Source organism: Varroa destructor, unplaced genomic scaffold (genome assembly GCF_002443255.2).
Source record: "Varroa destructor unplaced genomic scaffold, Vdes_3.0 BEIS01000004.1, whole genome shotgun sequence".
Classification (NCBI taxonomy): domain Eukaryota; kingdom Metazoa; phylum Arthropoda; class Arachnida; order Mesostigmata; family Varroidae; genus Varroa; species Varroa destructor.
This window is the reverse complement of record NW_019211457.1, coordinates 49,699,153-49,771,241: the sequence shown is the minus strand read 5'-3', so window position 1 is coordinate 49,771,241 and position 72,089 is coordinate 49,699,153. Positions and strand designations below refer to the sequence as shown.

General features: G+C 41.2%; 1 long non-coding RNA gene across 2 annotated transcripts; it reads right to left on the bottom strand.

Moving 5' to 3' along the window:
* Positions 1 to 19,750: 19,750 nt before the first annotated feature.
* LOC147756318 (uncharacterized) lies at positions 19,751 to 45,309 on the bottom strand. 2 transcript variants are annotated; one of them, XR_015326859.1, is made up of 5 exons: positions 44,455 to 45,309; positions 37,072 to 37,357; positions 36,604 to 36,787; positions 21,069 to 21,751; positions 19,751 to 20,133 (listed from the first exon to the last, which is right to left on the bottom strand). It is a non-coding gene; the product is annotated as an uncharacterized LOC147756318 (long non-coding RNA). The 2 variants fall into 2 exon arrangements; XR_015326858.1 differs by having other exon boundaries at positions 21,692 to 21,751; positions 44,455 to 45,303.
* Between the last annotated feature and the right edge of the window lie 26,780 nt (positions 45,310 to 72,089).

The window sequence follows — 72,089 nt, the reverse complement described above, 5'->3', positions numbered from 1 at the left end:
GCTTTATGGCTAGCGAGGATTTTTTTTTGATGATGAAATAATTAGTGAATTTTGCGTTACGAGATCTTGGTTCTGGAGTACCGCTCGATGCCAGAACGGTTAGTGTCCTCAACAAGAAGATACAGCATGAGAAAATGGCCCGATATCAATGAAAGGTCACGAAAAAAGGACTTGTAGCTTCTTCAAGTCGATTAACAAAAATACATTTACTTTGTTCGTTAAAATGTGAAGGAATGTGTCAATAATTGCGGTTACTTATGTTTTTTTTTGTGCTTTTTGGTCCCGATTCAGAATTAGGTCATCGGTTTCGTGCTTTCCAATATTGATGTAGGGCAACCGAATTAACGGAAAAATTCTTGAGTTTTTACCTCTTGGTCTTGAATGTGAAAGCTTACAAATATAAAAATATTTATCTGAGACCATACTCATCTTACAGTAATACATATTCCCTTCTAGAGTACCTTAAAACTTGAAGACTTCAGCTTGCTTTGCTCTTCTACCTTCATTCTCACTTTCGTTCCACGGCTCGAGATAAGCAGTCGGTAATAATGGCTTAATATTAGCGACCTTGTCGCGCAATTAGCATTAGATGTTCATTAGAATATGGCTGGCACTTTTTGTAGTCCTAGGGAATCCTAACATCAAATAATAATCTAACAGCAAGTACAGAAAGGGGGAAAAGAGGTACATTACAAAGATGTATAGTTACTGAAGGTCTTATTCAGGTTATCGACAAGCATTAAAATTCCATTTACTGCGCGATTTTCATTGGGACTAACCTACACATGCTTAAGCCTTTTGACAAGACTAGCTTGCGACACTTGAGCCACAGAATCCAATGCGCAGCAAGTGCTTCGGGCATTTCCGGCCGTGCATCCCTGGTTGTAACCCCTTTTCTCACTCTCGTCATGGATGGCAATGAAAAAGAACAAGAAAGCACTAATACGCTAGTTTCCAGATATCGAACGCATGTTTGCCACACCCGACGCTATGGTGGGGTGGTACTGAAATTTAATTATATTTATTTATCCAACGTCTTATCATGATCTCACCCCTTTAGCCACATACTCTAGATTGTATTGCGGGTGCTTATAACGAACAAGTAAGCGGGCGTTATTGGGTGGCGTACGAGGCTTGATAGTGTTAGCTAATGGCGAGGATAAAAGGAAGAGGCAACGAATGAAGAAAGCTCCAGGCTTGTATACTGTTGCTATTACTGATGCTGCTGCTTGCATGGCCGTTGATGAATTCAGGCTAGGCAGAACCGGAGTGAGTACACGGTATGAGGGAATAAGTGGAGAAAGCAGAACATGGGGACGGGCGGGGGGTGCGTCGCTAACAACGGACTACGTGGTCAATAATGGAAGTAACCCGAGTACCAGCATCAGAGCAGAATAACGAAAAGAGTTGTCGTGCCAGATTGAGAGCCCCGGCGATCGGGGGGGTCGTGTCAAAAGTGCTTTTGATCTAGTCCCTCAATGGTCCCTTTTCCCTTTACTCGCAGCCTTCACTCCCATATTCTCTGCCCCTTTTCAGCGAAAGTGTCTCAAGTGTGGCTGTAACAGACACGGCGTTGACCCACGAGGCCGATTGATTGTTAGGTGATTGAAGCAACTGAGTGAATCGCTCCGTTGGAGACTGGAAATATATGTTTGCGTGAAAGTGCTCTTGCTTCATGTACAGGGATCTGGGTGCTTCTAGTCGGCATATGTCGGTGTATCGATGCGCGTGCATATAATCTGTGAAAAAGAAAAAAACCATGTAATATACGGGAGCAGAGATAGAATGGACGATGATGACGATGGTTCAACATCGTCATTCTGCCCACAGTCGTTCGTTCCGCACTCCGACAGACGAATGGATGGTAAGGGGAAGGGCATGGAGTGTATACTTGAATTTCATTGAAATACATGTCTTTAGTCAACGACGGTGTTCTGCTTCGTAGCTACGTTGCCATTTTTGTCATCGTTTTGTGGCCCTCCGACAGGCGTGCCAGGCACCGTAGTCCTACACACCACTTAAGAATTTGAATTTTAATACGGTTTTCGACGAAGGCTGTGTGACTGCTTGCTGCTGCTGCTGCTGCTGCTGGGGCAGCATCACTCGGTCTTTTCGTCGTATCAGGCCAAAGGTAGGGGTGAAGAATGTAGTGTATTTCAATAAGCCTTGAAGCATCCCTTGACGGAGGAAAAGATGAAGCGGACGCATTATAGTGATTCTGTGATCATCTCGGAAATTCGCAATCCAATATGGGGACCGTAATAACTTGAATTGGCTGGAAGAACAAGGGAAAGATCGAGAGAATTTAAGAGAGCCGATTGTTGGTACTAGTTTTTCTTCTCTGTTTTTACTATTTGTCATACTGCTGTTACCACCACTAGTGCTCCCATTACCACTGTTACCACCGAACATCTCTGTATATTCTACATTCTATGCATACACTGTTCGATTATGCAATTGCATAGTCTGGGTGTTGTACGTATTTTACGTGTAATATATACATATATGTACTTTAGTATGTTGCTATACCTATGAACATCACTTTCGGAATATAAATATAATTATCCAATAACAAAATGGCACCTTTGTTCGTGTATTCATTTGGTCTGTATTTAGCGCTAAAAATTTCACATCTTACCCAAAAACGGACATGTACGCTTAAAGTACTTTACCGGGTAATGGTTTTTTTAATTTATTCAACATTTTCAAATATCCGCGCATATACAAAAATTCAATCTTTTAAATATGTTATTATCCGGATCCCTTTTATAATAAAAGGTAGTTTCAATTGAATAGACAAACTGTTTGGACTTCTCTCGATTTCTGTATTATAGTAAAAACCTTATACAGAATATTGTTGTGAGACATTTCTCAGATCAAAAAATAAATAGAAAGAAAGAGAGCCGAAGTGGAAAAGCTTAGAAGAAGAAAAGAAAGCGAGCACTTGAAATTTATTCCATCTAGCTATCCATCGAAACAATCTCATTTGATGTCGCGCCATATTCATCGGCATCGAGGCAACAGTGAAGCTCAAACAGCAAAGCGGTGATATAAGGAAGTAAACGAAAGTGACCTAAGCACACGAAAAACAAATGCTAGTTCGCCTTATGCAGCGTAGAACAGAGTTGAGGAGGGTTGCCTTCTTACCCAGTCTTCACCTTTGTCAGGATCATTCATCTATCGGATAGGACATGTGAATGGCCTTCCACCTCTGCGCACAGCGCGTAAGCCTGTCCGGGTGGTTGTGTAAACCGCTGACGGAAGGTCTACTGATGTCTTTCTTGCCTCTCTATTGTTTCTACTAGCTCCTGTATGAGCTGGCATGTATGTATGTATGTATGTACTTCTGGTCGTATGATCAAACTATAGGACATGTCATGTTCCGAATGTACTGCGACTGCAAGTGTGAATAAACAAAGCTCCTATTCAAGTAGCAGGTTGGTATGCAAAATTCAAATTTTCTAAAAAACGTTGTGGCTACAGAGCGCGCCATAACATCCTTAGAAAAGTTCAATTGACTAAATTGGTCCCAAGGGCCAAGAACGCCGGCTCTTATTTTTGCTGCAAATATCCTTTTACTTTCCTTCTCTCTTCCTCTAAAAATATCTACACTTGCTCTGTCCTGCTTCTATATAACGGCTTTTCCGCTACAGGAGTGAACTTAAACCGCTAGTCTAACACCGGGCGGACGCGAGAACCTCTAAGCTTTCATAGGCTCTTTACACAAGTTGAGTAAACAAAACCGCATTGTCTGCTCCTTCCGTTTCCGGCGGCTCGCCACGCTTTCGCGTTTCCGGCAACCAGCCACTTGTGCCGAACACGGAAACGTTGGGAGAAAAGCAAACGGACGGCAAAGCGCACCACATGCATTGACGTGTAATACTTTTTGATTAAAAACCTTCTCCAAGATGTAACGTACAGTACCGATTATTTATTATTGAGTGACGTGATGGATGGTTAATGTTATGATATATTTGAGCTGACTTTTGATGTTACAATTTTTACTCTGTTATAGACAATCGCTCTTCCGTATAAGTAAATCACGGTAGAGAAAATTTAACAATAAGGTCGGAGCAACTCATCTGTATTATTATATGAGTAAAAAACTTTTTCGTATAGGGGTTAAGCAATTGAATTATATCAGCGTTTGTGTTCCAGTAGGTACAAACTTTAGACCTTTGTGTTTTACCTGCCTTCTTTTCATCGCAGTAATCCTTATCGAACGCAAAGACCTCCCAAATATGACTTCCTTAAAAAACATGTATTTCGAACTTTTTGGCACTGTAGCATTTCCGATCACTCTAACGGGATCGATAAAAAAATATTAGGGAAGGTCTTAGGACTAGATTTTTTTAGACCGAAAAGTTATTGAAGGAAACGCGGCTGCAAAGGAAGTTCACGAACTAATAGACAAGTTGTACGTCAAACCTTTAGTAGAAACCATTCGTAAAATTACTGCTCCCACTTCAGATGGAGATTATTTCTAAATAAATGATATTTACGCCGCAGCAAAAAGAGTACGAACTGATGGATTATCAATGCTTGTTCTACCGTTGTTGTCGTCCGTCGATGGCCCATTTTTTACACCCCTGTGACAAATGACCATTTTGTGCAAACAGCTTAGCAACTGTTCATGGCATTGATAAGCCGTAAAAGCAAATGATCTACAAACAATTTCTGTTTATACAGGCCAAATCACCAGATAAGTTCGATTGAACTGCCCTATTCGTAGCGACATTTTGTATTGCGTTAGCTGCTTTTGTACTATGAATAATGGGACAACTATTTAATCTATCGCACCGAGGCACCATTAGGCTGATCAGAGACATTTGACCGTTCTGAAGGTATTCTGAACTGCTACTAAGGAATACGGAAATTATAGTTGAGGTCGCTTTTGGCTTCAGCACTTTTAAATTATGAGCACCTTGACCATGTTCGAGCCTTCTACAGCAGAAGAAAGAACATGAAAACTAACTTAAAAGCCGTCCTAAAAGGTATTTACCCCTCGTGCTGTTCGTTCGACAAGCGATATTTATTTAGGATGAATTGGCCAAATCATATCAGCTACGTCTTAAAAATGTAGCATATTATAAATACATCCTGGAAAGTCCTATTTGGAATTGCTATCTTATTATCAGACATTTAGATATATTAGAGGATGTTCGTCCTGAACAGACGCACTCGAAATGGAAAACACCGGAAGATGGCTTCGTTGGGTCCAGAGACATTTCTGAGAATTTCTATTAAACTATTCGAATTTTCCTATCGATTTTTTCTAAATTTTATCTTTTCCCGTACGCAGAGTTATCTCAATATGTAAAGCGTTATTTTCGGTAGTTCGTATTCGAATACGCAGTGATGCTTTGAATAGAATGAACATTTTATTTAACTCCTGAAAATTCTCCCGCCGATGTTTAATTTAGTAGTGTCTTTTTTAAAAGTGATTAATTTTACTTGAAGAAGCCGTAAAACTGAGTCTACTGTCATTGTGCTGACCGTTGCCTGAGTGAAATATCACCTAGAAGACTAACCTAATATAGACACTTGGCTGTGTATATATATATATATATATATATATATATATATATATGCAATTTTGGCAAGTAAGATGACGTGTGGCCAGAGTATATCATTTATCTTTCACGGTCATCGAAGACTTTGCTTACACCACGATTGCATGACGTGCTGATGCCCTGTAGCGCTTGCTGACCATGACGAGACTCACTCAAGATAAGAGCTGCGATACATATATATATATATAAAAGGCATGCCCAGTGTTGCTGCTCAAGGTTCTGCAGGAACCTCAACTTGAAAGTGCTTATCTACCGCATCTTCCTAGCTTATGCATAATAGCAGCAGCAGCTACGTTGTTTATACGGGGCCTGCCAGCAGCTACACAATCATAATAAGAAAATCTATGCATGCATATAAGCGTGCAGTACGTGTCGTGATAGAATAGCAGCAGTAGCAAACTCCCGTATGCATGCCGTACCCACGAGGGCACCGGACGACCCACAACTGCTTTGTTTACCCGGAACAAACAAGCCACTTTTTTCAATCTATATATATATATATATATGCTGATTTGTCACATATATTGTCAACGATTTGTCACATACTACTTTATTGATTAGATTATTTAATTTTGCATAATTTTCTGCTTCAGACTCAGTGTAGAAAGCTTAAAGTTTGCTGAAGGTCCATCTGGATCGTAAACTAAAACCTTACGCCATACGCCTATACACAGTAGAATAAATATAAAAAAATATATAAAATTAAAAAAGGTCTTGTTGCGTACGCCAGCATCGTTGCTTTGATCGGCGATGTACTTGTACGTAGCATAAAGCATGCTGACATAGCAACACTTTTCGCTCGCATAAAATCTAACGTTTCTACGTTCCTCCCAAAGTACTTCGCAAATTAGAAAATTTCCATAGTATTTCAAGTAATAAAATTACTTAACGTGAATGTAAATTGAAAGGGCTGAATCAATTTCTGTTATGGTTTTGTTATGTTTCAACGTTGAACTTTTCAAAACGTATTTTTACCCCTGTAGGGACCTGCGACCTTACTGTTCCCTATTTCGATTTTCAGTTCATTCGAGTAATCGGACAGATCGTCGTAACGAATACTCGTACGCGGTAATGGTTATTACTTGCAAATTTCCGTAATAACATAAACAAAACTTCGTAAGACTGATTATTATTTCATCTGTTTCAATCGAAGACGGGACATACAATTGAAAAGCGAAGATATTATTGAAAATATCGTCGTTTTGTTAAGTAGATCAATCTTGCGTCATCAATCACATCACTTTTGCACGACAACATATATAACGCCTGCCAAAAAAACGTTACTGGACAATATTCCTGTAGTAATAAGTTTAACGTAAGTCGTTCCACGGAATACGATCGTTCTTATCACATCGCAAAGATAGGCCATTAGACGTCAAACCTCCAAATGTGAGTCGTTTCCTATTTCTAAATAAACTACCCTATCGAATAAGGGATCAGTTATTATTTGCTTCAAGCTCCGCTTCCAACGTTTGCAGCCTGAGCCTTTGCATCTTCATATATGCCAAAATTAAGCTCTTAACGTGTTCGGTGTTTTTATCTAGCTAGCCGTGCGCTGCAGGAGCGTGACCGCTTCGTACGTTTTGCCTGGGTCATTTTCATCGGAACAAGCTAACAAAGCTAGTTTACATTGTACGACACAACATAGTGCAATACTAACATAATGAATATCTAGTGCAGACTCAAGATAACGTCTGTCAGTAACGTTTAGAATGAATATGAGCTAGCTATCTTTCGGAGGGTCGATGACGCGGCAACGGTTAAATATTCGATCCGCTATTGAAAACCAGCGCTACGCAAACTATGCCTTATAAATCCAATAGGAGAGGATAACGTCTGTAACGTTGAGAATGACATCTGGCGCACTATAGCTCAGCGACTGGATATCCCATATTTCCTCATTCGACAGGCCACTTCCGAACAGCCTAACAAGAGTTCCCTCATAGTTTAGAGCGCACGAATCAACTAGATCCTTTTTCACACATATTAGTAGCGGTGTGCACGTGAAACGCCAGTAACACTGAAGGTTGGCTACATTAACCTTATTTACCTTACGCACCCGCCGTCTGCTGCGTGCATTTGGGAAGGGAACACAAAGCACTGCGTGATCTCGTGCCTTCCACGCGAATGTCACGGAATAGTCAGGCTACTAGCGGCAGCGTACAAACAGCTTGCTTGTCCTTTGGCTAAGACAACAACTGTAATACTTTTGACGCGCAAGCGCGAACAGCCACCAAGAAAGAGAGCGTAGCGTCAGGTTGGGGTGTGTGAGATATCGAGGCCAAAAGCGTCGTCCTCATGATTATTCTACTTAGCATTTAAAGCGTCACACATCTGGCAGAGGCAGAGACATTAAGGTAGGAGAGGCGGATTGCCGAGTTACAGATGTATGCAATCGTTGAAGGACGGTGGGGATGGTAGACGCCTCGTCGCTAGGCTCGACGGGCCTCAAATATTGGCCTAGTTTCGACGATCTTAGTAGAGATCTACGAAGCGATATTCCAGCATTAGCTCGCTATATGTTATTGGCACCTACATATTGGTCGTTTGTAGATTAAGAATGACGATGCGGTTGAATGGTCGAACACCGCTTTCGAACACGCAAGGGAATCTAGACATGTAATATGTGTCAGATGATCCATATGGCATATACATATCATACGATTGCACAGACAGCTTTGTTGTTATATCTAATCGTAGACGCATCAGCAACTAGCTAGAAAAAAGGAAACATTCACGGACCGCCAGCCGAACCTGCGACGTTCTTAGCTTTACATCAAGGTACCTCTCGTCAGCTAACTATGCCGTCACCGTACGATTGACGACCTGAATACGTCACGTTTATTTTGTTTTTGAGCGTCGTTAAAAATAGATGTTCATGTTTTCGATCTCTTTTACATACACTTTAGAATTTGCGAAATATCTTGGAAAGAACATGGCTGTGATAGGACCGATACGCTAATTGTGCCCGTAACGAGTGGCCGGTGTGCATCGGTTCGAGTGTGAATTACGAAGCACACACATCGAATGTGAAAAATTTTTTTCTATTTAGTAGATAATTCGCAGCTAAAAGAATAAGTTCGTTTCTTAAACCGATGGTAAAAACGAATATTTAACTTGCGGAGAATCTAAGGACGCTGAAATCCTTATCGATACATAAAAGCTTCGAGTGTTTTTTTTTGTTTTATCAACATTTACATTAGAACTGGGACGAGTAACTGATTTTCGGCACAAAACAACAACATCAGCTAAAGAACATCAACTTAATTTTAACAGCCAGACACAGCTATTGCAATTATGGATATGGGAAAATAGTTACACTGAGTTGGATACCGTCCAGTCGTTTTTAGGTTTTGTCATTAAGGATGAACGGTCTATTCGCTGCGGGTGCCAATTTTATTTTTTTTCCAGAGCTCTGATGCGGCGAGATAAGCAAGCTAAATGCTTAAATGATTTCTGCAAAAGATTTTGATTTTCTGTGAATGGAGTGCTTTTTCTTATAACGAGTTGATTTGATACAAAAAGCCATGGCAACTGAAGCGTGTCAACTTGTATCAAAGAGAAGCTATCTGTAATATCGATTTGAAGTCAGACCGAGGCAGCGTACGCTAATCTGGCGCAATTTCCTAAGCTCTTGTCTGCAACGAAAACAACTAGTTGAAATAGATTTGGCTTTAAATTCAACGACAATTCGGAGGTTAGCAAGGTATCAGCTCACCTCTTAAAAAAGGACGTTCGAATCATCGTGGTTTTAATGTGCGATCACCCGTCCTTGTAAAACAGTATGGCCCGGAAGGTTAAGGCTATCAACAAAAAAATGATATTTCGAAACATAGAATATGCCATAGAATATTTATGCCTGCTCAAAGGGTCCGCAGCTTGCTGCACCTATAATAAAAGTCTACAAAATAGGCCTTTTAGCGCCTTAGAAAGTGGCTTGCGAGCTCTATTTGACTTCGTACTAAAATAAACGTATTAACACAGGACAACGTAACCATAGTAAATGCACAAATAAAATCTCTTGTAAGGAGAAAACTTATACCGAAAATTTGCGTCGAGTTAAGTGATGTCTACGTAACATATTTCACTTAGACACTTAAATTTCATTTAAGTTATTACAGCTGTAAGGCTGTGTGCACGTACACATTGTTTTTTCGGACAGATTATAGTTTTTGGAAGCTCGTTGCTTTTTTCTGGACGGGTTTTCGTACGGGAGGGATTTTCTGTACCCCTCCGATCTCGTGGAGTCGTTGAAGCGTCTTTTTGTAAAACATTCAACGTCCTTTCTTTGAGCTCCTCTTTTTCGCCGCGCGGTGTTTTTCTGTGTTTGATCGCCAGCCTGCCGCCTCCCCAGCGGCTCGTCCGTCGGTTGTCGTAATCGAAGTCGTTTAAGCATAAGAAATAGGTTCAGCTACTGGCTTCGATCCTTGATCTCTCTCATTCTTTCTTTCTTATATCTACCTTTTCTTACTCGTTCGGTGCTTGGCTTGCTATCTTACTATTCGCGAGGTCCCCCACTCATGCTCACGGCCATCGAGGTACTTGAAGAGGGCGTGCGATGCATGCGGACGCCTCATTTAGGTGCACAGCGTAGAGCTAAGCAGAGAAGTAAGGCTTCAGTGGGTGTGAGGAGTTTGCTGGGATTACCGAGTACGGGAGGGGCACGACGGGGGGACAGACTGGGATAGGAAGCGTTCGGTTGTTGGCTCAGAGAGAGAAACTAACGGGTCAGGGAACTGGAGAAAGCAAGTAGTCGAAGGTGCAATTCACCTTCATATGCGATCTTGTTCTCTGCAAGATCTTACGAGAGAAGAAGTTTCGTAACTTACGCCAACTCAGTCCGCCTTCCTCGTTGCCGACGAGTAAACGGGATCGACTGATGTCCAAACGAAGTGCCTACATGGATGGCAATACACCACGACCGAAGTCGCGCAGTTCCTGGGTAAGCGAGTCGGGTCTTGATAGACTCTAGGTGTGTGTCTATCGGAGGAAGCACGGTTGCTAGTAGAAGTGCCAAACAGACATCCAATAACAGAATAACAACTAGACCCCTGATCGTATAAATATCACGAAGAGAAACACATGCCGACTCTAAGGGTGGCTGTGAACATTGCAAATGTTAGCGTGCGATAACTACTCCCGTTTGGGCCTTTCGATTGGTAATGTCAGGATGTACTTTTATTGTATAGCAAAGCCTGTTAATTCATGCGTTTATAACTGCCAGAGGAGACATGGGCTATGTAAAACTTAGCCAATGGATATCGGACTTAAGTCAACAGAAAATAATTGTTAACGATGTAACGCAAATAGGAAAAAGCTTTAAAATCTTGTTGTTTTTTTGTAATCTAGCATGACAAGTAGCATCGCGGAACTCAAATGCTAGTACATAGACCTATTGACGAGTCAAGTGCTGCGCATCGTATAACATATGAAGTTCAATCGTATTTCACGCTGTAAATTATGATACTAACACGATTTTCGTCTGCTCAGTATTACCGTTGGCGATGATCTTGTTTATCAATTCTTCGGATTTATGCAACATCTGGAATGAATTTGCTTTTCGTGCGCTGAACACATTCGTCCAGATCTTCTGTCACGTGTACCATTCTTCTCGGTGACGATCCTCGAGCGGCTAACTTTATCTGCTGCGTTCTCGCCAGCACGACAGTTCCCATTTCCCACCGGAACGCCCTCTGCGTTCATTGCTCGAACGCTGCTTCTGCTACTGCTGAAGATGCTCAAAGGTGATTGGTTTGTTTTATGCCGGAAACGTACTAATCTAACCGGAATTAGCCGATCTAGGGCTCTAAGAACCACCAGCAGCTGCCGCTATTGCCCCGATCTCGAGACGGGAGTAACAACAGCAGCGCTTACGCTAGCAGCCACCTGGACACACGTTGAAAAGTTAGACGCACACGCATAGGAAGAGCAGCAGTGGAGGGGAGAGCCGTACTATTAGGCTCCGGCCTTCTTTCTGGCATACACGAGCTCAGGGCGCCATTGGCTAGGTAGTGGGGTCTCCAGAATGGCACCCCCGGGTGGGTTTAAACTCATCTGCCTAAAAGCAACGAGGAAGCGCTACGGCCTCAAAGCCACCCACATGAACAGGCAAGCTAACCAGCTAGCTACTGAAAGCCCCCTGAACGAACAAACGGATAGACAAGTAAGCAACGAAATCGACCGATGACCTTACTCGCTCATTCGCTTGGTCGACACAGATGCTGCTGCTGCTGCCGCCGCTTTGTGTCTGTCTGCTACGGACCCACTGACAACGCCGCAATCGCCATCGCTTCTACAGCTTGCTGCTAAAGCTGCCGCTGCTGCCGTTCGTGCTGCAAGATAAATACGGTGTACGGTGTAACAGCGACGCAGCAGGTCAGGGAAAAAGAAAGATCTCCGGTTCAGACGGCCCCCGCCACTGCCTCCATTGCCCCCTCTCATTTCGTTTCGCACAGAGCGTCTCGGATCTGGGCCGAGGCCGCTTGCTGGTTTGGCTGGTCTTACCGTCGCCCTTTTTAGGCTTTCTCGTGCGACTTATATCCGGGTAGGCGGCGAGCAGCCAGGAAGAACAGAGCGGCGTCAGGACGTGTACAGAGGTTGCAGTGTAATGCAATTTAGGGATGTCTCTTGTAGCCACCGAGAGACAATAACAACAGTAACAACACATACATCGGGATCGACCAACAATGGCCATAGCAGCGGTGTCAGTAGCAGCTAGACGTTGGCAACACTAACAATTCGCTCACAAACGGACAAGCGAGCAAAGCGCAATGGTTCTCTACCCCTCCGCCTTCCCTACTCCCTTCGTCCACACCCCATCCGTAAACGACGACGCCACTACCGTCGCCGGCACAGCTCTGCAGAGAGTCGACAGCGGATAGAAAACCAGCGCTTGGCGGAAGATGAACGCCCTATAGTGCTATTTCGGACAGTTCCTTCACAAATGTTCACTGGGACCATACCAAGACGGACGCTGACGAGCTAACAGCAAATGTGTTTAGTTAGGACTTTTTTACCAGAATCTAGCTGGGTGGCATGTCGCGCGTTTCAGTTGTCGATCATTGATAACACGAAGCCGCAATGCCGCAGATTTTATTATATTATGCACATATAATTTTTCGAATCTTACTAAGCAGCACGACTCTTTGGTCTTTGTATTGGGCAACGTTGCGTAGTCTCTTTAATGGTGAAAGTAGTGGGAAAACATATTTCTTAATAATGGGCCTCTGGCACTTCGTAACGCTGACAATAAATTTTTTTGTGTAAATCAAATTACTTATATAATAGGAGGAAGAGAAATTATCCTGAAATACTGTTAAAAAGCTAAGCTGTGCATGCATTTGTATCGGCAGAAAAATTAAATTTCTCTAGGAGCCTTGCTTTCGTACATCACTTTCATACGACCTTTGCTTTTCTTTTCTTGCCAAACAACAGCTGCTGGAAATCTGGACTTTGTCTTTTCAATGCCCTTGAGAGCTTTTACCTCTCTATAATCTTAGTTAAGTTTTTCTAGGTTAGGAAAATTCGACTGCCAGCCAGGTTCACGTATTAGAATGGTTTGTGAAAGCCTGAATAGATATCTAGTAACTTTATTGATACATTTTCAAAGAACGAATACGAGTGCGAACGAAAATGAGTAGTCTTTAACAATTTACAAGAAAACAAGTGTGAATTCACAGTAGAATGAGCTTTATTTACTCCGCATTCTAGCCGGCACATTACCTTTCATTCAGCTTGTGTCGAAACAGTTAGTAGTCTATAGGGATACTAAATTATGGATAAGCACCAAAGGCTCGTTTGATGTTTCTTAATCCATTCAAAGCTGTTGTAAGTGAAATAGGCGGCAGCGTGATCTACGGACGCTATAGTCCGGCGAAAATGACGGTATTCAATGCTGATATAAAGCGAAAAGTAAACGAAAATAGGCCGACAGACAGCGAAAATAATTGCGAAACGATAAATAATTCTAAAAGATAAGTTATCTAGGTGGAGAAACATCTATGAATAGCTTAATTCGATTTCTAGGGCAACGTTGTGCTTCCTACCTATTTAACAATGTTTTTTTGCGCTATTCCAGGTAATTTTTGTCGCCAGTAAAACCAAACACCGGAATAACATGTTTCTCATAGTTTGCCGTGTTCGGAAGGACATTTGTTTCAGCGTAATTTTTAACATTTCGAAACTAAGCTGTATATCAAGCTTTTTGGAATTTATGCCATATAATAGTCATTATTTGTCGCAATAATAAATGTCATTATCAGTGGTAATTACAATAAATATGCAATTCTCTCCAAATTTAAGCGATTTAATTGTTTATTAAGATGAAATAAATGATGGAAAAAACTATATATCATGTGTGGGAGACGAAAAAAAATTGATTGACATTTATTTTTCTAGAAATAGATGTTTTTGATCTTTCTTTTCCATTTCTCCCTCATATTTTCTACCTATCATGTACTTCAGAAAAATCTATTGGCGTTCGAGAAAGAAGCTGCTGCATCATAAATACAAGCCGACCGGGTCTGCTCTACACTTCGCACGGGCAGTAGCAATGGAAACTCCTTCATCGTCGTTGGGTGGGGGCTTGGCTCTGAGTTTTGAGCGTTCAGCGCCTCGGGCAATGTTTCCGCAACTTCAAGACACGACGTTTCATCTCTTTCCCTCCTCACCTAACTGCGGCAGCTCTATTTTCCTGCTGCGAGCCTTAAACTAAAGACGACCCCCCAGCAAGTGAAACCCAGTCAGTCGGCCGCCCAGCCAGTCAGTTGAATGATAGAGTCAATGTCAGTGACACCGGCACCCGACATAAGGTTCCAGAGGCAACAGATCTCCTGAGTTGCCACATGAGATCTGCAGGGAAAGAGTCCTGCTCTCCTGCCATAAACCTAACAACTTCTTATACAGCGTCCACACTGTAACGGCGTGTAGCCTTTGGTCGTCGTTGCCTGGCTGAGAAGCCAGACGCAAGAGTGTTGTCGATTTCATTATGTAAGTGAAAGGCTTTTGCACCAGGGCCTGGGGTATCGGGGTGAAGCAAGGTCCTGGGTGATTGCCAGCCAGAGGTTCCGTCGCTTTTGCCGGCTGAGACGTTCGTCGCTTCGTTCGTTTGTTGCTCATCGTTCACTAGTCGGCTGCTGCGTTCAAATAGCAGAATGCAACGTTCGACATTGTCACTTGCACACAACGGCCGTTCTTCAGATAATTCCGCTCGGTCGCTCCGACCGAGCTGCTCGCGTTATCGATGTCTGTCTGTCTGTCTGTCTGCATGTATATCCTCATCACTCATGTTATTCCTTATGCTATTGTTGTTTCGTATGGAGATGTACTTATACAACTCCACGCAGCCGGTAACAACTGTTTAGTAAGGCCAACAAGAGTTGGTAGCTGCTAGGAAGTGGAAGGACGCGCTGAAGTAATTGCGCAGCCCTCATTTCAAGCATACGAAATTTTTTTCCCAATTTTTCATATATTCTTACACCTTGATGTTAAAACGATGAAATAAATTTCCTTAATATAGTTTGGAACGACTGATTCCGTATGTAATGTGGTGTTTTGCAATAGCGGTTGTGAAAGCAGTTTTATAATCTTGTATATGACATATTAGCTAACCTGCTGGATATTGATGGATGCATATGGGCCGAAATACATTTTGTTGTAGGCGTAACTTGTATAAAAGTTTCCATTGGCACTTTTTATTGTTTAGTTCGGGTGCGTCCGTGCCCCTTCGGTATGCTTCCGGCTGCACCTTAAACCCATAGCTTTACGCACAATCTGCGCTCCCATCTTGTATTCTCGACGCAACAATGATATATGCATGATCATCGTCTATCATTAGCCAGTGCTCAGCATAAATCACGAACTCGAACAAAACGAACCCGTTTGACGCTTAAGAGAAATCGCGATTTTGTAAAATCAAAATCACATCGAACTGGGTACCACAGTATGCCCCATACGACGCTAGACGGATGAGAAGTTCAACATTAATACCTACACGTTAGCAAACGGTTTTGTGCGCCTTCCCCGAGTGCTATTGTATTGACCTTAAACATTGTAGATGTCCAAACATATCGCGTTTGTATAATGCTATCAGGGCTTGAATCTTCAGCCATCAGCTTCACGCCACCATATGCAGCTGTCCTATTTGCCCATCTAGTTTATGTAAACTGCATGGGTGCGTTACCCGCAACACCGTCCACTTAGAACGGCCAAATGTAGCTTCTTCTCGAATCCTCCACTCATAGTTGTTTTCGCCCATTTCCGCAGAAATCGTTCTTTTTTACGGTGCAGATTTTGGATGGCACTCTAACACAATTGGGTAATGATCAAATTAGGCAAATAACGCTATGTCACGTCACAAAGCAAAAATGGGACAACATTTTTAAGACAAATTAGATTATTTGTGATGATATGGCAGTTGCACGTTCTCGACTAACCTTCTACAATGCATTGAAAAAATTACAAGCATTACTTGATGTAAATGGGTTCCATCTTGTTACGCCGAAGTTAGTACGCCCATGTAATTGTCAACGAAGATCAATTTCTCTTTTCGTTTCACTATAATTTTCACTCAGTCAATAAAATAAAACATTTGTAAATGAAAATAGGTACCTGGCATCGCTCCGGCATCCTTTATTTTCCATATTTTTGTGCAGCACCCGTCCTTGATAACCATTGAACTACCGAAGCACACTGTGCACTCAGATAGCTATTCAGAGTAATTAGCTTAGTTTAATTTACCCTTGATATATGTACATTGGGTGCCACGCAAATAGCGGCCTTTGAAAGATTTATTTGCTAGAAATTATACTTCTAAAAATAGCTAAAGTAGTTAGTTTCTATTTGCTCAAACGTTCGTTTGCGCCGAGCGTACATTTTCAATCGTCGTGTATTCCAGTAGAGTGCGGGGATATTAGATACAAAAGAGGCGAATTGACGCAGTACAACATGTGCACGGTGGTCACTAGGACATCGTTATTGTCCTAGATCTGTCAGCAAGTCATTATATAATCTTATTAGAATGTAAATGAATAAAAGAAGAACTCTGCACGATAGTTAGTTCACATGACAGGGTATTACATTAGCCGATACAGCGTTTAGGAACGATCCCTATACCTATGCCGTAAGGTGCTAGGGTTCCATTCGAATTTGAGACATTAGGCCTTGCCTGTCTAGCCTTTAGCATAGACTAAACAACGGCTGGCGAATTTACGTTAATAGAAGTCGCTTAACTTGTTTGTACAGCTGTAAATCTAGCTCATAATTTGGCAAAAGGTATACGTCGCATATTTTTAGGCTACTAATTCCGTTTCTGAACCGCTATTATTTCGACAAACGTAGACAACACTTAGTTATTGGGTTGAATATAACTCGCTTAGTGACTCATGAATGCTCCCAAAACAAGTAGAATTGGCCAACACAATCACCTAGGTGACCGCCTGTCCCGCGTCCTATAGAAAAGCCTCGGCGGAAGCTTCAGATTTACGTAGGAAGGTTTGCTGATCGGCGCGCAGGAACACCAGAGAAAAACCGTTTCGTTGCTGTGCTGTTTTTGGTCCTGCTCCACTCATCGGCGCCCTGGTGCCTATTCATTTGCTTTTTCACTGAAGTTGACTACATCTGTCTAATCGCATAAATGCTATGGGTAAGCCAGTATGAACGCATTGCATTGAAGCCGGAGTCGCTCGACATTCTTGCGCCTGTGTTAGCTTCTAACACCGATCGTACTCCTGAATTACTTGTGTATGTACATCTCGACCTTCGCCGCTTTCCGCTGCTCTGCTTGCTCGGCCTGAAGCTCACACGACTCCGGCAAAAAGAGGGGTATGGGATACACAGAATGAACAGAACATCAGGAGAGAGAAAGGTGGGAGCGAATACAACGAGAAAAAGAGATGTCTGTAAGAACCGGCGGTAAGGGTGACGAATGGGCCATGCTCTTGGTGCTGGCAGTGGTGCTGCTGCAGCTTCTGCCGGTGCCGCTTCTTCGAACAAGTGCCGGATAATGTGATTAGCGTTGGGATAACTGTGTCTTTCTACATAGGCAGCTGAAGAATCGGCGTGGGCAGCGGCCGGCAGCCGTCGCGCGCTGTTGCGTTACTGGCCAAGACGACGATGAATAGGAAATAGTGGAAGCGGGGGTGTAAAAAGTGCAGGACGGGAGTACGAACTCAGGCAAACTGGCCGATGCAACGAACAGTAATAGATAGCAGCGTACTTCACTTTGTCTCTCTCATTCCTCAATCCCTTTCGAGTCCCCCTGGTTGTCTCGCTAAAACACACCGTCACGGAGGCCGCTATCGACAATAATAGGCAGCATAGTAGCAATAGAAGCGGTGCGAGCGAGGCTGGCCATGGTTGTATGGTGCTGAAGATGGGCCTCTCTGATTCCAGACGTACGGTCGATGCAGACGACCTCTGGACTCGGAGGAGGGAAAAGGAAAGGGAAGAAGAAGAAACCCACACGTACGTCCGCTAACCCACATATAGTACACAACTTATACTTAGCTTTCTCTTCCAACATGTTGATCCAGCCTGGCAGTTGCCAGCTAGCTTACTGTAGCATGGCGGCAAATAAAAGTCCGTTAGTTAGCTTGCATTCGATGTTTTAAAAGCCCACGTATCTCGTTCACGTCACACAAGGATTGAACTACGGGCACCGCTACTTTGGTTGACTTAAATAAACGCAAAAGTAACCGTAACCACAAACGACCAATGTTACTTTCCCTACGTATATTCTCAAGATTCTCGTCTTGCGGACGAAGCTGTTTGTTATGATCCAAATAGGTAATTTTTACGTTAAAAGAAAAGCATATTTTAGCAAATCAGGATGAGTACCCGTGTGAAGGAACACTTTGTGCCACATCCTGGTCAAACGACTATGCATATCACATCGGAGAATTTGGGACAGCCCCGTTTGATGAATGTCATTGAATATTGTAGTTGGCCATAAATCCAAAACACATATTCTCTACACGCTCTATCCTGCTAAGCGATAAATTAATCTTGAGCACTTGAAAAGTCGCTCGTTAAGGCACAATTACCTTAGGATGACAGGGTCGTTAGCAATATTACTAATGTGTCGGTATAGTCTTCCCTTACTAGGGCCTAGACAAGGTTTCAACCAGTCGCACATACATTTCTCTAGCTGTAGATCATTAGTTCTTAGATAGTAGTTAGGCAGTTCAACAATGATACAGTTGCCTAGAAATCTGTAGGTCACACAAAAACCGCAACGATGTTCTCCGCTCTCTGTTGTATAATTCTATTTTTATAGTACGTTTCGGTTTAGGTATGCCTCGAAACACATCTGCTTATGGACTCAAAATGGCATTGAAGGCAGTATTTTAACTTGAAGGTCCATTCGTTTGGCTGAAAAATTCGATAGCAATATCTTTGTTGCCTAACTGTTCTTTACAGGTAGCTAATTTGTATCATAGCGCATTTTTGAAAGGTAGAACAAACCACTTAATACGCTTGTCTTTGGCCAACTGTTAAACCCTGCAACTCCCATATGGAAAGATAGCAAATTTTGTCTACATGATTGATGAACCGAAGCTTAGAAATATGATCGTTGATCGGAGTGAACTGGACGCTCCTTGTTAACTAATTCCGTCCCGTTATTCGGTTTGACCAGAGTCAAAAGGAGTGAACACCGCTGCAATTTTACATAGTTAGCACGCAATTCAAGTCGCTTTGCACCATGCCGCAAGCTAGAAGGGAATAATAAAGGAGGTGTTGGCAACAGAGACCGGTGTCTTCAATCAAAGATCCTTAAATAGTCATTAATTAATCACTCAGAGCGGAAGCTACGCGTAATTCATCAATAAAACCTCTTTGACTTCTATGTGAGCATCGTTGAGTCCAAATGAAAAATCGACCATTTCTGTTTATTCTGATTTCAGTCAATATAGACAGTAAAATATTACCAACTTATAAGTTGGTAATATTTTACTGTGTTACTATTATTAGTTGTTTATTTGATGATGATAATAATAATAATAATGCCGTTGCCTTTCAACCGTTATGGAGCTTTGAGGACCTCGTTCCTTAAACTTGCAGTCAGTGAGTAAAGGTATAATGTGTGTAATGTCAAGCATGTCTTTTGTTAGTTAATCCCTTATTGTTGTTCTCCCTCATTTTAGGAAGGAGTTTCTAATGAAGAAGGAAGAAGGAGCTAATACGCTGCGCAAAAACATTTATTGGGTAGGTTGTTTCGAGGCACCCGGGGCTAAGCCTTCCGAATCAATAACATCATCTATCGCGTAGGTACACGTAGTCGTTGAAAGCGGGCTACTGAAAAGTAGATAGGAAGTTATTTTGCTTTTACGTAAACTCTTCCCAACCATTTCAGTCGAAGTATACGTATGCGGCTATGTCTCGAGAGTGCAAATTTGGCTGTACTTGCTCAAGCACAGGACGAGATGGGTGCATTTGTTTGCGGAGGAATCTTATGCGATAAGATGACGGATCAACTTTTGTTTTTTTTTTGGCAGGTCGCTGCTCTTAAACACCGGCGTTCGCAAATCCAAAAAAGACGACCACTTTAAACGACCAAAGAGACCTGGAAGGATTAGAACGGCACTTAGCGAACTCCGTTGGTTAGATGATGCAGACGAAAAATGATATGTGGGAATAATTTTTCTTATTCCGCTCAAAAGCATTATCTTCCAGCTAGCATCTGTTTGTTTGATTGATCTACCGCATGAATTTGAGGCTAGGAATCGTAAATTGTTTCTCCTATGCAGGCTTACAGTTAGGTAATTCAAGGCTTATAACGTTATTGTTACTTTCAAATAAGGGCAATTTGTTTGGAATCAAATCTAAGTCAAAAAAGCCTACCACGTGTTGAATAGAAAACGGGAGAATGCTATGGAAATACAGTACATACGAATTCTTCTAAGAAATCTAACCTCTAGTAAACTAATCCAAGACTTACATCCCTTTACCAACCCAAAAACCCAAAAATAAAAATGATCACTACGCATTTAAGTCAGACGAGCTGCTTTCTTTTTGGAATTTGGAATTCAACGTTGACTAAAGGTCGGACTTTTGCATTCTCGTTCAAATAGTGTTCTCAAAGCTGGATCGCATGAACTAAATATTAATATCTATCCACCTACCTGAGTCTCTATTGGTTTGCCTAAAGTTAAAAAATCCTTTGATTATTTTGATTAGGGAAACTTGGAATAAAATATGGAGAATTCTTCTATTCTTACGTCGTTTTTTGATTTAGACGCAATTCTTTTTATACTTTTCAATAAAAATTAGAATTATTATATGTCATAATGCGTCATGATGCACGACTTACCCTCTAACACAAATATTCCTTCAACTTAGTATTCTTCTTGACGCCCTAGTGGTAATGCTAATGATTCTTAAACCAGTCACAGAAAACCAGGCAACGAGTTCAAATCAATAGTATCATGGTTATAGCTCAAGTGTGTTCTAGTCCCTTACTCGCCTACTCGGAATGTCGGATGCAAGACGAATGCTTACTTTGTCTGCTTGATACATATCTCCACAACCTTCGGTGCCTCGTAGGTTTGTTCCTAAGCATTGTTCATGCTGTTGAGTGCCCCTCGATCGCAGTACTCTAGCCCTGCACCACTACTCCCCAGTCAGCAATCCGCCTATTCCTCCCTCAAGTTGTCCGGATTGCCTTGTGCTTTCAAAACAGTCACGAAAGCACTCCTCGTAGGAGCCTTGCTACTTTAGCAACGAGTAGGCTAAAGCGCGTAAGCGCTAACTCAGTTCAATGTAGCTTGTCTTAGCCCGTGACTTACACGTGGTCCTTAACCCCTCCATTGAGCTAGAACGAAGAGACAAATTTGTGATCCGGAACTCGTTCCCCAACGCCCTTTACCCAATTGGTGAGAACAGAGTTGAGACATTTATCCCAATCACTGGTATTGGCGACGATCAATTTCGAATTGTAGCGAGAACGAGAAATTCACGGCCTGTGGGGCGCAGAAGGTGAGACGAGCCGAACATCTTACAGAACAGGCCACAGAACAGGGGGAAAAGGAGAAACATCTGTGTAATAGCAACGGCGTTGCGACTGCAAGGGTAAGCTCATGGATGAGGTAACAGTACCTTACATAGGCTTAGCAAGGACTTACCGACCTTATCCCTCTGTCGTCCCGCATAAGCAGTCGATCGTTTGCAGGGCGGGCGGCAAACTGAAACGTAAGTGGAAAACGAGATGAATAGCAAAAGGGGTCTTACAGCTAAATAGCAGGGTATCTTCAATAGAACTCGTGAGAACTGTGTAATTTAGTCTTGCAGTTGCATTTATCTATATGAGAGCTTAATAGATAGAGTGACACTGTGATTCAGATGACAGATCATGTTCTCTCAAGAATGATTCAAGCGGAAGTAAGACTGCATGAATGAGCGTTTTTGATGAAAGGGCACTGACGAAATATGTGGTAAACTCGTGATTCGCTGCGTTTAGGATTTGTCTCTAGGAAAAACGCGTCGATCGAATTACGTAGTGTGATGTTGAAATTGCTACTTTGGTATGTCTGATTAAATTACTTTGTGGATGATAAGGTAGGGCACATAGAAGCCTGGCGTGCGTCGAACCTCCTGCTGTTTATGATTGGCTTGCATTCATAAGACAATACAATCTAGTTGTTGCCTCTTAAAAAAGACTCGCATTGATGTCTACCTACTACTCATCATGGGGTTCGAGGAACTGTCCTTTCTTGACGTGTGAAAGAAGTTACAGAGGCTCACGTGAGTAAGCTAATTTTGCTTGCTTTTTTAATGTAATCATATACCTAGATACGTTATCCTCTACGCTCCTGTAGATGAAAGTAGGTGTTTACTGGTAGTGCGTCGTAAACCGTATACTAAAGCCACTCTCTTTACGGTTATCCCGGAACTGGAAGTTTCAATAGTAAGTAAAAGAGCCGACAAGGTACTGCCTTACAAGGCATGCGAACGACTTCTCATTTCAGCTTCAATAATTGTCGGCTGTTGTCAATTAAAGAGATTTTCTCATCATTTGAAGGACCTTAGACGGGTCTTTCGCGTGGAAATCTTTGATTCATTGACATAATATTATTTTGATGTTTTACTGTTTTGTTATTGTTTTCTGTTAATTAAAACGGTTTGGTTAGTCCTACAACGCTACTATATCTATAAACTTAGCATTTTGATAGTCAATTAGTGTGCTGCAAACCGCGATCGACGCATTTTACTATATTGCAGTATATATATATGTCACTGATAAAGAGTGTGATTTGTTGCGCCCGGCGTTCCGATAGTAGACCAAACCGTTGATGTTCTGAAGCCAACCTGCATACGGGTCGCCAGAAGGTCACTCAGGCTATTCACGTTCTGAAAAGCACCGTTAAACAGGAGAAACCCAGCCTAGAGCTCGGAGATGCTCCGACCCTTGCGGCATTTGTCGCAGCAACGAGGAGCATAGGCCGCTTGAAACGCTGGTGAAGCCAGTTAGCAACCATTAGCATAAGGTTAGGGCTGACTACGTAGGGTGCAAAGGTGCCTAACCGAGTTGCGTCAAAAGTGCAAGAGTTTCTCTAAGAAAGGCATCGCTGACAATTTAGGCCCTTCCAGGGAATCCAATTAAACAGTAACGCCCGCAACAACAGCTTGGACCTTTCATCAGATCTATGCCAAGGTCCTTGTCAGGATAAATGGTCAAACAAATTGCTCCCGAGTTGAAACAACGGTGTGAAACAGCGAAAGCGCGAAACGTACAAAGAGGTGGCCGAGTGGTAGTCGAGGCTCGGTAACTTTAATCGAGTAAAACAGACTGAAGTAAATACTTGATGTTATAATAAAGATCCTTGCGTAGTTAGGGCGTAGCGAAGAGCTTGACAGAACCAATCCTGCCAGACAAAGGACGAGGCTACAATCAACGCGGTTGCAGTATACACAGATTTTCGCGTATACTTTTTAATAATATATCACAAACAGTACTATGACACTTGAGGCTGGGTAACTTAGTGCAGAAAATTATTTTTATACCTATATGATTTTTTTTGTTTGTTGGAAGCTGGTATCATATAATTTGCATAACACCCGTTCTGGCAAGAAAGAAATTCAACAGACTACTCACTATATGCATATGTATTGAATACAAGCATAGATGTTATTTATTGTTTACGGCTACGGCATCTCCGAAAGAAAATATATTGCCATTCTACAATTAATTGCATTTTATTTCAGTACTAAAATACTGACTGAACCGTAGCAATATCGTTCACCAAATTTCTACCAAAGAAGTTCCATTGATCGTGACCAAAGCCGATTAATTTGCTACACTTATAAGCAATACGAGACAGCAAAGGGGTTCCAGGTTGGGCCTGGTCCATCTAGTGTCCCTTTTGCTAAATATTATTACCGCTAAAATCGCCGTTTCCTGCAGCTCGCACGAACCGCGCGTCATACTCATAGCAGTATTTTACCGCCGACTGTTCTTGCTGCATCGGTCATCGTAATGGGAAATTGGCTCTTATCATTATCTCTCGTTGGATGCACCACTAAGTTTGTCATTTGCATGACCTAATCTGCCTCCTGTCGTCTCAATTTTATCCATACCACACTTTTTGTGTCTCTGAAGGGGAATCTTTGGAGATGAAAAGCAGAAAAAGTGCATGCTTTTCATAGGTGTGGCCATGACAACTTATAAACTAAACGATTTCTGCTCATTTGCTATAACTGTGCTTTTTTTGAAATACGCTTTATTAAGTCCTATGAGCCATGTCACTTAGAGACTTCGAGGTTCTTTTCTGCGAATCCTACCCGGTGTTTGAAACGTTGTCACCGCTCGCACGGAGCCGTTTGTCGACGGGAGCCTGGCTGTACATAGACCAAGCCCAAATCCACCGGTTGGGTTTCAATGGACAAGAACAGCGCTGTCTATATTACTAAATTAATGATTTCGTAAAAGTAGTCTGTTGTACTTCTTAATTGTATGGCTGGTCCATTTCTTCGTGTAAGTTTGCTTCCCTTTAGAAGTACCGCATAAAGCATAGAAGCTAAGCTTTTTTCTTCCATTATGCCTGTGTAACGGGAGGATTTCAAAGCTAAAGACAAATTCTCATTATCAAACATTCGCTAATGCGGTCGGTTTTCTAAAACCAGGTTTCGGTCTATAACGGAAAGCGTCGAAAAATAAGGTTGGTGTTAAAATGGCCTTTGCCTCTGACTAACTAAATTTGCTGAAGATTTGGACAAAGGCGTATCGTGAGGTCGTGCGCCTCCAACCCAGAAACTACTCAGCGCTCTATAAGAAAGGAGTCAGGACGAAGAAGCCGGTCTTCTCAGTTCGGGATGAAGTTGGAAGGTATGTAAGTAAGGCCGGCAATAGAGAAGTGTATGCCGAGTAGACACAGCTTAGGGAACGTGACGGGTGATTGGCAGCGGCGAGCCGCAAAATAGCGGGGCATTGGAATGAAAAGAGGAAGAGATCGAGAGTAGAATACGAGCGCTGCCGTTTGGAGATCGTCGTCGCACAATTCGGTTTGGCAGTTTGAGTTTTGGCAGCACCTTCTTCATTTTATTGCACGACGACTACGATTTCTACCTACTTCAAATCCGTACCCCTCGCCCACCGCTGCCCTCTCGTCGTAGTAGCGGCAACTGAATAATGTCTCAAATTAGCCTGTAAGAGCCCCGAAGTGGGAATCGAAAAAACACCCATAGTGCTGGCCTGGATGTGTCCCGGCTAGTCTCCCGGTGCTCCTGGTTTTCGTCCTGCTCTCAGAACGCGCACTCGCGTTCTCTAGCATTGGCAGGTCGGTGATGGGCTGGTTCTGTCCGCTGAGCAGAAGGCCGTGGACCGTTCGGTCAAAGACGCGAACTTGTAGGGTAGCCTCAGGAGAAGCGAGTGCGATTTGCAGATAGCAATGCTAGATGTTAACGAGAAAATCAGTCAGGAAAACTTCGAAGAGCTCGAAAAGACGGAAAAGAAATTATTGCGTAAGCAGACGAATGGTTTGAAGGAAAAAAGAAAACGAGATCAAGCAATTTGCATTTATGATTGGCGTCTTGCTCGTCTCGTCTAACGTACGTCTCCGAAGGCAATTGATAGCGACTTCGTGGTCGCTAAAAAAGTTTTCACGCGAAGCTAGTAAACAGCTTAAAGAAAGAGACAAGAAAGAAGGAATGAAAGAAAAACTAGAGGAAAAAATAGAAAATACGAAGGACTAGGGAGCTCAGAGAAACGAGCCACCGGCTCTCAGCACTTTACCACCGCCAGGTCCACCAGCCGGCAAAGGAACTGGTAACAGGGAAAAGGCAAATATTTCTTTTTCCAGGCAAAGAGGACAATCGAACTGTTCGACAGTGGATTTTGGCGACACTCTAATAATCTACACTGCCGAGCTTGATTTTACCACGATTTAGTAAAATGCACACATCGCCGCTATTTCAGAACCCACCTAGCATTTATTTGGCTGAAATGGCATGCCAAACATGATAGAGCTAGGTAGTAATCGAGAAAATGAAATATATCTCCAGAATGAAACATTTATTATCGTATTATTTTCAACTAAAAAGAAAAACACTAATTTTGAAGACGCACATCATTACGTTAACGTCGTCCCTTAAATAAATAACTTGGCTCGCACGACAAAAAATTAGATCCTAGGGAGAGCAGGAAATTTAGTTATTTTACATGCTTTGTCAACATATATAAGCAAAAAAATAAATGCTAGTATAATAACTGCTATTGAACATCTCTCTATAATTAACTGAGATAATATCATCAATAGTAACGTTATTATTCAGTCAAAATATATCTATCGGTCAAGAAGGCATCTCATTATTCAGCGTAATATTTTCGATTGTTAATATTCGATATTGGGAGGTTCCGGATGACAATATTTAGCTCTGATATTAGAGTGACACAGTGGAACAAGTTGGACAAAGTAAGACAAGTCCTGGTTGCAGTTCGATTGGAACAGCGCGTTGAGATTGCGTTGACGTTGCGGATGAGTCGTAGGATCCAGTTAGATACTATTGACCTGAAAGTACTTCGACTGTGGCACACTCGGATGCAGTGGGCTATGGCACGTACTAGTAATAAATAAATTGGCCCTGTTCGCAGGCTCATTTTCCATTTGCATAAGCGATCATTAATGAATAGCCTACAGATACAGCAGCAATATCAGTATGTGCTGCAGAGCAGTTCCTTGACAAGGTTAAGGGGCGGTTGGGTTCACCACAACGTGCTGCCTTAGCAATAATGTTAATAATAATTAATCATTAAAGCCTGACTCTGCAGCCTACCAATTGCTTCGAATTCGCGCCGCTTAATGATGACTGTGGTTTGGCCAAGAGGTTAAACTTCCGCGCCAAACAGAATCCACCGGTCGAAGGAAGTAGGCCTCCAGGCAATAAGGCATATGCATCTATTGTAAACCTGCAACAACTCAATTGGTTTCTTAGAGTTGGCCCATAAATCTGTTCAGCTGGACCACATTTTCAAACCGTGGGCAATCTATGCAAATATTATACCAGCTTGCACGCGCCGTCCGTCCGTCACAGTGGTAGCAGTGTTGCAATAATCCCTCAGCAAACTGCTCCAGGCTGCATCGCGCTGATGTCCACCCCACCTTACCCCACCTCATCAAAAGTGGTCCTCTATTCTTGGTCGACTTTATTAAATAATTGAAAGTGCAATCCCTTTTCCGTGGTGCACCGATTATTCTAAATATGTTCACGCTAGTAATCCGTATTGAAGACAGGCGACGTTGGGTGCCTATCTGCTTAGAACCTTTTAAGTGAGTTTCAAACAAAGACGGTGCTATACTCTAAAGCCAATTATGTAGGTAGGATGCTGATAAGATTTAATCTCGACACGAAATTATAACCTGCGTTCCGTTTAGATAAATTACGCGGACGGAAACTGTATGTTATCCATCTAGACAATGTCGTCATGAGCTGCCGCTAGCGTCGAATCAATTTAAAGAACCCTGAGAGTATTTGCACAAAGCCCTATCAATTCTCAAGCTCTGTTATTCCAACGCTACGGAGTGGCAAACGGCTACAGGGACTGCATTGCAGCTGATGCTGTGCACCGATGGCTACTAACTTTCAGACCTTTTGATGAAACTCTTGGGATCGCAGTACTCTGAACCGGTTCTAAGATGTTCAAGATCAACAGTCAAATTTTTTTTCAAAACAGGTAGAAATCAAATTTCGAAAGAAGACTGCTGTCAAGCTTCTAAGTTGTAAGTTAGTTTAAGACTTCCATCATAGCATTATGCACACCCGCCCCACAAAGAATTATGTCATTTGCTTACAATAAATGAGACGGGCTACATCTGTTGTTTGAAATACGCATACCTATTCACAGCAGATTGACAATAGGCTGTGCAGTCTAATACGTGAGACTGACATGGCTACAGATCGAGAACGTTGGGAATATTACTTAAGCTTGTATGGGTCATCTATTCTCACTAACGTATTAGGTTCACCCTTGAAGCCTTTGAGCAGAAGAAACAGGCGTGCTATTCTGATATTAAATAAAGAATGTTTCATATAAGTTTACAGGAATAATCCAAGCAAAGCACAAACCACTTCTACTAGGTGTGTAAATATTGGCAAAAAATTTTACATCTACATATGACGTCCAACTACAGCTAGTTCATATTTTTTTTTCTTAAGCAGGAAAAACCCTGGTATTATTTAAAAAAAAATACTTGGATTTTATATCATAAGATGCCGCTACGTCCTACAGAATATTTTGTTTACTGTTTGTGTAAGCGTGATGGTCTGTTGTACCGCTCAATGGCAAACATGTAGACAAACAGCAAACCGGAAACCTGTCAGTATGCAAAGGACACATGTTCTCTTGGATGTTGCATTTGTTTTTCTATCATAGACATTTTTTTGCCACCGTGGGCGTCGTGTCGTGGATCTGTATCCGGTTCCCATTTATTATTAGCAGATGAAATCAGCTCACTTGTCCTGCGTAGCACAGCATCACTGTCAGCCGAACCAGCCGGTGATCACTGTATCATTTCCTTGGCGCTCTAGAGAAAGACAATCACCATTTGGCAGCACAGACCCATCTATGTTCTTCCTGGCCTATTCGAGTGCCGAACGATCAATGGTCTATCCAGCCAATTATGTCATTGCGTGCACATACACACAGCAACGACACATAACGGAAAAATACATTCGATGTGGACGACGTATATATATATATATATACAAATACACACGTACATACACACATAGATACATACGTATATATATCTAATAGACACAGACGGAAACCACGAAGAGTAGAGGAACGAATGGGCCGAAGACGGCGCGACTAACCGACGGATGCGTACAAAAGGATCACACGTTCAAATACGCAGGCGAAGCGCTGACGGCGTTGTCGTTGTCCGCGTGCAGCCCCATCTCCCCATAATGCTAATATGCGGGACAAGCAAGTAAGGAGCCCCTCGAGGAAATCAAAAGGCCACACTTATCGGGTAAACGCCATAACAGACTGGTCCAGGCTATCCTATCGACGCTATCCGGCACATGACACATTCTTAGGGAAAAGGGGAGAGGGAAGGAGCGTAATTTACTGGGGTGTTGGTCCGCAATTTTTCGAGCCAGCTTTCATTTGCAGGAACTCCAAACCAGCCATAGTGTAAATATAAAAATATAGGTTATACTACATACGTCAATACCGGGGCACTCTAATCATATTAATGCCGAGTGAACGCTACTTTAAGCGATGATGACTCAACGCTGGCGAGAGGACCTATACTCTTCAACGGGTAGACTCATGCTCAACAAGTTTTAGTCCAAGTGGCTGTTCTTGCTCGACTCGTTCAGCTCCAAGTGAAAAAGCGTAAGGCGTAGCAACAGCCAGATGACGACTGTGAACCAAAGGGGATGGAGCGTTTCAATACAACAGAAGTATCGTCGCAGAGCTTTACCGCTGTTTCCAAGTTAGGTAAATTACTAATGTTACTTAGCATCTATTATGATTATCGTCTTATTTAACTGCCCTCAAAATATAATACAAAAACTATACATAATTGTTTGAATGCGCTACTCAGATATAAGAAGTTGTTACCATTAACGACATAAAATTCTGCAAACTATGGAAAGGTGTCCTTTTGGCATCGTAAACGCCTAACTTTGACCCAAATATTTGAATATGCTTCATCTTTATACAGGTTCTAAAATAGAATCCATGGCTGATTATGTTAAAAACTAAATATTTATAAAAGAAAAATGCACAGTGAAAGTCTTCCTCACATCAGGATGTTTTAGAATTTACAAACGTTTTCGAACCAAAGACGCGTGTAGTTTAAATCTTCAGCTAATAGTTACGTTATACTTATTTTCCGGCACTGGCAGATTTACTTAATTGTAAATTTTAAACTATATATATACACATTTAGTCCTCTAAGGTGATACTTTCGATTGCACATAGGCCACCAGAAGCGATTAGCTCTGGTAAGTCGTACCAATTCAAACAGCTGGACACGACGACTGCAATCATCAGCGAAATGAAGGACATCTGCTTCCCTAATATTTTTTCCTGCATGTCTGCCCCTCAGGCAGACGTATACACTCGTATTCTCTCGTCGACCCACGCGCTGCAACCAGATAGCGTAGTTGTCCGTGTATACTCTGCGTTGTGGTGTCATTTGCCTCAGAAAACTCTTCATCTGCTGGCAGATGCATTCAAGTGAAAGTGAGCAGCGGTACTTATTTGCTAAAAAGCCGCGCGAGCCACTTGATAAATAGATGTACTTGGTTGTTTTACAGATTAAGCAACTGTTGTCCAAGAGGCACCAAACATTCGTCAGAGCAGTACCGCACCTTAGTTCGTCGGCCGTTAGCCGTGCTCCCATATAACGTTCTAGGTACGAATGGACCCGTAACCGTAGCTCGGATGGAAGCCTATTGACTTACTTATATACTTGTACCTAGAAGCAGCTAGTACTTTTCACAAAAGTGGCACCGTGATCGACACCACGTTCTCGTACTGTACTTATCTAAGCATCATTCCTCGCCGTTGAGTAGGCATCTGATATGAACTACCCTCCTCATTCAGTAATTGCAACAGCGCTCCAGGTGACTTCGGAAATCACCGCAATAGGAGCACCAATAGTGGTCGTAGTCATCGCCGGCACCTGTCAACAATCGGCCCCTACTACATGCGCCGTTGTGGTTTCCCACTGGCCCCGCCTTGAGTATCCGTATATTCACCATATACACCTGTTATAAAGCTTCGGAGGTTCCGTGGGAGGCACAGTTCTGCTGGTGTATTATTACGAGTTGACAAACTTTGTTTTGCTTACATATTCCGCCTGTAGAAACTATCATTATATACATTTTCTCTTCTTCGTCAACCGCGCCTTGTATTCCCAGCGACGATTCTGCTTGGGTCATTGCGCGTTGCTCTATCGTCTTGTAAAGCTAGTGCGAATGTTAGGCCGAAAATAAAGCTCGTCATCTCTACCAAGTTCGTTGCTACTTTTCTTTTCTTTCCTGCAGGTTGGTGGGCAATTTATGGAAGTGACATCATCACCCTCTACCGAACGCCAAGCCCCCTGGTGTGTAAATCCTAAAGCAACTTCGCCAATTGCGGTTCATGCTTGGTTTTGCATCAACACCACCTAGCCCTAATAGGCTTTGGTGGGATCGTTTATATTTGAGATTCATTGACGTCCATTTGAATGCAAACGCCATCATGTCATGCTCGACTCTCATGAAAATCCTCGTATATTATGAAGGCTTGCTCGTTCAATAATAACCAAAGCAGGTTGGTTGATCTGCTCCTTATGACCGTCCACCCCTCGTTCAGGAATCTGCGCTCTTCAAGCTATCGTCCTGTTTTCCTTTTCTCTCTTGCCGCATTTCCTAGTTCATTGCTTTCTATGCGTCCATTTTGTCTGCTCTAGTTTGTGCCTCTTCCCGTTTCGTCCTGTGCTTTCTTGCCAGTTATAAGGCGGGGATGGTGGCGCTATTGGTAGTGTCCTCGATGTCCTCATCGTCATGCTTCCTTTTCGAAGTCGTTTTGCCGATTACCCCTGGCCAGCCAGCAGCCTCCGATGTCTTAGTCCTCCCTCTCTTCTGAATCCTCTTTGATTTGTTCTACCATCGCCATTTGGTCTCAGTCGACTCGATCGCAACCGAATAGCTGACAAGCGATAGGCAGCGATGAAACAGACAAGTGTCCTTTGTCCTCTTCCTATCACACCACCGCTATTACTCCACTACGCTCGGCCACAGCCAAAGTTGCCTGCTGTAGCCTTGGTATCAAGAATTTTTCTCGATTCTTGGTTGAGGGAGCGAAGTAGTCTTTGCGTGGCCGCTTACAACGCGTTAGTCGCCCGCTCGGTACTCTGGTGTTCTTTCGCAGCTGCCTTGTTAGGTCTGTAGTGTGTGTTGGTGTATGGGTGTATGGCAGAGAAAAAGAAAAAGAGACTGAGTGTATATTCTGTACGTCTGTGTAGCTGGCTGCTAAGAAGCGCTCGCTCCACTGCCAGTCTCCGAATGCGTTCAAAGCGGTTTAGTGCCGCAACCTACAAATCTACCCCAACCTAGCGACCTCATCCAGACCTTAAAGATCGGCGCGTTCCAACAGTCCGAAATTCGCTTGAATCAGCCCTTCGTTTAGCTAACGAAGAGGGGAGACTATTTTAAGAACTGTCAGAGTAAGGCAGGAGAACGAAGGGAAAGAGGGAATGAATTCAGAAATTTCATCTGATGAAACAGAGGAAGAGTTAGGACGCAGGGCAGATTTCCTCGGAGTCCAGAACCTGATCGTAACAGCAGCAGCAGCAGTACAACTAAAATCTTTTCATCAAATGCTAATCAACAAATTGATACAGCTAAAAGCAAGCGAAAGACAGAAGTATGCAGAAACACAATTCTGGATACCGGTGAAACTGAATAGAGTAAATCCATTAATACCGTGTTAAAATTTTGCTTGTAATCAAGCATACGATAACTGAAAAATTACCGAAGGACCTAGGCATAATCGCCTTATACATAATAGCTTTGGCTACACGAAGGACAATTTTTCTCAAGCCAAATAAATAGGAGGGCACCGTAAAATCTACTGAAATGAAGTGTGATATGTTTTTGACGTAAAAGCGGTGTTTACGGGAGTAATGTTACGGACCCCGGTCATCGCAAAAACGCATATGGTCTAATATAACGACACTAAAATAGACGAAATTTTTCTTTATCCATACAATAGTTCCATTTGAGTAATACTTAGCACGATTCTTTTTGGATATAAAGGTAAATTTTACGATTTTACTAAACAATCTCTATTTTAACATACATACATACATACACATTTTTGAGCTATTTTGTAGATTTCAGATTTGTAGAATGTTGTACCATTCTGGAACAACAGCATGAATTATTATGAAGACCTGGTTTTAACTACACAGTGTTTCATGGTATAATTTAACGACACTCTGAAGACTCATTAAAAAGCGTTTTATGTTTTTAAGAAGAGTTATGTTGTTTTGTAAAATCTTTCATGCGAAATCTTGTATTGGCAATAGGTCTAAACGCATAAAGCCGATGGATTAACTTTTATTGGCTTAAATTATTCGTTATATTCTTAGTTGTCTTCTAATGTACCAAAGACATTATTTTTAGATTGTCTTCAACTTATGTGATATAAAGTTATGGGACTGCATGCGGCTTGCATATATGACTTAATAAAATTAGGTAAACATAAGAAATAAACAAGGTAAATTTTGTTCACGGTTTATAGAAAGTATATTGTAGAATTAACACTTTGTGGACAGAATCGTAACCCAGAAGGCCATCACAGTTAAGAGTCGTGTTCCCACATCTATTCGGACAAATAGGGGGTAAATTGATTTTAGTTCGTAATCGAATTTTTCGCAAATCTCTATCTTCTATTTTATTTTTTTTAGTGTTTTTGCCTCAATTTTAGCCATTGGCCAATTATTAGTGCACACTTATAAACGTAATTTCACATAATTCATGTGTATTTCGCGCTACTTGTCTACATAACTTACCCATTTTACTGAGTACTGTCTGGTTAGGCAGGGCGACTACTAGCAGCAACGGCTTGCTCACGTCAATGTAATTCACAAACCAACTGCCTTTCCTCGCAGAGGCCCCAGGCCGTAAACTGACTTTGTTCCTCAGCAGCGTAGTAATGAGATTCCTGCTGGCTGACGAGCGAAGAGGAGGCAAAGGAGAAATAAGGCAGGAAAGTAACCTCCTCCTAGGCTCCGCAAGTTTTTCTTTCTGCGTTCTTAGTAAAGCGCAGCGGATAAATACACTCCTCGTCTACAAGGAACGCGCAAAGGCCAGGCCCACTTCGCGCACTGAGTCCTGCTCCTAAATACAGTCTTGGGCTCCATCGTTCGTTCGTTTGCTCAACCGAGACGAGGTTGCCGACGACTCAGATGGGCGCAGAAGCATTTGGTACAGCAGCAACCGCCGCCGCCGCCGCCATCACGATTTTGGGCCTGCCTTTTTGCTCCAGTTCGTCTAGTTTTTTAGTACCCTCTCTCTTTCTTTCAGTTTCGCTCATTTTTGCCCATTCTATCTGAATCTTTACGTTAAGCGGTACCGAGATAGCCAGCGGCAGCGTGGGCGCCAGCCGCTGGGCTAGAGCTGAGCTTACAGTAAAGCTGAAGAGGCCGAGGTCATAAAAAGTGCGCGCGCGCGGCTTCATTGCGCTTGTAGCTGCTGCCTTTGAGGCCTTTGTGGGACTCGACTCTTATCTGCCGCAGTACCAAGGCGCATCGTACCGCACACCGCGCTTTATCGCAAGAACAGAACGGCGTGTAATTTGTCTAGAAGCAGCATCACATTTCGTACCACAGAGGTTGACGGACAGCGAAACCCGGGCCGAGAAAGCAATACTTAGATGGGATGAAAACGGGGTGGTCATCCTTGGACAGACTTGTTATGTGTCCTGACTTGAACACGCGTTTGTTCAACATGGGGACCTATTGTCCTTGTGAAAACTTCGAGACAAAGGACTTGCGTTAAATCAAAATGACTCTTACGAGTCATTGCGCGTTAGGTTACACTGACATGATGATTTTTATTATTGAGTGCAACGTGTCAAACCAAGCCAAATCAGCTGAGATTTTTCTCTTTGCTAGGTAAGATATCTTAAAATAATACATCCTCTATAAAAATTGTGTAATCCTTTTCTCAGTATTTGTTTCATGCCTTTTTATACCAATGATAAAAGGGCCGGCTATCAAATGACGAAAGCCCACATTCTGCTGTGTTATCACTTCACTATACCCCACCTTCTTGATGTTTTTATGTCGTTGTTATTACACTGCTATAATGTAACATTTTTCTTGTTTTTCTTCTGCTAAGCTTCTGCCCACAGGCAGGTGTTGGACCTTCAATGTCGTCCTTTTTCTTGCGTAAATTGCATTCCAGTTAAAGGCAATGCAACTCATCTCACTACTGATTGGGCGGAAATTTTTTAACAACCTCAACACAACCTTTGTATCATGCTGCGCTAGGGCATTTGATAGCGTCGGATGAGATGACTATAGCCTGACCGTTACTCAGATTATATTAGATGTTATTAGAGGTAAAATATGTCCTTCATACGCCAAGGTGCGTATTCCTTGATTTTAGATGACAAAGGGCTTGCACAGAATTCCAAACATCTCACTGAAGGGCCCATATTACATCTAAAAGATATATAATTTTGAAAAGTTACGCGTCCCAATGGGAAACTAACTGATATGTAGGGGCTCAAAGGAACATTTCCTGCAATATATATATATATATATATTCATTTTTCCTGTACACAAAATATTACATAAATGTATGTGGTGTAGCGTATTTGTAAACGCAAAAAAGAATAGAGAAGCCTCCCAAAAATAGCTCTCGAAGGCCGCCATGCTATTTATATCACCTTCAGCGGCTAGTAAGGTTTTGAGGTTAGTTTGTCGCCCATTAAGAGACGCGTCTGTAAATTTATGCTCTTTTTCAGTGATTCTTTTCTTAGCTATGCAGAAAAGAAAGAAGCTGTAGGTGCTGAACGTTATTTTTAGAATCACGAAGCTTTGACTAGTTCTCCGTGGGGTTGCAAGTCCTTCTGAACACTTCGAATTTAGTAAACGGAGCGTAGCGCCAATCAAACGTAAAACCTATGTGGCGAATTAAGTAATGGCGCGTTCGCTAGCAAGCGTATCGTTTTTTCAACGCAAGTATAGTTCTGCCATCTTTTGCTGCCCGTTTTCTAGCGAAAGGAAGATAAAAACTATTTATTCCTTTGTCATGGCCTTTGTTGTTGTTCTTGTTCCTGCTACGCATTATTTAAATTAGTGATATGAACCGTTTATAAGCGTAGCGATGCAATGATGCATCAAGCTCTAGCCAAGATCATGCTCCTAATTTAGATTTAGTTATTGTATGTATTCGATAGCCTTGCTAGTAGGTTCACGCAGCGTAAGGACCAAGCATATCTTTTTTTAGGCACAGATTAACTCTATGAAGATGGAGGTGATTTATCATTTGCTAACGTCAAACAAACACTTTTCGAATGTAACTTCGGAGTTCTGTCAAGGAAATAACACTATTCGTATCGAGTCAACCACTACTGAAACACTTTTCCTAATCCTAGTTGGAGGTATGCAATTATAATATACTACCAATTCCTTTACGCGTAACAAGAGTCAAAAGGCAAAAGGATGGCGAACTTAGGATTCCGGGTTGATAAAATAGACCTTATGAGCGCAAGCAAATATCCGAAAAATGATAGTTTCCTGGCCCTCGCCATCTAGCTTATCTACTTTTACAAAGCCGTGTACCTAGTGCTTGTTCATTTCTGCTAAGATGTTATTACGGTCTTAGTGATTCTTATCATGTTATATAGGCTTCAGTGTTCGATAATTTGGTGACATAACATCCGTTAGATTCGCTCTGTATCGCATAGCCTTACGTTATAGTAGCCCTTTTGGCTACTTATAGGATTTCTTTTATCGTTTTATTGCCTTATTTATATTTATATTAACTATTAAAAGTATTTGCTTCAATGTGTTTTATAGCAACTTACATTTCCCATAACACTTAAAAACGGTCCGTGAGAAAATGAGAGTCAGCAGCGGTAGTTTAACTCTTTGAAGACCTGAATATTATACAGAGAACGACTGGTGTCTGATGTTTAATTCATTTTAGGAGCATTTTGGAAGGGGTTGACCTTTGATAAATCCTTTGGTTGAATTATGCGTAAGATATTACTGCAATAGACCATTCAAACAAGCGATAAAAAAAGAGAATTTTTAGATATAGGCCCAGCGTGATATACTGTACTGAAGAAAATAAAGCCCAAAAACGTGGCAAAGCAGCATCCTATTGTAAAATCATATCCCAGCCCTGTCGTTGCTAGTAAAGTACAGGTAACATATATCGTGTCCGAACTATCTATGACAGAGGCGTCTATCGTCCACTGTGCTTAATGACAGGGAGTTAACAGGAAGTAAGCAACTGATCGTCCACAATCGCACGGCGTGGTGATACTTACCAGTCTTGTAATGCAGAGTGACACGCTACACGGGAGGATCAAGAATATCGTGGAAACTGGTCGGTCCTGCGACGGTGCAGCCCAAATAACACGTGTGTTATTTGGGCTTGAGTACATGTGGGAAGGTCTAGGCTTGAAACGAAGAAAAGACATTTTATTTTCTGTTGGAACCCAGCTGCCTGAAGCTGCTGTTAGGATCGGGCGTATATTTATTAACTAAACCCGTGGGGTATCATATTGGTTAGGTTCCTAATGCTTTGTTGTCGAAGGTTCAGCAAAACGGTGTCTGAAAGGAAGATGGAACAAGGGAAGCAATAGTTTAATCCGAATGCACTATTCTCAATGCCCGAACAAGTACGACGCACATCTGGGGTGTGGTTAACTCATACTCGTATATATATATATCTTATTTAGTCTCGTAAGCAATGTACTCTACACGGTGAACACATTGTAGTATTGCGAAACTAAAGCCAAGTTAGCGAACTACCCGATTGTGAATGCTGGGAACTTAATATTTCTAGTGCTGAATGGAAAATATATGAATAGAATGGCTATTATCACTGAATCAATGATAACTACACATTTTCTGGAAATGACGCAGCTTACGTTATTCCCGATATACGACATGTATATATATATATATATACACAATTTGCTATATATCGGATAAAGGAACTCTGACATAGGCCACGTTCTATCACACGAACGAGATTCGATTTACGTCTATCAACGTCCTGAATCAAAGCAGTCTGATGCTTACCTGCAAATATCCCGCAAACTAACGACTGCGAAAAATAGCATATGGAATATGAGCATATAAACAGCCCTTAACTACCCCTTAATCCCCCCCATTGTTCCGGGGAAAGTTAATTCTGACAGTCAGAGATAATGACTGCTACAGATCAGTATCTGATAAGTATCTGAGCCTACATCATCTCATGCTTTTTTTCTTTTAGCGAGTCATCTATAGGGGAGACCAGTAAAGTCAATATCGATCAATCGTAGCATCTACCTTTGGATATCGCTTGTCTGACCTTCTGCCGTTTCTACACTTTCTGTTATCATCATTTCGAAGTTTATTTGACGTTTTAGCTCACCGAATTGCCTGCTGTAACCTGTTTAGCTCTCGTAGCGTTGCAGGAATTCAAAGAAGAAGGCCGTCTAGCGTTGCAGCGCCTACTCTATCGCGCCTAGGGATGCTGTAAGTGCTGTAGAGAGTATGGATTGTTTTCATGAACAACAATTCTCATTATTGTGACCAATAAACGAGACTTAAGACTAGGTTTCGTTGGCACACCCAAATGATGCAAACTTTTCTGTCCTTTTTTATTATCCTCCTCTCATAAAAATACCGATTAATGTGCTCGAGGTTCGCATGACTCCTATCTACCTACCTATGTTATTCTATCTGTTGCAATCATAGCTTTAATTACAAACAGAATTGCCGGGAATAAATTCCTGAATGTCCGGTGGCTTGTCTACCAGCCACAATGCTAGAACAATACGATGCCCTTAAAAATAGGATAACGACAGGTTGTTGCCACCTCCCGACTCGTGGAGGGCTTTCTGTGTGGCCAAAAGATAGCATTTGTCTACGTCAGTGGTTAGTTCACAATCCAAATGGACTGGCGCTCTGTGCATTCTTTGTTGCAGCCGATTTAATATATACTACATAAATACTTTTTGAAAATTAGTAGTATATATTCGCTATTCAGTCGGTGAAAGTATGCGTTTTCGTTTTAGTTAAGCTAATAAAAATGTGTCTTTAATAGTCTAGGGTATCGAATCTTAGAGACGTTACATAACATTATGTATGCATTTATTTGTATATATTGTCAGATATTTGTCGTGTGTTATAGTCATAAAAGGGCACACAATAGCTGAATGAAGGTGGTAAAAAATAGTAAGCTAACCCGTATAAGCGTTTTATGTCTATTCTATGTACACGCCTATGTTTAGCAGGGCATCCTTAAGCAAAGCATCGGCAGTGATTCTGTCCGCAATTCGCTGTGTGTACCCTCGCGTTTTGTTCTTGGAAGGATGTCGCATTTTATAGCGTAACCGAAAGCCTGAAACGATCATTGTTGGTAGCGGAAACAAGCAGGAACTATTATTAGGCAGTGAAAAAAGCGGTAGTAGTAGTAGCCACTGAGTCAGCGATCGAGAAGACGACAGCGTTAGCGGACGCAGTAACAGCTGCAGCAGTTCAGACTGACCTTCGGAACGATATCGGACCAGCGAGAATTGAGGTCGGGAAATGGCGAACGTTGTGTGACCTCGGTTTCCGGAAGTGGAGAACGCACCATCCGAGAGAAGTCGAAGCGGAGCCCCTTCCGACAGCTGTTTGTGAGTTTGCAACACGCGGGCAGACGACTGCTTATTCAACAACCTCTTTTCGTGAGATTCTAGTCTGGGACTTCCACAAAATTCTCTTTTGGCATTTACGTTGTTATTTCTTTTTCTTTAGCGAGCACTTTTCGTCTTTCCTGTTATTTTGGTAATTCGCCTCTGCTTTCAAGCCAACACAGCATTTCGCCTTTTTTTCGAGTTGTCGTATCCACCTCTGCACAACGGGCGGAAGCTGACGTCTTCGATGCAAACGGGTTACAAAGATCCATACAGTTTTTTTTTTCTTTTATATGACCTAAAGTCACGAAGTCGGCGTCAATGAAGAAAAAACTGTTGACCGCTTGACGGAATTCAAATGTTTTCTTTTAATTCGGACAAGATTAACTGAAAATATTCTCGGACGTAGGGTTCCATTTAGAGGAAATTCACCGTTAGATATGAATATCGCAAAGGCCAAATCACAGATACGAGGCCTGTCACAAACAAGTCAGAATGTGCTTTTCCAGTGAACTTGCATCCAACCTACCTCAGCTTACTAGACATATTCACAGATATAATGAAAACAAACCCCGAAGGACACTCTCGAGTTTGTTTACGTCGATCAAGATTGCTGTAAGTTAGCAAGTTGTATACATGATTTTCTTCGAATCGTTTGTACATTATCTTGGCTCTTTTGAAAACGGCATATTTCTCAAGTGGCCAAAGCACATTTTCGATTTCATTGGTGGCGAGGCGTCACTTCAAGATGCGTTTATTTTTTTATTGTTGATTGGTAGCTACTGTGACGATGACACGGACCCTTAGAAGTTGTTATATGGAGTGAAGCAATAGCAAACCGTCAGCAAAGACCTTGAGTTCAACTTGAAAGGGCTTTCGGATCCGAAACCCCTGAACGTACTCAGTTAAGAGTGATATATAAAGCAACTTATACTCCGAAAAGTTGTTTCGTTTCGTTAGCTTTCGACACTGACCCGTTGTCTGTAGTAGTAGTAATAATCGAATAGTTATATACTGTGGCTGGCCTTCGTTCTATGAAGGTGGATGATAGTAGGGTAACAATGGTTGGATGATAGTAGGTGCAACTGAGTGTCCGACGAAGAAGCGGTAGATAGACTGGCCTTATGATGGTGGGCGGCTGCGTAAACGAAGAGAATTGAAACACAGCGAAAGGGAAAGAAACGGAAGGCTTCTCGATAAAAGACGGACGAACGAGCTGAGACAAACACGAGACATGAGCGAGATGGCCGCGACCGACCGACTGACTGAGCGGGATGGAAAACGCAAAGGACAGTGGAGGTAATGATCGGCAAAATAATAGCCTGTACGCGTCCTCAATAGAAATTGAAAATGATTTCACTACCTTTTGCTCCCTATATCATTTGCGCTATATCTCAAAGCAGCAGGAACGACGCAAGGGCGGGGGAACACCAAACGAAACGCTACGATGCGGAATCGAGTAGTATGAAACGGTACGTCAATGAACAAGTGGCAGTGGGAAGAAGACGATATCGTGACGCGGATATCGCGTCGGTATCACCCCAGCCCCATTTCCTAACCATGATGTGAATTCCTATCGACTGACTGGCCGACTGTTCGCTCGTTCATAAATAGCTTTCGAACAGTTGGTAGCTTTTCTAACACTTTCTGAGAGGCAGCAGAGTACGAACCAGCTAGAAAAAAAAATCCTAGGAAACTTGAAGCAAAAGAATAGAACACAGCAGCACCACAAGTGATAACAGCCGGCTACAACAGGAGTAAGGATGAAGGGAAAAACCTATGGGGAAAAGGTGAGAACGAAAATCCATTTCAGGCGGTTTACTAAACGTGCCTGTGCGTTTTAAAGTTATACTTAAAAAGCAAATCCTGTTCAATTAAAACATTTGCCAGGAAGGATAGAGAAGGTGGATAAAGTCGAGTAAATAAAGACAGTGAACGGAAACTATTCATATACATTCGACTGGGTACATGTGAAAAGATCTATTGTTAGTGTTATCATTATTTATGCCGGTTCGCTGGTACACTTCGCCGCATTATGTTCATAGGACATGGCCCGTATAGACGTTGTGAGATAGTTCAATGAATTACAAGCCGTATACATAAGCGTGTCAAGTTTACGTGAACTTGCGATAGACCACTACGAGGCGTCTCGTAAAACGATATGTTTTATGATTCGCTGAAAGATTTCTCTTATAGAAAACACTGTTAGACAATTTGTGCAATAGAAGAAAAACATCTGTTAAATTTCAAGCATGTCTTGTCAAGTTCAATTACATAGTATAGTAAACCCCATAATATTCATGTGACAGGGGGTAAACGCTCGGATATAAATCGATAGGAAAATCGAAAGGAGTAGTTGACACGTGCTCACTATTCAACTGCCCGTTTTAATAGGTCAACGAAATGAAAACTAAGGTGTTCTATCAAGTATGGACGGCATACACAATACTGTTTTGGGTAAAAACGACTGCCAAACTAATATCTTTGTATTTCTTATATATAACTTTGAATCAGGTAGATCACAAAAAAAAACCGGCAGAACCTGGGTATCCTGAGTAATACGATGTAACCCGGACCAATGGTGCGAGCTGCTATGTTCGACTGACCGAATATTGTCGAAAAAAAAAAAACAAAAAAACTGACATTATATTGGAGCGATCCCTTAATGCTTTCCTTTACAAAACGAGATCTAGGAAAAGCTCTTTAAGCAAAAGCAGAACTTCCCTAAAATTTCGGAAAAAAAAAAAAGTTTTACACGCTTCTGTAAAAGGAATATGCATATTCCGTCGCACTAATTCTAGAAAGCTGACTATAATATACTATTGTGTTCAGACTATTTAAAGAAACACTGTTTTGCTATTTGGGTGAAATCACAATCAATATTTTATTAAAATTAATATTAAAGTTGATGAGTTATTAAAAGCGGCTTTTACAGTGATATAACGTCGATTCGTTAATTCAAAAAAAAAGGGCTGTTAGGAGACCGCCCTAATGTGGGGTTGATACAATATGACTATTTATGAAAACTGATTATCAATTTGTTCACCATTTACGCCTGCATTCCGTCATAAAGTCACCTCACCTGAGTAGGTAAAGTTTGTTCTATCGAAAGGTTTTTATGCTAAAAATCAGTATGAGGATTCCGCAAAGAGCGCCCTCGATATTGTATGTAGCCCTTTATCTCAGCTTCAGTAGGACCACAGCTGACCCAGAACTTCGACGATCCACTAAGATTATCCGCCGCATCCAGGTTTTATATATTATATACTCAAAGGACGAAGAAGGTAAATGCAACGTTATATTGCAAGTTTACATGTTCTTAATTGTAGCTCGATCTTTGACGCTTCCCCTACTCTATAGTTTAGCATTTAAAAACGTAAAACGGTTAAGCAGAACCATATAAAAATCGAGTTACCCATTGTCTCTGCAATATACAACAAACTGATACACATCTCAACGATACCCATTCTGTTGGCTTTTTGTATCTAAATCATCAAAGTGACGACATAAGATCTTCCTGTAAGCATGTACTCAACGTATTTTCATCATTGAGCTAAAACTATAATATTTTAGCTATAATATTTTCTGTTAGTTACAAATGTCTGCATAGTCCGAAGCGTTACTTTGAGCGTCATATGATATATCACATTATAGAGGCGTGTATTTCTTGCCATTAGTAGCATCACTTATCGATTCTACCGGGATGTTGATCCAGGAAATTGTTAAAAAAAACTAGAGGTTGATCACCAACGAAAAATTATTTGACTCGGCCAAAGTATTTTTTTTTTTTTTTTGTAAGAATGCACTAAGCTTGTACCTTTGCACACTGGTATGTGCGTCTATATAATTTGTCCATTAAGCTCTTGCCACAGCTGACTTTCACCTGTCTTTTCTACGACAGGCCTCAGTATGCCTCTGATTAGCAGTTTCAAGAACTTGCTAGGTTAGGGCTATTCGGATTGATCACTGGAAGCTCAAAAGGTGTCTAGGCCATGAGTCTAGGCTACACGACCTTTGCGCACATATCAAACCACTATATCATGCGGTACTCCAATACAACGCTGCATCTCTGTACAAGGAGAGAGGAGCGACACTGAGCTTTGCCAATGGTAACCAGCCGATCTAGATTTGGAAAGTTACATTGACTTATACGATATATAACCATACGTGCAGACAGCGTTTATAAGTATACGAGCCCATAATAATGACGTTTCAACACTGGTGACTTGATGTCACATAAATGAGTTCCTTATTACGTCTTAGTATAATTAACCTCAGTCCATATATTGAGCTGTTGCAATGAATATTTTTACATATTATAACAGCAATTTAAACTAAAAAAAAGTGACACGAAAACTGTTTGGTTCAGTTAGCTAGCCCCTCAATGAAAAACGAACAGTGAGAACATGCATATGGTACGAAATGAACGTTTGAAAACATAGTAAGTATTTTATATAAAATAGTGATTTTTACTATTTACATATTAAAATGTAAAATTTGAGTTAATATTGTGCTTGTGTACGGAAACCTAAATAAAAGCACAAACAAGATTATATCGTCTCTAGGTGTGCAGAGAGGCAATGTCGTTTTTGCTCTGAATCCATTGAGGAACGGGAGTTGCTACTTCCTGAACGGTGAAACACAAGTTTGGAGCATATACTGACAATATTTGCATTGCTAAATCGATCATTGGCCGACATTCACGTTATTATAAATAAACAGTGCCATAGTATATTATTACTAACTGTACTTGACATGGTTTGGTACAGAATAATAATCATAACTTACCTATGTGTCCTGCACGCAGATAACAACTCAACTGCCTACTTATACCTCTACGGCAATCGTAGGCATTTTTTTTTTGTCACAAGTAAATTTGGTGGACTTTAAAATTGAATAACTTCTGCATTAGTTAGGCCGGAATGATGATATAATATGCACGCTTTTATTTTCTGAACGGCTATGTACCTACTGTTTGCGTTTCCATGTCTAATTCCTCTATCTGTGACTGCCCAAAGTAGCTAACGTTGAACATACCTTTCCTCTTTGGTCTGTCGTTGTCGTTAAGCAGCTACACTGCGTGTTCTCGATTGCCGTGCCAACGTCCATGAATCTCTTAAGAAACTTGAACTAGCGAGCTCTGTTTATTGTTTTGATTTCAGCGAATATCTCATAATAGTGTGTACCACTAGTATCCGTGGCAAGTGACGCCATTACCTTACGTCTGAAATTACATAGCGCTACTCGATTGCTATTCAAGGCGACGCCATTGTCTCGCCTGGTCCTTCCCCGTTTGACTATAGAGAGTAGACTATGCTTCGCCTATGGCAGTCGTATGCTTCAGTATGTCGTCGATTGAAGTTCCGCAAATTGCACGCGCATTTCCAACTGGCCTAAAGCCAATTCGGGGGAACCTATCTTTTACGCAATTTATATTACATTTAAGTTTTAATTCTGTAACGTGTTACATACGAAACGCCAGTTTTGACTTGAAAGCTTTTAGAATCCAGGCTCTGCTCGCATAGAAGCCTCCTCGATTTTGTCTTTGGGGTCCCCACATTTGGTGACCACCTCGCTGGTTTCGACGACCCAATCTCTGTTCGTGAAACGTTGGCGCTATGCTTTTGCTTGTGGCCTCCTTGCCTTATGTCTTCACTATTCTTCGATGAGTCTGCAGCGTTACGACCTTTGAGGAATGAAAACTAAATCACTGAGCGTTGACTAGACATTTTAACGTCCTAATATATATACATGTATACTCTAAGAGGCATCAACATGTTATTCCACGTGTATTTATCTAAGAACGCATGTACTACAACCAATGTTTGCCAGTTACAATAAAAATTGCTATTTCTAAAATAAAATGTCTTTACAATACGACACTGACTAAGAATTGTTTTTTTTTTTTTGTACCAAAACTACTGTGTTTTAAATTATTCGTCATATGATATATACAATACTCATTGTGGCTGCAAAAGTATCCCCTAGTTTGTATTATGATAGTGACTTGTTACCCGTTGTCTATGTCGTCATATAGGCGAAGCGAAGTAAAGTATCGCAAACATGAAATGACATGTTCGGGAAATTCAAATAGAGCTATTGTCGGTAAAGCTTTATGCTCAATTGGCCATGATTTTGCTATCAGATGGTCACTTAGGGTGCCCTTAAGGTCACAGCACCCACTTAAGGTGGATATTATAGAATTGGTTCAGGGACACAAGTGAAAGATTCTTACCAATCACATAATACCCGCCTCCATACCTAGAGCTATATCGATTATCAATAGAAATGATCTATTCCAACTCATGTTCTATCCGTGTGTTTGCGAGGAATTTGTAAGCGCACTTTTTTTTAAAGAGAACACTATACAGTCGTATTTAGGCTTTTGAAGATTAAAAGCTCACTGTTCGGTTCTTCTTTGTAATTAGTTAAAAGCAGTGTACCTATGTAAAGAGCGGAAAAACGTGCCAATATATATCGCCTATGATCTCAGACAGGTTCTTATTATTTACTTCTTTAACCCATCCTAAGCTGATATGAGCGGGTAATATGAAAAATCGAGCTACTGAAAGAAGGCAGGTTTCAGCTATGAGGGCCAAGATGCCTGATAAGCGCACTGCCACAAGCAAAAGGTGTCTGTTGAAACAGACTTGTGCGCGGTATGTAGTGGCAGACCCATGATATACTATAAATAATAATTTCTTAAATAAAAAAAACTTAAATATTCTATACAGGCAGCACAAGGGGATCTTCCCTAGCTCATATTCGAATGATCTAATTAAAATGTTCTTATTTGCTGCTTCTCATATAGTGGTGCTATATTCAATATCTACTGTAATCCTACCATAGGTCCTTTGTATGCAGATACGATTATGCCGTCAGGTTGTAATCAGTGTCGCTATACCAAAAATTTAATTTTAATCGCTAATAATAGTAAAGTTGTGATAATTATAGCAGTAAAGCTCGAACCTATATATTTGCAGTTAACAAACCCGTTTCAGCAACGTCAACCGAAATGAACACGCCAGTCCTAGGAACTACGAGCTCCAGGACAAACAGCGGTCACTGTCATCTGGCAGAAATTCCTCGTTCCTGGTGAGTCCCGTTTACTTTCCGGTGTTCGACGTATGCTTCCTATTAGCCTAGTAATCATTTTCATCCCTTACTATGAGATCCACGAAGAACAAAGAAATCTACCAGGCTATTTGTTAGTGAGACCTATCCAAGTACGTCTACTGACAAACACCGGCCAGCTGATTTTAGACGCCAGAGTTTCCGCAGCCTTGACGGATTTAATCAAGATGCAAATAAGTATTGAAAATAGATACGAGACAAGGTAACATTGACTAATACAGCAACATGGTGGTATAGAAGACGTTGGAGGTTGTACACCGCCGGTCTCCACATTCTGTGAGTCAAACTCCGTTCGGTGGCAACCTACGCATTCCCATTGAAACTACCAGCGTCCTTTTTTTGGTATACACTATAGAGACAGGAATTACCGATGAAGTCGTTCTGCTGAGGAGAGCCACAATTCGAAACGGTCGTATCTAGCTGTTTGTCTGTTTCCCCCGATCGCGACACTTGCTCATAGCATGTTTTCGTAACATAGTCGCCTCGTCTTTCCTCCACTGCTAGTGACGGACATAAAGGCCTTGTTGACCGGGTCAAAGTGTATTTTTCACGAAGTAGGACACTGAGGATAAAGCAATGAATAGCTCGACCTACCCAAGTAATTTATATACGGATTAGGTTATCCATATTCTTAGAACCGACGATTGCTTGTCGTACTGCGATTGCTACGGTACCGTCAGCCAAAACTTTTTCCTTTTCTCTTTAAAAAAAGCGCTCACGTTGACTGCGTTACACGAGATCAATCCACGTATGATACTAGAGCGTGATATTTCGATGTCGATGATAATTACTGTCACACAGATAAGTATATCAATAATCATGCACTGAACACGGTCTACAAATATTACCTTTAATCGGCTATGCCTTAACATTCATTTTTGCATTTCTATGTAAAGCTTGATTTTTCATGACTGGATGCTGTTTACTTTTCTAAAATAGAACGAAGCTCACCTGGGATTGCCTTTCATTATTATTTCAGGTAGCCTATTTCTTAACTCTCATTCGATGTACATGTTTTCGTTAATACTAAGGGATATGTGTATTGACCGGTAGGTCATTCTTCCTGTTCGTAAAACTAGTAGTACTCACCCTTACTGTTGTATTTCCCGCTGTACATTAATTATGATATGCAATATGTTAACGAGTAAAGTACTTGCCGTAATGTTCTAGCTAAAGGTACCTATACACGTGCACAAAACCTATGCGTCCGCACGTTGAGTTTCTACATAGTTGCAGGTTATGCTACAGCTTCAAATACGATAATAGTGCAGCTCTACATTGTCTAGTCGAAAGGCAGCGGCGAAACCAGGCCAGTGAGCAACAGCTGGCTGGGCGCAAAAAATCGCTAATATCGGCCAGTAGACAATTATGAGGGCGCTCCCGGCCTAAACCAGACCCCCGCTGATGCCACTGGCAACACTGCGCCCGTTGCTTCTACTCATCTTTTCACATACAGCCATCTACGTCTGTGATGCTTAGACCTTTTATGATTCCGGACACCAGGCTCAAAATTACACCGTATGAAACAGAGCCTACTCTAAGGAATATCTGTTTCAGAATTCTTATATTCTTAGTCTTTATCCTATCATTTAGCCTATTCTCCTATGTAGCTTATTCAATACAAAACTGGTATTGTTCACAAGTTCTGAGCCGGTCAAATATGTTTGCGTAGTGTAGACGGCTTTTCGGTTTCCCGCTCAGGCATCCTTTTAGAAGAAGGTTATTATTCTAGCTATAAGATGAGGCATGTTTATGACCTGCACAGTGTGATTTCTTGACATTAGGTTGCTTTATCTCATTTTCTTTCTTCTTCTTCTTCTTCAAAGTTCTGTAAAGACGTGTTCTCTGTTAAAACTCTGCCGTAACCGTAATCATTGATTCGCTCATTAATTTTACTCGAGTAGGCACTTGTCAGGTTTTATCGATGTATCGCAGGGCCTAGACAAGTACGGTTGAAATTGGCCAGCGTTCCAGTCGCGAGTATAATTCGTTATGCCTTTGTGTTCTTCTTATATGAATATACAACCATATACTAAACGCTTGAGCTGAATAGCACAAAAGCATACGATAAACGGCAGCAAACGGACGAGGTGATTGAGTCGGGACAACCGTACTAACTACAACCTTGAATATTAATGCGGAACGAATTTTTTTTTAACTTAACCTAACATTCTACTAGCTGTCTTCGCCATCAGGGTTAGGTTCTATGCATCATTTCGACAAAATAGTAGTTATGCTTTGGTGGCCGAGTGCAGCTCCATTATTTCAAAGCAATGCTTGTTTCCCCCTTGAGAGCTGTCATGTCCACCATCGTTGGCAGTTGCAGCTGCAAGATGAACTCTGAAAGCAGTAGCATCCCGTCTCTTTCTGTGATGTGCGCATTTTTCTCAATAGTTATTCCCTAGGTCTTTGTCATTTTTAGGGGCACTTGCGTTAGAGCGTGAGCCAGGGGCGAAGGCGGTAAGGATAAGATCGGTATTTGTGCGAGAATGGTCCATTGAGCTTTCATCCTCCATTGCGATGAGAGCTTTCACCGGTTTCTCCATGGCTTTTTTCTCCACGCCACTTCGTTACCCCCTCCCGACTGTCGGCTCTGCACTTCAACAACACACCGCACTGCTTTCACGAGACATCACTAAATTTCTCAAGGTCACGCATACCACATCCACCGAAGCACGTTCGACGTTTGGCTCGCCGATGAGTTCGGGAGTAAATACTTCTTCGGTGAGCGTATCACATTCTTTCTGAATTCTTTTGCCTCAATCGACTCATCGTTTGTTCACTCGCGCAACTCTGTTTTCTCATTTCGGATAATACTTGTTCTTTCACTAAACGTTCCTATTTTTCGCTATTTTCCTCTTCTTCTGTCTTCCGTTTTCTCAATGGTTTTTATTATCCCAATGACCGCCACACACAGCGCGTACCCATTTGCTTTGCTTTGCTCTTCGCCGTCCCGTGCGATCTTTTCCGCACTCTCAGTTACTCCCGGTTTCCGTCATTGCGTTCTTCCGACAATCCGACCGGCGACCTCGTCTCCTACTTTTTACTGTGTTCCTCACGCCGTTATTATGAGCGGCCGTCCTTGCCCTGGGACAAGACGCTCCTACTCTCGTAACGACATTCGAGCTTCACGCCGGTGCCTCTATGCTCAATCTTTATTTCCACCCGGTACTGCCTGTTTTTGGTGGTAGTTTATCAACGGAGAAGATTTTATCATGCCACGGTGGAAGAAAACTGCCAGGAACCATCCTTGCCTTTGCTCCTCCTATTCTTCAAGCTAGTTCTCCATTCAGTCTCGATTGTTTGCCGCTCGAATCAATCTGAATCTAAAGAGCGAGCAAGCTTCACCGATCCTTTCTAGCTAGTTCTTTGCAACGCTTAAACTACAGGATGTGCACGGCGACGATGTCATAAAAAAATTGTCCATATTAAAGCCCTAACTGAGAAAAATACTCTGTCTAGCAGAAACCAAAATTGTGTGTTCGTTAACGCTATACAATGAAAGAGTCTGCTCAAAAACAATTACAGCAGGCGAATCTTACGAATGTCCTGAAATGGTTTCCTGCGATACTAGTGGTCCACAGTGACCTAAACGAAAGTAGCCTATACAATTTCGTTTAAGTATTCTGCAGTTGTGTTACTTATCCATTGCGCTTGTCCTAAGAACTACACTACTGAGGGCAGCGCGAAAAATTAGCGCAAAAAGTGAAGAACTCTTAAGCAGTAGGACTGTGGCGGCGGGGGGTTGGGGGGTATTCATAATAAAATCGTTTTCTGCTCTTTAGGGGAGGACAGTTACGGAAAAATGGTGGTGTGTCATGGAATAGAGACAAAAAAAGGAAACGTAGGAATTTGCAAAGGCGACGTAAAGCGTTGCGGTATGCGGCAAAAAGATATGATGAATTAGGGTAGACATTACAACAATAGAATACCACGAACAGCAGATGCCAAAAAAACCGACTAGCAGTTTGTACATTGAAATGCTCGTGATGGATGTAAGCGAGGAAAAATTAGCGCAAATCATCATTTATATGATTATTTCCTTTCACTAAATAAGTAATTGGACTCTATCGTATCGCTTGTATGACGCCATCGTTATTTTAGATAACGTTAACCTATCAAAGGTTAACGTTATCTAAAATATCAAAGGTACCCTTCAATCATTTAGACGTACACGATACCTGGATAACAGCGGCGTACTACATAGTGCCAAGTTAAATCAGTGCCAAAAAACCCTTAACTCTTGGACAATTAGTCGAATTTCCGGGTTGAAATAGATTTGTCGACAAACTGACGCAAATGCTATGTAACTATTAAGGTAACACATTGCCCTTATCATACAGGCCTAAATCCGCACTTAATATTTTATTCGGACCCTTAGAATCACCAACTTTTTGTAGTTAGTATATAAAGTGTAAAATAAATCAATCCTGTCTCTATTAGTTATCTGGCGATGCTTTAACGTAGCTCTCGAATAGCCATGATATGATAAACGGTCAACAAATGACTATAAAAACGATGAATTCTAAAGGATGTTTGTTTGTTTTATGATATTTTTGTTAAACTCAATAATGCGCTACGGAATTCGCTATGATCTTATATTATTTCTGCTCAGTGGGATATATTTTATATTACTCGAACGAGAAAAGGTCAGGATTTAGATGATACAACAGACTTAGGAAATTTTTAGTTATAATCAAGCCAAAGCCGGTTGCATGATGAGCTTTTTTTTTATTAAAACTAGCGCTACATCAGCATGAATAAACTTTACGACATTGTAACCTACATCAAAGCTGGTACTAAAAGTTATTTGGGTTTCGACTCTTGGCTGGGCATACTCTTCGATAGTGGCTTTACACGCCATCATTTACTAAGTGGCCATTCCCTCAAACGATGCACTTCCCATTGTAGAAACTTTTTCTGACCGACATATCGGTACATGTTTTTAGGTTGAATTTTATGCATTTCCAGATCCGTGATGTTTAATATAAGAGGTCTGGGAAATGCGTAACACGTAATATAACTAGCTGTCTATTCTGAGGTGTATTCTGGATAACAAAGAAAATGAGCCCACCAAAGCGTTTGATGAGGAGGCGAAAGCGAATGGCTAGTTAACTAAAACGGGTCCGAACGAAGTAACAGTCCCATCAATAATTTGAGACCGAGCTAAGCGATCTTGCCAGTCGGCGTTTGACTGCTGCTCTAAAAAGTTTCGCTTCCTTTTCTGGCTAGCAGTTTCCCTAACATCACAAGTATATCAGTTGCAACAATATTAATATACCTAATTAAAATACTTTAAGACTCATTGACCCATCTTCAGGTTGCTCCAAATCGGCGGCATTTATAACAGGTTCAACGTGATAAATAATAAATTGTCCTGACTGATCAACAGAGTCGAAGTAAGTCTACGGAGCTGTATTAGCGGTCGGATACTTAACAGGCAAATGGGGATTCAATTCAATAAATATCCGAGCCGTCCTACACGAACACGTGATAATTAATTTACCACTGTACGTCATTCACACTGTGAGGTGGGTGATACGATCTCTCTAATACTGCTGGAATAGATAAACAACTGTTGAATTGGACTGAGGGTTTGCCTAGTTACCTGCCTTGTAGAAAAAGCGATGCGGACATTATGTACGGGGCTGTGAATTTCAGCTGTCAGTTTTTTGAAACAGTTTTTTTTTGTAGTTTTCAAATAAATTAATTTTTTCTGCTTCACCGCATATTCGGCGAAGTTCTTTTCATAAAATCAGTTACCGCTGCGCTCGCTTAAAACAACTCATCCGGTTCTTGAATAGAATAGGAACACTTTTATCTGCACAGGAACGGAGCCGTGTGGTACAGGTGAAAGGCACTGCTGAGTATATATTGATCATCAGAGGAAGGAATGCAGGCTTGCTGTGTTCATAAAACCACCTGCACATCCTCCATGCGTAGCTATAGCCAGTTAAGTGTTATATATATATATATATATATAGAATTTGGGAAGAACTTTTTATAAATCAAGCTTTAAAGAACTGCATTGAGGCGCAGGATAGTATTACAGATTTTTTTTAGTTTGACTAGAGTTTTGCCGTTAAGGGTATAACGACATTAAATAGTACATGGAACTTACGTAAGATGTAATTACGAAAGATGTTTATATGTTTCGAAATATATTTCCGTAATTGCGAAAATACATTTATATGTCGTCTTATGTCAAAGCCACTTGAAAGATGGCGCAATTTGAAATGACCGTAAGACGGAGAAATGTATCACATAGATATAATCGATTAGATTTCCTGTCAAATTTCGCCTTGCTTTGCCTAAACTACAGCAGTTTAAGTTTGTCATTTCTTCTCTCTTGTATATAAAGTATAGTAGTTATGGGTTATTTTTCCTTCAAACGTATTTTAGATATTTAGAAAAATGATCAACTTAGATCGTTTGGTTCACGTTATAGGGCCTGAATGGATTGATCTGTCCATCCGCTCGAGCCCCGCAATGTGACATTTCCTTTTACGCAAACAACAGAACCTACAAAACGTTAGAAGCTTAGTACAATTACTTTTCGAGGAAAGTAGTACAAACCATTTAAAGGGGCAGTGTAAATTCTTTTCAGTGTAATTCAATAAATGTAGAAAAAAATTACCATTTTATCGAGAGCTTTTATTTAGACAGTACTCACTGCGCGCCGCAACCGAAAGCTTTTCTTTTAGTTTCTATAATTATGTCAGACCTTTTAGTAATAATTAAGTTGGACTGATTAAATCGTTTGCGCAAAAGGTGTTAAGGCAAAATAAGCTTCATACAATTATTTAAAGTACGGCGACATATCTGTAGATAAGAAAGCTACTATTTTGTCGGGCTATTCCCTGGCGATATTTCACTAGCTTTGATTAAAATACTGTTTTCTAACTCAAATTTGCTCACGAACAGGAGGATCTGGCGAACTTTGAAATTCAATAACTTTTGAAGCACGCGCCGCTAGGAGTCGAAATAGGACTGTTGAACATTCTAGTCTTTTAGAAACTTGAGTGTAAAAACGGGCTGGATCTACATTAGGAGAAATGGGTACAGAAGTAAATAGACGTTTTAGTTTTGAAGATCAGGGCTTAGTGATTAAGTTTTTATTCGTCGAAGCCTGTGGAAATGCATCGAAGATTGGTGAAGACCTCGGCCAAGGAAGCCTTGAGCAAAAGCGCAGTATGTCAGGTCTATAAACGTTTAAAGATCGGGGACGAAACTGTTAGAGACCAGTGAGGAGATAACTAGATGTCGGGACTCGCAGGACAAGAGCGTACTGCCGCAATTGAGGAACCTTTTCACGATAAGAGAGCTACAAGTTCAGGGCTAAATGCTCGATTGGCCAAAACTAGCATTTCGACGTAATGCATTGCAGAGTCACATTCCCTAAGCACAGGAAATGCGGAGACAGAGTAAGAAAATTGGCCTTGGTAGATTGACTCCAGGCCAATTTGAACTATGTGTGATATATTCCACTTGTAATTTTCGGAACTTTAATTAATAAAAGACTCGTCTGAAGCAAACGGTCGCCATGAACCCAACATAGTTCCATCTCAACCGTCAGCCGGAGAAATGCGTCGTCCTAGGGAAAAATCTTGTTCGGTGTCAGGCTTGTACGTATGGCGATGCGATGGACATCTACTGCTGTGGGATACCTGTCGAAAATGAAACAATAACTGCAGCCTGCTATCTCGAGTTATTCAAAATGGTCATAAACGATTTACGCGGCATTCGAAAGCACGCAGTCTGGATACTTGATCACAATGTCAGACATCATCGCTATGCTTCAGTTACTTCCTAGATTCAGTAAAGCCATATCCGAAATTGGTCTCAACCCGCTAATTCTTCCGATCAGAGTTGGTGTGATTACAGGGCTTTCCTTACGCTAAAAACGACCACTAATTGGACATATATATGAAGCATATCTCAGCACAGTTTACTTCGAGCAAAGAAAGTACCTCCCTATGGAAACGCGAATAATAGGTATATGGCTGCTTTGAAGTTGCTGAAGCGCTGGAGCAAGAGCGTAAAAAGTAAGGAGGTAACTCTGCTGGATAAATAGTCAAATTCAATGAAGAATAGATAAGACTGTGGAAAGTAACGGGATTCCACCAATCAGATAGGTGTAAAGCATTGATTACTGAAGAAATGCAGGCTGGAGCGACATTTATCTATCGTGTGTCATTCTTGTTATTAGACTTAAAGTGTTATAAAATTAGCATGAAGTTATTTCGCTATAATGGTCGGCAGTGAATACAATATATAGAATAACATAAAACAAGAACTTAACCCAAGGAACGCCTTAAAAAATCAACTAATCACAAAGTAAATTTTGATTGAGTGTGGTCCTTCGATTGAGTAAGGTGCATAAAAGGTGTAAAGACAACTAAGCTATAATTAGGTTTCATTTGTGCCAACTGTCTTTAGATATTACCATCCAGTCAAACTTTGAATCTGACGCTCGTTGAAAATAGCTAGAAAAGGCTTTCAAAAAACGTTTAACTTCCAACTTCAGGCGATTGCGTTCGCATCGTATATTACAAAATAACATTTAAAATCGCTGCTGCTGCTGCTGCTGCTGCCACAGTACATGCGCAATGACTTACAAAGTTAGAGATTTCGAATCAGATCAAGTTCTCAATAACACCAGTCAATCGTATTTGAACTTATAGTACGCCATTGCTAATGCAGCCTCATTACATCATTAATTAAAATAGCAACGTGTGCAAACCGTTTCATCGCATGTAATTTTTCACATTACATGTATAAAGAATAACTTCCTAAAATTTCTTCCAAAAATGTTCCGTCGTTGCCGGATGAAGAAGTTCATCTGTTAATTAGAAGAGACTAACAAGGACGGAAAGGCACCGGTTCTACACAACAGGCTGATAACAGGAATACTTAAAATCTTAATTGACTGCTTATGGCAAAAATAGTCATCTATTAATGGGTGAAAACTGAGGAGCCCATGTGATCGCATATGTCCGAAAATGGAAAAAAAAAAGAAGATCACGAATCCGCGCCTTGCCCATTGACAGGGCAGAACCGCGGTACCGAGCGTGAAACGACGGGGTACTAGCGGAAATGTTGGTAGGGCGAAGTCGCGGAGCATACGGCTGGGGGAATCCGGAAGAAGCAACGTCTAATGTGCGTGCGTCTAGGCAGACTACTTCGAGTTTCAGGGGCCGGCTTTTTTACAGTCGTTTTCTTCTACTTCATTTTCTTCCGTGCGCACACAAAAGCATCGTTAGCTATCAAGTAGTTAATAGCTGTTCTGGTTAAAATTTATGCTGAGAGAAGAGCCGCCAGTTCACGTATGCTCAATTTTAAGCCGGACGTGAAGAAATGGAGAGGAAAAAGGTAGGAAGGAACTTGCAGACAAAAAAAATGGTAACCGGAGCGCGTCGCTAGTCGCGCCAAACTTACTTGAGTGATTCCAAATCTGTTAATTAAATAATAAGTTAACTTATAGTATTCAAACATGCAGTCAACTGTATGACCAGTAGGTAATTAAAACCCAGAAGTGGATAAACATATTATTACGCGCATCATGCTTCTACCTGTTTTTCCTTTAAAGGTCGTAATCAAACTCAAAAAATTTGCGCAGTCACGATTTGCTTTATCGTCAATAAAAGTAGTCGAAAGTATAGCGTACCGACTAGGTACTAAAATAGGCCTAATTTAATGGTACGCTTCATTTTGATGCTTTGAGCCTCTATTTTATAATTTTAGGCCAAGGTGCCACAGATCTGCCTGTACATCCATCACATCATTGAATCCGTGCTTCATCGTACGACGTAAATCTTCACTCGTATCTCAATATATCACCAACAGAACTTAATTAACTAAGAGATGACAAAGAAATTTCTGTTACAAGAGAAAATAGTAATTGCGTGGCGCCCATCGGTTGAACGCCCATGAACCTTAGTAACCAGATAATGCAATCTCGTTACAAATTCTTATCTGAGCCTATCGTTGCAAATTTATTGCTCATTCATCGAAACAATCTTGGAACGTGTGGTCCGGTCTTTTGCAATGCTGATCTTTTTTTTGCTGCACGGAACCGAACTCATTTTTTAAAATACCCTCCGATGGGTTTCGCCCTTCACGCTCTAGGGACCATTTTGAATGTATTATTACCATTACATGCTATTTACGTGCTACGAACTTACGAGCGTTTTAAGGTGACAGTTTTGCGACACAACGTCACAGTTCCTGAAGTATTGTTCCAATCGCATCTTCATAATAACGACAAAGGTGGTACGGGAAAGAAGCTCCTGCTACAATGTCGAAGCAAGATACCTTAACCTGATTTATTGCTTTATTCTATCGTTAATCTGTATAAAAATATGACATACTCATTAGCATCAAGAATAATATGCAGATAATAAGGAATATTAACTTTAATAAAAAATGAAGAGTAAAAATAGGAAAACCATCAAGTTTTAGCGATTTTGTAACGCTGATTGAGGCCTACCGATTCCGGTGTACATTATAATATTGGATATCTATTTCGGTTTACCATTTGAACATTACTACTAATTTGGTTTTAGTGATAACTTCTAGGGTAAAAAGTAAGCTAGAATAGCTCGTATTGATACGTTGCAACAAACGAATGTGCATACATCGTAAACAGTCGGCATATTCTAACTAAACTGAATGATGACAATGCCGATGCTTCGGTCTGCGAGTGTGCCGCTTCATTCGGTCAAAAATTTGATAAAGGCTTCCTTTGGTGTGCGCAGGACAACAGCAACAAGGCCTTATAGATCGCCTACAACATTACGACTTAAGCTGGAGAAAACGACTTCCGTTTGATTCTAAAACATTGAACCAGGTGCTTGCATAAAGAATACACCACTTATTCTTACGCGTTTTAATACCATTATTTGCGCTTTAGCCTTATATAGTTTGATAATAATGCGGCATGCATTCCCGACAAAGTTCTCCGGGATCTTTACGCAAGATCTAAATTACACACAAGCATGGCCTTGACGCAAACTATAGGCGGGCCGCCGCCTACGTTGAGGCCTTTCGGCTTCCTTTACCAGTGTTTATTTCACACGATTCAGAGCCATCATAAGTGAGATTGTTAGCAGCTTAACAAGTTATCAGCAAATTTAGTTTTTCATTAAGTAAAGGTTAAATATAATGTTTGGAGAAAATGGTCTAAACAATTTTTTTCTAAATTATGACGCTAGTTCATTAAAGGTCTTAGGTTTCGTTTATCAATGATGGAACATAAGATGAAGTTCCACTGAAGGTTTTTACTAAATAGAGTTCGAATTGATTTAAGGTGCACCTCAAATACAAATAACGCAAATTGATGGTATGGGTTGGAACAAAAACAACAATTTAAAAAATGGTGGTTTTTAAAGGGTAAACGAATATACCACACAAGCAAGTTCGTGTCGATTCGGCCACATCGTTTATTTATCTTCTCATCTGTTCGAGCATTCGATCTTTTTACTTTATCTCTTATTCGATTTTTATTTGGGAAATAATACATTGGCTTTTCAGATATTTCAATATTTGGAATACGCACCCGAAATTAGGCTACTCAAAGGAATAGCAGTGCTATTTAGCTTACATTTGATACATACGCAACAGTCAACGTAATCAACTGACCTGATCCAAAAAAGCCGACAAACATAGTTACTCGTTTAAGAAATAGTGCGTGGTGGTCTTGGCGGAATAAAGTTCAGTCGTCTGGGCCAAAGGTCCATGCTAGATAGATATAGTTCCACTGAGCCCGATCGTATACAAACGTCTAAATTTGCAAAAGGTATAAATTTAGTCAAGCGCAGTCATGTTGGAATTCCCAAAATCCAATAACGTTCTTGTAAGTTTTTGGAAAGATCAAAAATCGGCAGAAACTTGATTTTCTTAGAGGTGGAAAAGTTATTATCTTTCAAGTCGCTTGGGATTGCAATGATTAATTTTGGTGACGATTTACGTACACAAGGAACTCACCCGTTTCTATGAAGTCTATGTATAGCTATTGAGTAAATAAGTAAAAAATCCAAGGTGGCAAATATAATCGTCGAGTGTCAGTGTCGTGTATTCAGTGCACTGATGGCAAGAACCATGGTCTCATGCTCCAATGCTAAAATATTTATTCCGGATCGTACTTAGTATATATATTCAACGAAGACAGGACTAATATAGGTAAGCTTGAGAAAACAGTCGAGAAAATGATCAGGATAGTGTCGACAGGGAACTCCAGTCGAAACTCTTAAAACCCGATCTCCTGCGTGCGTAAAAAATGGCGTCGCGGTCTCAGTGGCAAAAGATTTTCGAAGCCTTTTTTTTCGAAGTAGTTTTATAACTAAGCCTAATCTCTCTCCTGATATTACGGGAATTGTAAAGGCTACAACAGCAATTTGTAATTGTGATTTTCTAATACCTCATGGATTTAGATTCACTAGTTATAACGTTATTTCGATATATTTATTTTTGCGGCTGATGTGTATCTGTGTGACTATGGCCCGTTTTAGCGCAGTGCATGTTTACAGAACGTGCTAGTCTGCCGAACTTAGAGATGAGTAGCGGTATGGTTCGAATTTGGACGTGGACACACTTCGCTCTGGGCTGGGACCAATTTGTCTGAGGTTATGCCTAACGGCTTAATTATTCGAAGTAAAATATAGATGTTTGACTATCAAGTCCATTTTCAACTTTATTTTTTAAAAGTTTACGTGGCGAAATCCTCGGGTGGAACATTTCGTAAAAGGTTTCGTTTCCCTTATCAAATTGTATTTTCTGCACCCCAGATGTATACGCAGGAAGGATCGATCTCGGTGCTATTCAAGAACTCGTCATGTTTTGAATCCAAGCGTTCTCTATGCTTCTATCCCTAAATTTAGATTTTGAGGATCAGGAAGCGGCAAAAGCGAAGCCGGCAGCGCTTATTCGTTATTTAATATAACATTTAGAAAGGCAGCGCCCCTTCAGCCGCAGAGTTTCTTTGAAAAATTGTTCTCCTGATAAAAAAGCATCTTTTTTTTTTAGAAAACGTCTATGTAAAAGGACGCGCGCGTTGAAAACTACCATTTATCATAGTATCTGAAATTAGCTACTCAGGACAATTCTAGTACTTAAATGTTGAAAAGGCAAGCCAAACAAAACTGTTTCACAGGCTCACTAAATTAGGACATACAAATTTGGTTGAAAAATAGAAATTGATACACATTTGAGCGTAGATGTCAGTCTTAAATCGTAAGAGAGGTAGAAAAGGCTAAAAGTATAAACACTCTGTTTTTTTTTTCTAAAGTGTATTGCGTTCACATTATTTGCGGTTTGTGTATTCTTTTATCAATTTGATTAGCCGAGTCTCAATTTTCTAGCGACGCTCCAGTGGCCTTTAGGTGAGCTTGAAATTGCATGTGGCTAAAACCAGAAATTTTTATTGATAATTTGCTTAATTTCCGTATTCCAAGTTCAGATGAAAGCCTTGGAAGTGGCTAAGACACTTAATACATACAATACTAAAATATAGTATTTTATAGTAAATTTGAAAGCTTTGTTTTTTTAGCGGATTTCTAGACACATGGCGAAGGCTCAAGTATGCATGTTGTTTTGTTATCTTGATAAATCGTTATAACGAACCGCGCTTCAAAGTAGCTACAATCGGCCTCAAAGTCGGCCATAAAGCAAAAGCCTGAGCTGAGAACATCGAAATAGTCAAAAACTGTGCACTCTGAATGCGCATTCGGACTAGGTAAAAAAAGCTACACAGAATATCAGTCGTACAATAGACGCCACCTTCGAATAAGATAATGGAGCAATACTAAGGAGCAGTAGATGTAGTATCACAATAACACGCATTCGCCTTCCGAAAAGTAAGAAAATGACTATACTGATCGACGAGATCTCTCGTGCCATGCATGTAGCCCTTCACGGGCTACCGCTTTTGTACTTGCTGGTAACCTGAACACGAGGATTGGTAAACCGAATAGTCCCCAAATACGAACGCTGCTGAGTCTTTGGGTGCCACCCACTACAGGATAGCATTACGATCCCACTATGAAATCGCTCTATAACTTTTTAAAGAGCTGATAATAGTGAACACTGAAGTCCGGCAGTTAGCAGTACCTCTGAAACGCACTGAACAAGAACAGGTTAGTGATACAAGTGGGAAGAAAACCATACAAAAGGGTGTGGAAAAAAGTTTAACGCCATGCTGTAAGTTAATAAAGTACTTGAGAAGTATTTTCGCGGAGGCGGGCATCATTCTGCGACTCATACGCTGGTGCACAAAATGAACAAACATCTATGATGCATAAGGAGTTGGGTGCTGAGTTCTCTGTGTTTGAAGTGCTGGGCATTCTAAAACAGCTCCGATCGAACAGAGTGGCTGAACAGGACCTAATCCGCAATGAGTACTTCAAAAGTGCGTATGACGTGTTCCTGTACTTGACAGGTCTAGTAGGTTTCGTCAATCCTTACTTATGATATAGACTTCTGCCGACAAACCGGAGTGGAGCCCTCCCAAACGTTATACACAAAAACAAAAGCAATCCGCTTAGGCCATCTTCATAGAGGGCAGGTGGGAAAAAAGCTCCTGCTACAAGTTTCTAATTCATCTCATCACACTTCCGCTGGCGAAATTCCTGTAAACCTGTGTACGTATTACGGTTGAAGAATATGGGCTTCGCACAAGATATTCCACCCATAGGGCATGTAACATGCTGTTTGAGGTAGATAGTGTCTGTCGCAGGCCAAAGTAGGTGCCTTTTGCTGTACTTGTAGATTTAAAATCCGCGTTTTATATGTTTTCCCCAAACAAAATTTTCATTAAGCTTGCAAAATGCGAGCTCTCACAGAACATGCTCTATTTAATTAGGGCAATACTACAGGAAAAGTCGGCGAACATAAATAACGAAATGGCTTAGATGGAGCCATTCGTCCAACCACAGGGTGATCACTACTCTTATATATATAGAGCTCTCTTATATTCTATCTGTGGCTGAATGACCTGCTACTCCGCGTTAAAGATCAGGCGTACCTGTGACAATGCAGCACGTGACGGTTTACGTTCGAACCCCAACATAGACACACTTCGTTTCATGTAGGGAAACAGCCGCCTGAAGCAATGATTAACGGCGCTAGCACCGCCCGTAAAGTACAAAAAGCAATATCCGGCGAGACAAGTAAAAGAAATTGCTGCATGCTGACGACTGTATCAACACCAACAGAAATTCGAATCATGTTTCGAAAACTCTCGCCAAGTTACCCTATTATGACAATGAAGCTGAACTGTTGATAAACGTGGTCAGTACGCAAGCCATGAAGTTTTGCCCTCGTGTTGTTTCTGACACGTTCTACATAGGAAGAACGATCTTGAAGTGCGCGAATAGCTCGAAGTGTTACTTCAAATATGTACGTCCTCGAGACTTCTTTTGCGCAGGGTGCTGGCCTAAATCAAGGTGGCCCCGATTGTCTCCAAGTTGTCTGGAGACTCGAGAGTAGTACTCGAGTAGCTCGAGAGATATGACTGAGACAAAGCTTCGTTCCTAAAGCGAACGACAGGCCTGCATTGTTTGTCGTTGAACAGATACGTGCATCTTCTATGTAATACACCGCTGTTTGTAAAGGATTTGTTTGTAAAGGACGCAAGCTCAAGCTCCCCATTACTCCTTACCTATTCGATGTTCATCAGCACATCGAAGCGAAATACGGAAACGGCTTCTGCCTTTATAATACTGGACGCATGACAAATGAGACCTGAATTGCGCCGGGTAGAACGAACCGTCACACAGTGACACGCTTTGAAATATATAAGTTTTATCATATTACATGTCGGGCAAATGTGGTGCAAGGCACGCTACGGTACCCTCGTCGGCAAGTTGCTGCAACTTGGCAGAATTTGCTATCTTAAAATTTCGAATTCTTGAGTTCATACGTTCATGCAATAAAATGATGTTTTTCTAAACATAGGTAAACACCTTCGTATAAGTTGAGCTAAGAGCAACTTGTAACAGCAATCAATGGAGGAACAGCGCTATATTGGTCATCTCTAAAGGCAAAGAAGGCCCAACGTAGCCCGCATTGTAGCGTGAAATGGTGAAGAACAGCATGTGCTACAAGCTTCTTTTCTAACCTTGTCACAAAAGTTAAGCAAGTCCTATCTATATAAGCAAGCATAATTTAATAAACGCGCGATTGCTTTAGAAATTGATTTAGGAAGGAACACTCAAAAACTATGGCATGTAATGTTCTCATGACGAATGCAATCAATGAGGGTCTTACAAATACAAATATATTCGCATACGGTGCATCTGTGGTTTTCAACCGAGTATTTGACTCTGTGTTTAGGGATACTGAAATGACAGCCCTCGCAAGCTTAGAGATCATTCAATGTGTGCTCGGTTTTATAGCGGCAAAACTTCAAAAAGCAAATTGATGATCAACAATTTAGTCTCTGAGTTATCAGCGTTCTCTCGAACTACTGGACTGGTACAGGGAGACGACGTAAGCCTTCTTCTTCTGTTTTCACTGTTGAGGGACCTCCCCGAGAAGACTCGTGGGACTAGAAACTTTGTCGATCTAGTCAAACGATAAGTCTATAAAATAGCAGGTTACAGATACAGCAATCTTGGCTAGGTTACACATAGCCACTACGTAAACCGGTTTAAAGGTAAACATTTTAAGACAGAGGCGATGAAGTTCAAACAGGAAAATAGAGTGGCCGCTTATGATACTCTAATCATATCGGGCACGTCCCAAAAATACATCAATAAGTACTCTCATCCAGGGCTGCTCAGGTTATACAACGGCTTTAGCTTCATATCGCACATAAATGAATGATACAGGAAGGTGCTGGCTGCGGCAGCTACTACTAAAATCCATAACGCCTGTTTACGTCGACTGCTTGCTATCTATTCGCTCTCAAAGGTACCTTGAAAGCAGCGCATGGCATCGATAATACAGTAGGATTTGGCTGAAGAGAACATTGAACACCTAATTCGATTGAAGGAGTGGCTCTTTAGACGCGTGTTGATATTGCGCCGTGCAACGAAATGGAGTCGTGTGCTTCCTTGTTGACATGCCGCTTTTGACCGTAGAACTCAAAATGAGCTTCAACCTTCTGCACACTGCTGCCTCGAGGAAAATCACGGCAATGGGCAACAAAAAATCGCGGAAGTCCATCTCTATTTTCTCAAAATTGAAGCGATAAGAGACGACACGTGTAGGATCCTTCAAACAGTCACGTCGTGATGCGATTTGTGGTTGCTAGACTTTGCGATACGCTGTGCAGTGTGTCGGGCTTCCGCGAATCGTGGAGAACTACGTCTGTTCAAAGTGTGAATGATCCTATAATAAATATCATGCGGTATAGTCTCCTAAGCTGCACTTTTTAGGAAACCTTGCACAATGACAAAGATATATAATATATTGCGAGATCGTTTATGAAAGCTTTTCTTTTTAACACGGGATTACAAACTTTGTACAGTCTGGGTTCACTCCGAGCGTATACAAGAATATTGTTGAAGTTGTTACATGTATAATCGTAAGTTGACAAGAACAACTACTACTACTACGAACGTTAACATACTACAGATTTTACACATTCAAATATAAAATTGAAAATTAAAAACGTTAAGAATACAATAAGAATAGTCGCAAATCATTGCTCGAACCGCTATATGCAGGCTTTTTACAATAGAATCGGATGGACATCGAAATTGAATTTTTTGAATTAGTTTGGCTAAAATGATCATGCATTTTATATGTGCTAGAAATAGCCTGTTTAATTTTTCACAGGCTTGTCCTAGCGCTCTGACAACTTTTGGACTGCCATATGCCTACCATTCGCCATAATTTCTCCATTTATGACTTCTTGAAGCAAATCGATGCTAGGATATATTTGTTCATCAGCTGCCATTTTAAGGCATGCAGAAACCTCGAAATCATGCTGATTTAGATTAAGAGAATAAGCGGATTGTTGGATATCCTTATTGCTCAATACAGAAAGTAATTGAAGGACGATTTGGCTTTGTCAACGAGTGTCCACCGTACGTGTTTTCGATTGCTGTGCCAACTTAAGGATCCCGAGATAACGGGCTGCATTCATTTTCTATCTCATAGCAGCAGATGGCTATTGCGTGATGAATGATACTGCCATCATTTTACGTCTGAACCTATTCGGCGTAGCCAATACGACACCATTTTCTCGTCTAACGGCTAACGGTTAATACTGACCCATGTCATTTACAGCGACTATACGCATCAGGCGGGCTTTTTTGTCAATTAAAGTTCAGCGAGTTGCATGTGGCATATACTTTATTTTACAATTGGACTGAAGGCGATGAACGGGGAACCCATTTTTTATTCACTTCGCACATTTTTAGTATTTGGGTTACAACTGCATAACACATTGCATATGAATTAGTGCTTTTGACCGAGAGAAAAAAGCTTTCTCGATATGGCAATGCATTCTTTTTCTTTGGGCCTGAACATCTGGTCACCTCTTTGCTAGCTTTGAGCGGTCCAATTCCCGTTCTTAAAACGTTTGCACCATTCACATGCTGTGCTTCTACTTAAGGTTTTTTTGCGCAATATTCTAACCTATTACCAATCAAGGCACTGTGGCTTTCAAGGACCAAAATTGGACCACTAGGCTTTAATTAAAAGGCGGTGTTTTCTCTATACCCTATTCTTCAGAAGCAAACTCAGTTGCTCACAAGTTTTCCGCTTTGACTGAAGTACCTATCTATATCTATATACATATATATAAACATATATACTTCTCAGGCGTATGTATACCAATATAATGAAAAATTCTTCAGTTATTGCATCTTTAAGTGCAGAAGACAAGTAATCTTGTTATACCCAAGGTTGCGATTATTTCACCATCTAGCTTCGCAAGTTATTTCTTCCTGGCTACTAATAACCTACAATCGAGAGGGTCATTGGGATAAGTTCGTTAATGCAACCGCTCGATCCGAGAGATTGGACCAGGGTAAAAATGCCCACAATGAGCAAGCATAAAAAGATTTTTTGAAGTATATCATTGATCGAAATCTACGCTTCAGAGTTGTATAGCATGTTGTGCAAACTGAAACTTCACTTCCAATTATTTGTTGACTACACGCATGTCATCGGGTGTAGCGCGGACCATTTGCATGCTCAATGTTACTTGTTCTAGATACTTCGCTACGCAGTCTATTCAGGAATGGCCGTAACATTGCTTTTCTTTTGAGCTAATATTTAAAGGGAAAGGTTATTTTAGTCCACCCGGCGCTAACGTAAATAGTGTCCTGTTCAATGCTAGATGAGGGAACTTTCGCTGGGGTTGCGCCCCATTAGCGAAACGTAGCAGTTGTCACCGCCAAAGTAGCTTCTAAACGAAGGCCGCGCAAGTGTTGTCTTCGAGCTCGATATCCTTGATTCGTAGCCGTCGCATCACGCTTTCCCTCGCTCTTTTCTCTGAGGCGAATTCGTTGTGCTTTCACAGCCAAGGTCCGCTCTGAGGCTTTCTGCTCTAAGAGGAGCCTATGAGATCACCACTATGCACGCAAGAGCCTCCTGTCTTCGACTCGTTCATTGCCACTAAGGACACTCACTTACCTTCTCTCCCTGTTTTTCTGTGTCTTACCAGTAGGCCAAGCGATTATTACTACTACAACGCGTTTACTCCTTTAGGATACACAAACCAATAGAGTTAGAACACTTAAACCTCCCTCACTCGCCGCAGCGGCGACGCAGTCCGTCCATTTCAGTATGATGTTTTGGCGACTTTGCAAAGTAGTGTGATGCTGTACGTTCTAGCGAAGCAAGTTGAGCACAAGTTTCACTAAACTTCGTTCCTTTTGATTTTTCTATCGCTGTTGGTTATGCATATCAATGTCTATATATCAATAATGTAAGATGGGCGATGTTGTTTATCACGTTAATTATATAGAAGTTCACTGGCTTATTCGAATAGCTATTTCTAAATTTATACTGTGCCGACAAAAAGAAAAGAAAAGACTTTTCCGAGGCTGTCTTGAAAAATTCGATAAACATCATTACTTATGCGGAATCCATCGAGTAAAGCATTTTAAATTTAACAAGTTATCGGCTTTTTAGTAAATCCTGATTCATCCTTTTTCATCACAAGTTTCCGGCGAACGGTAACTGTAAACATAACAGTGAGTTACTTAACAACTTCTAACAGTTAGGCAGCGAGATTTCTAGATCCTTAGAAAGAAGAGACACCATGACCGTTAAAAACCATGTTATATTGAGTCACTTTGCGTAGGGTGTGGGACGCCTATGTCTCCGTATACGTCGACCTGACCAGAAAGAAGGAGAGAGCGAGCGTTTTTTTAGTATCTCCAAGTTTTAAGGGTAAATAAGAAATGACATTAAGCAGTTGGTATCTTCTCGCAAAGCTAATACTTGGATTGGTTCTTAGCAGATAAGCAGCGTTTTTGTATTGAAGTAACAACAGTAGTGATAACAGCTATAGCGATATTGATATCTGCATGAGGATCAGACCTTCACGTCAAATCATTCAGCTGTCCCATAAATGACGATAAACCGTTGAGTGAAGAATACTGTGACGTAAATGTACAATTTGTTACACTTGTTAGTTCTATGCATAGTATTTTATATTCGTTACTCCAATAAATTACTAAAAAATAGGATAGGCTTTGGAGATAAATGTTATGTAAGTCAACCTTTTTTTAGTAAGCATTTTTCCTTATAAAATTATAAGTACATATTTCAAAGTATACGTTGCTATAGCTGATCTCCTTGAAAATTAATGTTTATCTATTAAATATTTTCTGCTACCTTTTATTACAGCAAACAAAATCGAATGTTCTTGTGACTGTCCATTGGTGACTGGTATGGATTTCTTAAATGTAAGACTTGAAAGCAATTGAAAGAACACTTCTGTTTGGTCTCTTCTTCTAGTTCCGTAATGTAAATGAATCGCACGTCACAGACTACGTTGAACGACGTACAGCTCAGTCACCTATTTTCCGGACGATTAAAGCAAGAAAATTGGATATACGTCTAAATGGCTACCTTGATGACGCTATGGGTAATACACTGACAGTCCTGCAACTTCATATTATCTAAATTTTGGGCCAATATTTAGATTGTCACACAGGGAATCGACTTGAGCGTTTTGAAAGTCTTGCAAATTCTAACTACGGAGTGCTCCGTTCAAGCTTACTTATAAGTACATACTGTGTTATTGAATTGACGGTCAGTCGAAATAATAATGAGAAAATATGCAGAAAGACAGAAATACACTGGTCTTTTTTTTGGTTGATACAACAAAGCATCTCTATGCTCATAAACGCTTTCTAAACTATTAAAACCTTATTTAACCTATTAAACTATAGCGTGATTATAGTCACTTCATGAGCTTTAGCTGTTTTCTGTGGGGAGGCTGGATAAGATACATCTTCACGTAGGCATTTTAGTGTTCAAAACGGGCTTATAACACTAATTCTCAGAAAATGTGCCCTTACTTTGATCTATCACTTAGAGAACCTAAGCTGTTGAAAAGTTTTTCTACACTTCTGTTTAGGTAGTAAGTATATTTCAGCCAGTTTGGCTAACGTCGCCTATCCTCTTAGCAGGTGCTTGAAACTTAGCGAGGTTAATCGAATATCAGCCCTAAACGAAGCAATTTCCTCTCAATCGCTTTCAAATTTAGAAGCCTAGGGTACTCTAGGATTTTACAGAGGCGTTAAACTGGCACAAATGTGTGCCTCGGTCGGCGCCTCATATTTCTCATTCAAAAATTAATTGTTGAGAAAGGCATAGTTTTTATCTAGTGCAACAACATCTCATACACAACCGTCGTCCTTTCCAACGGACATTGTGCTCACCCCCACAATAGACATTCTCCTAGATACCACAGAATATGTTCTTCGTAAGGAAGTATGCTTCCTATCGTAGTTCTGTTTTTCATGCTGCTCATTCCGTGAACGTGCAGTCGTCTATTCCGTGTCGGCCTTAAGCAGAGCTCACTCTTAAAGAACGCCCCAGCAAGAATGTTCTTCTTTGTCACTGGCCGTATTCGTCGGTCTTGTTATAAAGTCCATAAGTTGTCTGGTCGATCTCTTTTTTCCGCTGTGCGCTTGACTTTTTCGTTCTCTTTGCCTGACTTATATGTTCTGCCGACTGGTTCTTTATCTTCTTCGTCGTCGTTTTCTTGAATCTTTCTCACTTTCGTTTCTTTTGCGGGAGAAGGAGCTGCTCTAGAATTGGATTGGAGTGTCCTTCGCTCGATTGAGTTCAAGGATGTATCTTTCTACCGGCGCCGTCTCGTTCAACCGCCCACTTGCTTACTTTCTTTTCCTTTCTCTTTCTCCATCCTTCTCCCTCTCGCTGCTCCTAGCCTCCAATCGACTCGCTTTCTTTATGTGTAACAACCCATCCTATTCCATTTTCCCTAAACCATTGCTCAGCAATCTATTCCTTCTCCCTTCTCATTCTCATCTTCGTTTCGTTGGCGCTGTTCTTCTTTCGCAGGCGACGTCGTTTCCCTTGCCCATCTTCCCTTGCCCTATTCTTGAGTTGGGAAGTTGCGCTAATTTCCGTCGCAATGGCGGCAACGAGTGGCGGATGCTGCAATCGGCCGTGGAGATTCCCGCTTCCAAGAGAGGGAGAGAGAGAGAAAGGGCGAAACATAGAGCGATATAGAGAGAGCAGTTGCAAGCTACGTGAAAAGCAAAACAGCGCAAGGATAAAGGGCGGCGGATGAGGTTCAGAGCTTACAAGTTAACGAGCGGAAGTCGATCTTTTTCCTCCATTCAAAACACTTCTTCCCCTTTCTCTGTCATTATGTCACACTATCATGTTCATTCTTGAGTATTAATTCATTCGCTGATTTCCCTTCCTGGATGATCTTAGGTGTCCTTTATTACGGCACCGGCTTCTTTCACAAATCCCGAAGTAGATAGAGGATAGAGGTTCACTGTGACAACAGTGAAGACGTACTAGCAGGGGGCAATAAGGGTCACAGCGGAGAATGGATGGCCTCAAGGGACGAGTACGAATAGGGATACATTATCAAATTCGGGCAAGGACAACTAAACCAGAAACGGATAAGCCAACGAGCCCCACGATTATCAATCAGTTCAGCGACGCTTCTTCCCTTTTGCTGACTTAAGCTTTTGCTAGCATATACGCGAGCTCTAACGTGTTTTATAACTAGGTTAATTTTTGTTATTCGAGTACTTATGAGCTGCTACGGTTCTTCAAGATGAATCAAACCTTAGTGATACTTCACAATACTACTGGCTTGTCCATCTTGCACTTTTCAAACTACTGAAATACTAGATCGATACGCACTTCTACACACGTTGAAGCTGTTTTTTTAAGACAAAAACAATGGTTTCTGTTTTCGAAGAGCTGGAACTAATAATATGGAAATAATGCTTGATCGATTGAACCTCTTATTGATAAGAATAATTTGGAACGACACCTCGGTGTAGGGTCTCACTGCATTCTCATAGTCACTGTGATTACCCGTCGTAGATTAGCAGATCACGTACTTTCATGCTAATCCTAGGGGGTAAGGGACACGTTGTGGTCTAGGATTAAATCTCGGCACATACACACTTCGTTTCATGCCGGATGAAATCGGCGATACCCGACGTAAGATTCGAAACATGGAAGTTCTGAAAACACAGGTCATGCTAGTTGTGCCCACGCAACCTACATGTCTCTTGCAAAAAAATATTTTTTGTTAAAATACGTAACGAGCATTATTCTACCGCTTATGTGCATCATATCACGATACAAATTAATCAGCAAGCAAAAAAACTGCTATATGGCAGGAAGAAACGACTCCATCTTCCGGTTATCGACTGACGACAATCTGACTGTTCTATATAGTTAACTAGTAGCTCTTGAACACGGCTTTTTGAAACGTGCCCTACCAGTTACATTTACGTACGGTTGCAAGGCTATCGAGAGTGCGTAGAGCGAGTGATAAAACTATTATGTAATAATGGAAAATACGTGTTTTTCTGATAGAATAGTGAAGCTAGCTGTGTTTTTAAGACACGCAATTATACAGTCGAGGAAAGTTTTCAACTTTTTGATTATCGTCAGAGTGCAGAGGGTTTACGCTATTCTAATGTTCTTGAGGTCCAAAAAAATCCTAGCGATTATCATCTTGTAGCGTTTTCCCTTGTTGCTGGGATGCATGCTGATTTGTCAGTATATGCTGATTAAATCCAGCATATTTACTGTCTGATCCTGATGAGATTTCATGAGAAAGATCAGGTGAGAGCGCGAATCGTAGTTGCGCAACATAATCGGAACTTCGTCGCCTATAATTTGTTTCTTGACGTAACTTGTCGTTACTGTCAGTGATTTCGCTGTCAACCACGGTCGTTATCCTGTATTTGCTGAGATCGATGTGCATGAATTTGTCCCCATGGCCATGATAAGAAGGCTGATCTGGACCTTCGGAAGCTGCACGAAGCAACGATTTTGCTTCCCTATAAACTCTCCCCTCTTCCCTATAAACAAACTGCCTGAACGAATTAACACCGCCAGGTGAGTGAAGACCCCTTCTATAACTGATACCTCCAACCTCATGATTTTCGTGACACATGGTGTATTTAGCTTTTCCAAGTTTGCAAACAACGCTTAACACAGGTCATGTGGACTTACATTAACCACGGTGCAAGAGGATGCATGTATACTCTTCGGCGAACAATTTATAACTCCGCCGAGCTGAAGCAAAGCATCTACATATGTTTTTTACACGTTTTCTCGGCAAATCCTGGATGTGTAATATTAGAAGCGGTATTTGCAATAGATTCAAACACTTTTGATAAGAATGGTTTACCCAGGGGGTTAAGTCGTTTGTAATCTTCTCAATAGGGAGCGCGTCCCTTCTGGACCGTTATCGAAAACGATTAAAGCCAAAACACTGAGCGTGGCACGCTAACTACAATACATCTTTCCGAGCCACAGCGCCTACCTAAGTGCATCTGTATCGAGTGTTGTAAAATTTCGTCTCGTAAGATAAATTCATGTCGGGTATGAACGGGTCGACGGCCACACCGACTTTGGCTACCGTATCTTAACGTGCAGTTGGAACACGTTCGAGCACTTGCTGTATTACTCTCTTCTTTAAATCGCCTACGTCTGAGCACCTGCTGCCAATGAGTTGATGGGAACAAAACTGTTGCTAATTTGTCTTCAACGCGCTCAGTCGAAGGAACTTAAAACTAAAATTATTTTTACAAACTGTCTATCTATTCTCTCTATGTACTACTAAAAATCTGTCTCGGTTGGTTTGTTGGTCCGACCCAAATCGACCTGTTAAAGTAGTTGGACTGCGCTCAAATGGCGCCGATTGAGTAAATACTTTTCCTCGGCAGTATTTTCTATATTTCCACTCCATGAAGTGTAATGTTAATTTAGGTAAATCGATCGTTTTTTTGCGATTTTAGGCGTTTTTTTCCTGCAGGAATTGTTCACACATATATGAAAAAGTTGAGAAAACTAAGGTACGAGCTTTATATAGGGAGGCTCGTTTTTGAATCCAATCGAAAGCT